The sequence below is a fragment of the Solanum dulcamara genome, chromosome 7, assembly GCF_947179165.1.
Source record: "Solanum dulcamara chromosome 7, daSolDulc1.2, whole genome shotgun sequence".
In the NCBI taxonomy this organism is placed as follows: Eukaryota; Viridiplantae; Streptophyta; class Magnoliopsida; order Solanales; family Solanaceae; genus Solanum; species Solanum dulcamara.
The window spans coordinates 1,587,937-1,658,897 of NC_077243.1; the positions used below are offsets into that span (position 1 = coordinate 1,587,937).

Consider the following 70,961-nt stretch of genomic DNA (forward strand, 5'->3'; position numbering starts at 1 on the left):
GTACTTTGGCTTATTTTAGATCAGTTCATCTTGATGATAATCTCAATGACTTCCCTCATCAATTTAATCCTTGGCGTTGGCAAGTAAGCACAAACATTTTTTCTTTAAACACTCATTTAATTATATAATTATTGTGACTTATATTATTTTTATATCGTTACAGAAAAAGGACATAAATAATTGTAACTTCACCCCCTTTGGAGGTGGACAAAGGTTGTGCCCTGGGCTTGACCTTGCTAGGCTGGAAGCTTCTATTTTCCTCCACCACTTTACTACTCAATTTAGGTATGTAATTACTTTAACATGTCATGAAAAAAATTAGGGATAATTACAAGCAAATGTCTATGGTTAATCTATTAGTATGCACAAAATGTATAAAATTATGAATCATATTTTGAAAGTGTTTATAAGTTCAACGGTAAAAATATACCTAAGATTGAATTCATCAAATCAAAAATCTGAATTCGTGTCTGAATATTCGTGCAGATGGGTGGCTAAGGAGGATTCAATTATCAATTTCCCCACTGTAAGAATGAAGAAGGGAATGCCCGTTCTGATTAAAAGAAGAGAGAGCGGTAGCTAGCCATCATGCAACAACATCAACACATATGTTAGAAGAACAATATAAAAGAAAGAGATTAGAAAGAAAAAAAAACAGTTAATTTTGGTACACTCGTGTGGAGGGATAATATTTGAAGTTGACATATTTATCCTCTTTTAATTAAATGAATTTTTAGATCCCTAAAATTTTACTAGGATTTCGTTAGACACTTTCGCTTAATTATTGTGTTTCATTTTCATAGTCTTGTTACTAATTTGTACAAATGCACTAATATTATTCTATAAAATCATATATTATTTGACTCAACATACACGTGCAACGCATGTGCTGAGAAACTAGTTATACTAAAATTATATTCATAAAAAATTATTTTAAAAGACATTTTTCTATAATAAATAAAGAAGAATATTCTCGACAGTAGATATCTATCAATTTAATAAACTTTTTACCTTTATTTTTATATCATTTGAGCGAGATTTTAAAAAGATGACCATCCACTTATTTGAACTTTTTCCACTTCTTTCATACTTATCTTCTTCAATACACAAGATTTAAGACCATCTCATCACTTGAATCTTCCATTATTCATTAGCTTTTACTAAGACTCTGTTAGACTTTTTCACTTAATCGTGTTTTATTTTCATATTCTTATTACAAATTTGTACAAATAAAATAAACACAATAATATCAATACTATTCTACAACATCAAATATTATTTGACACGTGACGATAAATTAGTTATACTATAAAACTATCCATAACAAATTTTGGACTTACTATCGTAGTGTGCCACATACAAGTTCAAGCCCCCTCCCTGCTTTCCCTTATTTTTGCAATATGTCACACAATTTCAAAACTTAACTCTGTAATTAGCTAGTACGTTGCGATTGTTCAACTTTTCAATCTTCTTAAGGTCCAAAAATCCTATTAGTTGTCCTGTTTCATTCCCTTATGATTTTGACAATTTTTTTATTAATTTAACGGAATTCTCCTCTAATTATTATGAATGGAGAATTTAGGATTTTGTTGAAATTTTAATTCTTCCATATGTGGTATAAAAAGGAATCATGATCCTATAAAGTCAAATGTGTTTTTTTTTTTTGAAAAGTGCTTATTGGAGAGAGTTGAATTGTTTGACTAGACTTTCAAGAAAAAAAATAAGAGCTTTACAAAAATTGTGAAATATAGTTTTTTTTTCTCAATAACAATTTTGAAATCTTGACCAAATACAAGTAATTCTGATAATATTGGAAAATGTGTCTTTTCAAGTTGATTAGCTAAATAAAAATTGCTACCCTCCAAAATATTTTCTTTTTAAAGAACTACTCCCTCAGTCTCAGTTTATGTGATACCGTTTGACTTGTCACGATATTTTTAAAAAAAATGAGAAAAGTTTTTGAAACTTGTGATATATAAAACGGAATATTAAAGTTGAATTGATTCTAGTTAAGAAATGTGATATTCTTTTTAGGACAGATTACAAAAAAAAGAGTGTCACATAAATTGGGACAACTGGAATAATAAAAAAACATTTTTCAAAATTAATTATTTTTTTCATCTGCAAACAAATTCTTTTACACCTTAGTTACGGATTGGAAAATAATGTTGTTGTTACACAACTTATGATTTTTGTCTAAAGAATGTTAATTACGTAATGTTAGGATACATAGGCTATCTTTAGATCTTCAAAAATATAATTTCTATATTTTAGGTTAATTAGTCGATTTGACTTTTTTCTTAAAAATTGTTTATATAATGATTATTTAGTAGTAATATTTATTCTTTTTGCTTTGCGAGGTAAAATTAACTAGTATGAGTATAAATTAGAAGCCAATAAGTAAAATCCATAAAATTAATCTTCTTCTTTTTCCATAAAATAAGATTAACACATGAAAAATATGTCCTCGTGCAAGGCCAAGCTAAGTTTGAAGATTGAATTGCATTTTTTCTTAGGGAATGAGTCCATCATTTATGATACCTTATCAAATTACTCTCGTAACCATTCTCTTAGAGGCAAACTCTGCAACAATGTTGCAATTGTTCAACTTTCATATCTTCTTATGGTCTGAAAATTCTATTATCTGTCTTCTTTCATTCCTTTTTGATTCTTTTCCTTTTCAATTTGCCAAATTTTTTAGTTGAAATAAATCTCCTCTAATTCTTACAAATGGAGAATTTAGAATTTTGTTTAAATTTAAATTCTTCCTTCGATTGTTGCATAAAAAGGAATCATGATCTAGGAATAACATTGCATGTGTAACACACAAACATAGGCTAGAAGCTGAAATTTATAATTTGTTTGGCCAAATTTTTGTGAAGTCAAATATCTTCTTTTTGTATTGAAAAGTGATCATTTTAGAGAGTTGGAAACAAACAAATTCCTTCTTTAAAGTTAAGATTGATGAATTGCATCATGAATTTCTGTGTGTTAGGTATATACTGTTATTTTGTGTCCTAATGCTTCTGAAAATATGCTAGCCATCATACAACAACATCAACACATACATTAGAGGAACAATACAAACGAAAGAGATTAGAAAAAAAGATTGTTCATTTTGACGCTGACATATTTATCCTCTTTAATAAAATGAATTTTTGCTATGTATTTAGATGACTTTGACTTTACTGGGACTCCCTTAGACATTTTCACTTAATTGTGTTCCACTTTCATATTCTTGTTACTAATTTGAACAAACGCGATAATATTAATATTATTCTACAAAATTTTATAGAATAATATAGACATGCCTTTAACCATCTTTGTGTACACTCTTTAGGTCCTTTTAGACATGCCTTTAATGATTTGTATCCCTGTTCATATTTTGAACTATAAATATACTATATTTCAAATTTTTAAGAGAAAAAAAAATATAAAGTGGCACTTGATGTTGTTCCAAACTTTCAAAAAGACATCTTAACTATGAGAGCGTCCTATTACCCTGTTAGAATGTATGCTTCCACCAGAACAGTAGGGACCAGATTCCTTATCAGAAATCAGTGCAGAAACTTAAAAAACAGAAAAATAAAATAGACACAAGATTTTTACGTGAAAACTCCTTGCTCAAGGGAGAAAAACCACGATCTGTCCCATAGGATTTCAGCTCAAATCTTCACTATAACAACTGAGCCAAGATTCAGATTACAAGTTATTGTAACCTAGGAATTGTACTTACAATCCCTCTCCACTCTGTGTAACAACTCAGTTACAGACTTGAAACAATAACCCTATTGTTTCCTAAATCACTAAACTCCTACATGATTTAGATTTCAGATGGTCTTCATAACTAGCTCTAGTTACTTCGACAAGGCGAATAAAAGAGACAACAAATGAGAGCTGATCTAACTTCCTTTATAGATTAGGAAGTAGACCTTACAAGATTAAGAACAAGAAATTACAACTCTAAAAACAAGAAAAAAACACTGATAACTCTATCAAATACTTGGTCTTTTTCAAGAACAAATTTTCAATACTTGAGAGCATGAGCTTGTATGAATATTCCTTTTCAGATTCAAAAAACCAAGTGGAAAATGTTGTAAAGAGTGTATATATCACCGATATATCATGTACTGAACAACTAGCCTTTTGCACTGGGACTCGACCGCATACATACAGACCTACAGACTTGGCAGGATCTGTTATGTACTATTTGTCTACTGTCGTTATCAACAAGAAGTCCTCAAAGGGACCAGGTCCTCTACTTGTTTCCCTAAGTTTGTCAAATCATCAAAACCGATTTCAAGAGCATTATCATACCCCCTAAATAATTTTTAACTAATATTATTACATCATGTCTTATCCACCCCACGTAGAAAGTGTATGCACTCTCTTAAAGAGCATGAGCAACCTAAAATGATAAATATAATTTTACTTTTACTAGTATCTTGTTCTTCAAAAAATCATTGTCTTCTCCATCGAAATTCCTCACTTTCGATGTCACCATTTTCGCCACAACTCCACCCTTCTTCTTTTACTACTGTACTATTAGTTTAACTCTCTTTAATTTTAAAATTTTATCTAAATATTTTTCTACATTTTGAACAATTTGATAAACCGATTAGATTTCAAGATGATTAGGAGGTATCATTTAACTTTTTTATCTAAATTTTAATCAAGTTTTTTTTAATTTTTGGGGAATTCGTTGATTCTTTCAAAATTATCATTTCAAATTTTAAAGTTATATGAAAAGGAGATAAATTAATTGATGATACCTTCAAATTTTTTAATTTATTTAGAAAATTAATTAATTTTACTGTCACTAACTCAACAAAATCTAGAAAATAGTATAATTTTTTTTTAAAAAAAAATCACTACAAAGAAAGAAAGTTGGCTAAAGAAGAAGAAGAAGAAGAAAAAGAAGAAGAAAATGGAGGAGGGGCTCAACTTGAATGTGGGGGTAGGAGTAAGGGTGGGCGGTGAAGAAGAAGGAAGAAAGGAAAAAAAGGGAAGGGGGTCAGCTTGAACGTGGAGGTGGGAGCTGAAGTGGAATTTAAGGTGACTTCAAAATTAAAGTGAAAAAAAAATGAGTCAAAATGTAAGAGAGAAAAAAATAATGAATAACTTATAAGGAAAAAATATATATTTAAAATTAAACTAACACGTGTTACGTAATAAATGGTATGTGATAGCATTTACTTTTTAAAATCTGAGACTGTCTAATCACCCGCTTCTTTGACCATTTTCCCTCATTTTCCATGCTTATCTTCTTCTATGCTCTTTTAAGATAATCTCTTCACTCAAATCTCCTTTCTTCTTCACTTCATTCTTGCATTAAATCAATTTGACTAATTATAAATTTAAATATAAAAAAAAGGCAACAGTATGTAAGCATTTTGAAACTAAACCTAAGAAGGAGTATGTCGAATTAATCATATTTTCTATAATCTTAAATTTAGGGCCCGTTTGGATGGGCTTTAAGTTGGTCAAAATCAACTTAAAGCCCTTTTTTAGCTTTCAGACGTGTTTGCCTAATGCTAACTTTAAGCCATAAAGTTCTTAAAGTCAGTCAAAAATGAAAAGTTAGGATTCCTAACTTTTTTTTTCTAAGTGCTTAAAGTCATTTTCTTTGATCATAGAAATTACTTTTATATCTCTTATATTTTAACTAAATTCTCAAACTACCCTTTTTATTCTTCTAATCCTAAAATTCACATCATTTTCTTTATTTAAACACTTTTATCCAAACACTCAATTGCTTATTTATAAAAATAACTTTCAGCACCTCAAACTTCGAAAAACACTTCATACATAAAAGTTACTTTTTTAAGCCCATCCAAACGGGCTCTTAGTGTTACTTGTGAAGATTTAACAAAATGTGCCTTTCAAGTGTTGTTTTTAATATTGGTGACTTTGACTTAATCAAATGAGATTAAATGAAAGTAGACTTGATTAGAGTAATTAAAAACTTTGTGTGGGGGGGGGGCGAGGGGGGAGGGTATATTAATATTTTGAAAAGTTTTTCACCCTTCTGAAATTTCAAATTTTAAAATTTTCCTCTTCATTATATTTTTAATTTTCCTTTCTCTTTTCAGATTTCTCTCTCCCCCATCTTCTTCTTTTTTCTCTTTCTCTCTTTCTCAATTTTCTTCTTCTTCTTTCTCCTTCTTCTTCTTCTTCTTTTTATGGTTTTTGTTGCCGCCATTATCGCCGCCGCCATTCATCGATTTTCATTGTGCTCTTTTTATTTTCTTTTTTGTCTTTATTTTTACAACTTGTTGCAACATGTTAACATTATGACGTCATCTGTTGCAACATATGTCCCACCTATTGCAACATATGACTTAGATGTTGCAACAACTTTTGGTAGTTGTGAGGTGAAGGAGAGAATGGTTAACAATAAAGGTAGAGTTGGTGGTTGTTGTGGCAGCGATGGTGAAATAGAAAAAGGTGGCAACAGTTGATGGTGGAGGTGGTGACGACAACGAAGGTGAAGATGGTGATTGTTGTGATGGCGACAGTGGAAGAGAAGGAGGTGGCAAGGTGGTGGGGGAGGAGAAATTGGTGGTGATAGAAGATGAGGAGGTGGTGGTGATGGAGGAAGAAGAGTAAGAATTGGTGGTGTTGGAGGTGGTGACGATGGCAGTGAAGGCGGCAAAAGAAGAAGGGATGGCGGTGACAAAAGGGTAGGATGGGAAGGGGGATGGATGGGATGGGATGGGATGGGAAAGATAGGATTTTTTTGTAAATAATAAAACTTGAGGGTTTTAAAACTAGTGTCATTAGGACTAATCTTAAAATTGTCAGCTCCACTCAATAATTAAAACATGAGTCACTTTTTCTTAATTTTGAAACTCTTTTGTTGTCCTTAATTAAAATTCTCGCGTTACTATCATTATCATTTATAGTATTGATTCTGCTCCAATATCATTATTTTTTTTCTTTCGATGGGACAAGGTTGATCGTAAGAAATTCAAATCACTCTTTGAACTATTTTTTCCCTTCATTTGTGGACCTTTTAAGACATTTTCAATTTTTTTTTGTTCCATTTTAATATTCTTGTTACTAATATGTACAAACACAATAAAGAAGAATTGAATGTGACTAAAAGGGCAATCTATGACTATAAAATTAAGAAAATATTATATATTTTAATGTATGAAGATTAGTGACGGAGCTAAAAAATTTATCAAGTAATGTCAAAATATAAAATAAACACACCGCGATAAATTGTGATATTGATGGCCACATGTAGTAAACAGGCGGGCAAATGACTTCTTTTCTTTCAGCTTTCACACTTTTGAAATTTGGGATTTGTTTAATCTCTAATGCACAACATGCCCATTATTATTTTTAAAATAATAATAATATAAGGACATTGTTATTTAGATTTTTATAAAGAAAACAAAATGACTGAAGACAAAATATTTATAAATATGTTTCTTGACACTTCTTAGACAAAAATAGTTCCGACTTTATTGGACATATATCACGAAAGCAAAAAAGATATGTGTATGATACCATTTATTATGTTGTAATGGTACCATCCTAATCATTTTGAAAGCTTTGGTGAGTTTTAATTTCTATGTCCAGAGTTATTAATATGAATAGTTAATCGACACAAAATTAACTCTCATAGAAAATTTCATATTGTCATTATATAGACTAATCGACGCTTTGAACGTGTAACATTTGCATCAAACAGATCAGATAGGTAAAATATAATATCAATTTTGTAATGTGTCACCTAATCCCACAATCCTGTTTCGTATTGTAATTGCTAGATGTCACATGCAATTTTTTATACCCCCAATAGACCTCCTAGACACGTCTTTAACAATTTGCCTCCTTGTGCACTTTTTTAATTAATCTTTTTTAAGTTTTTAGTTTATTTTAAAAGTAATAGATGTATTTATAAATATAGAATATTTCAAAATTATATATAAAATATAACCCCTATCTATAAATTTTTACTTTTATTCCAATTGACCCATCATATTTCTCTCTTCATTCTACTAAAACTATCCATAAAAATAATTTTTAAAAACACATTTTTTATAATAAATAAAGCACTATATTAGCTGTTTAGGAAGGTAGCTTTCCATGATTAAGAAATTATTTGACCATTATTTACTTATTTCTATATCATTTTGCGAGATTTAAAAAATCTGATTACTCGCTTCTTTGATCACTTTTGATTTTTTTATGCTTATCTTCTGTAATTTACAAGATTTAAAATAATTTTATCGCCTACTTTTTTTTCTATATATACCATACAGATGCACCTTATGCTACTATCAGAATCACTTATGGTACTAGTTCTTCTAGAATATTAATACAATTTTTTCTTTCAGCGGAGCGAGTTTGGCTGCAAGAAATTCAAATCACCTTATTAACCATTCTTCAGGAGGCACCAACATTGCGATTGTTCAAATTTCATAGCTTTTCAAGGTTCGAAAATACTATTATTTATCATGTTTCATTTCCTTTTTTATTTTTTCCCTTTTTGATTTTGACAGTTTTATATTTCAAAAGTTGTCAAAGATAGCTTTTTCCCTTGTAGCATTTTTTGGAATTTTGTCCCACACAAATTACTCCTCTAATATTGATAAATATTTTTGTTCAAGTTGTTAGACAAATAAAAATTGTTATCTTCCAAAAGTGTACCTTTTTAAGAAAGAAAAAATAACAATTTCATTCATCTCAGTTTATGTGATATCCGTTTGGCTTGATACAATACTTAAGAAAAAAAAGATTTTAAAAATTTTTAGTCTAAAATAATTCTTAAATATTTGTGTGACTATAAATCATTTTAGGGTAAAGAAAAATTTTAAAATTGAATTATTTTTAATTATAGAGAAATAATATTTTTGGAACGTGTTGAAAATGAAAGGGAGACATATAAATCGGGATGGAGAAATTAATAAAAATTACTTTTTGAAATAATTTGTCGAGGGTCTCCCGGAAACAGCCGTTCTACCTTGATAGGAGTAAGGTCTGCGTATACTCTACCCTCCCTAGACCCCACGATGTTGGATTTTATTGGGTTGTTGTTGTTGTTGTACTTTTCGAAATAATTTATAGTTTTTCACCTGCAAACAAATCCCTTAGTATGGAATGAAGCATTACATTGTTGTTAACAACTTATAATTTTTGTTATTCCTCAGTGAATTTTATCTTATTGAAATGTTATATCATCCATCTGCTCTTAAACTATTTTTCTTCTTCTGTTTATTTGATCTAATTCACTGCAATTATTCTTTAATAGGACGGACAAGATGGAAGGTGAAATTCAAAGACTTCGGAATGAAAATCGAAGATTAGTTGACGAAGGAATTATTTCACAATATGAATTAGATGTTGCTAGAGAAGAACTTCATCGCAAGAATGTTATAATAGATGATATTCGAACTGAGCATGAAGTCCATTGCAGGCAACTTATGAAAAGGGGTTTGCAGCTGATAGACCAAATTCCAAATATTGAACCTTTGAAAAATGAGGTCAAACGCCTCCGTTCCGAAGTTTCAAGACTTTTGCCTCTTAGGTATATTATGTTATTTTATTAAAAATATGATTAACATGAAAGATTTTTAAGTTTGTCTTATGATTTGTAGGTATAGGTTTGATGTTGAATCTGAAATTCAATCAGTTGTGAAGAAGATAAGAGCATTTTGTTCACAAATTTTACAACAGGTAGATAAGAATTTAGTTCATTGCCAAGTCTTGTTTTTGTCATCTACGGCTGAACGTGCACGTCAAATTGAGAAACTCATGCAAGCACTTTGTGACCACCTTGAAGTAAAGATACACAATTGCCTAGGCGATAATAGCATTGAGGTGGATGAACGTATTGTATCAATAGGTGTTCATCTCATTGTTGGTACACCTTGGAGTGTGTCGGACCTGTTAGGTACAAAAAAACAATCTGTTCATTTTGATCATATTAGAATGGTCGTGTTAGATGAGGCTGATGAAATACTTTCAAAGGGATTTGATGTCCAGGTAATTTATTTCTGCATTTGTATTTTACACAACGATATAAACGTTTTTAAATCCGAGGTTTTCAATTTTAGAGTATATCTTTTATTATAAATCTCTTGAAATAAAATATGTGAAATTGAACATTGTTTTAATTATTTTTTTTAATTTGCAGATACATAACATTTTATCGCTTTTGTCTGACAATGTTGAAGTAGTGGCGCTTTATCCAACCATGCCGACAGATGCACTTGAAATCACGAGGAAGCTCATGAATAAGCCAACGTCAACAATGAATTTGTGGCAATCCATAGTCTTTTTGTGAATTAACTTTAAGCATCCATAGTCTTTTGATTCTTGTAAACATAAATAATGCTCTTGTATGATGATGCAACTTTTTGGAGAATTAAATTATTTCGAATAGCTACAGAAAATTTCATTAAATAATATTTTGATCTTTTTTGGATACTAATTTAGCAATTACATAAAATTGTATGTTTTGCTGTTTGGATTGACGTATCTTTGAATTTTGTTCTTTAATAATAGAATTTATGCCACATGAAACATAAGTTATATTAGGAAGAAAAAACAGTTAAATTTGGAATAAACGTGTGGACGAACAATATTTAAAATTTTGACATATTTATTCTCTTTCACTTAGATGAATTTTAGATATATAGCTTTTACTAGAACTCCGTTAGATTTTTCACTTAATTGTGTTTCACTTTCATATTTTTTTTTATTAATTTGTCTAAACATAATAATATTACTAGTATTATTTTATAAAATCGTACATTAATTGATTTGACAATCTATATTATTTTATATTGACGAAATTATGCTAGTATTCGATCAAATAAGTTTAATTTTTCGTGGGATACAAATAATAAAAATAAAACATATCTTGAGTCTTGCACAACGATGAGACACCAACTTTTTTTTTTTTGACTTCACTTTTTAACTTATAAACTTTTTAAAAATAAGTCAATCCAAACAGGTTATTATTGAATTAGTAAGGCCCAATCCCCACAAGTTCAATGAATTAACCGTGATGCACTTTCACAGAATATAATAAGATAAGTTAGTTTACTTTTATTTCTACTTGCACTTTCATCGCTGAAATACCCTAAAATATTTCTGCACAACTAATTCTCGAGAACGCAGCGCCGAGCCGGAGACAGAGACACCTCTACATCCAGCTTTCTCTAGTTTTGTAAGCCCTAAAATCCGATCACATATCTGATTCATTCTTTTCGATTTGGCAATCTTTTAAATTTTTGGTACTGTTTACTTCAGAAATCTATTCAGATTGTTATGATTGGTGATTTTATGGTTTCATGGTTATTTATTCTTTTTTTTTGAAATGATTTGTGTTGTATGGTGTGTGAATTTAATGATGAATTGCGATTAATGAATGTGCTTTTTGTTTCAGTTTGATTGTTATTCTGCATAAAGTTCATTTGCTTGTTTGATTATCTGTATTGATCATAAAATAGAGAGTTGGGTGATAAGATAGTTCATTCTTGCCTTTCAGTTTGTTAGTAGCTGTTTTTTACTCCTAATTTATACTTACACTAGTTAATTTTACCATGCAAATTATATATATATATATGTGTGTGTGTGTGTGAAGATTTATAGATAGCCTATGTAGACTTATTTGCAACAATTCAGGCTCCCAAAATGGATTTTTTCCTTAGATTGGCTGCCCTTAGAAGACTACATGCGAAAGATAGGTTGCTACAATGGGGTATAGTTGATGAACTACAGTGTGAGTTATGCAACAAGGAGAAAGAAACCATTGAGCACCTTTTCTTCAGTTGTGAGTTTTGACTACTCCTGTGAAGTCTGGTCTAGGCTACTTCAATGGCAGGGCATCAATAGAGTGGCTATGAACTAGAGGGATGAACTTAACTGGGCATGCAATAATGGCAATGGAAAAGGACCACCATATTCAGATGACTTTTGCTGCAGCAGTGTACCAAGTGTGGATAGAGAGAAATTAGAAGATATTTCAGGCCAAATGCTGTGAACCTAAGATGGTAATTTGGAGAATTGTGCAGGTCATATTCTACAGAGGATCACTCAAGAAGAAAAGACTAAATAGCCTTAATTTCTACCCATAGTTAACTATAGATTACCAAGAGCACCTAGGTTTTTGATGTCTAGTTGTTTAGTCCGTTGCTGTGTGAATGCCATACCATCACAGCTTTTTTAGACTATGTACAAATCTGCTGCTTTGGTAATAAAATGTTAGTTTAATTGCCAAAAAAAAGATAGCCTATGTAGCCAAAAGAAAAATTAATGAAATTCTATATGCTTAAAACTTCTCCCGCATTTAGGATTGAATACCAAATCCAAATATAACTGTAATTAGCAACATTTAATATAATGGTAGAAGAGAATATATTTCTAAAATAAAATCTCGTAATTCTAGAGCTAAATATCATTTGGTCCTTCACCTCATACATCCTAGGTTCCTAGCCAGCTTCTTCTTCCACTTGGCCTTTCAGACGTCGGCTCTTCAAGGAATGAATTTCTTCCTGGTGAGAACATGTTGGTCATGAATTTGCGGGTTCGAATGGTGACAGTCAGCCATGGTTAGCTATCTCTTAGCACAAAGAGTGAGACAGGAAAAAGACACTCACAGAGACAGCAACCATATATGCAGAGAGGGGGGGGGGCTTGGGGTGTGTGTGTGTGGTGGTGGTGGTGGGGGGGGATTAGGGACTTGAACAGGTGCATATTACTGATAATACTTATTCTGAGTAATACAAGAAAGATTACAAAAACCTTAATCAAGAAAGAATACAAGGAGCCGGTATAGGAAAGAAATGAAGAGAGTAGGTAGACGGATGGTTGTTTAAGTGGTGGCAGTAGAATTGAGATAAGAAAGAAGAGGAAAGAAATGAAGAGAGTAGGTAGACGGATGGTTGTTTAAGTGGTGGCAGTAGAATTGAGATAAGAAAGAAGAGGAAAACGATTGGAGGTGACTTTTGTTTTTTTAAAGAAGTGACTTCTACTTTGAACAAAAAGGCAGATAAATAGGAAAAAAAGATAAAATTCAAAAATTCAGTTCGTTGGCCAAATAGGAAATGCCAGATCACCGTGTCTATGTCCCACTATTTTGTATATATATATATATATACAAGACACAAAAAAGAATCACTATATGATTTAAATGATTGTCTTATAATTCTTTTTTCTTGAGGTTACTTGTTAAGGTTGAGCTCACATCTAAGTAGGCATCAAGTAGTCAAGTAACGTTGTCTAGTGATAGTTTTCTTGTGCACTATCTGTCACGACCCGAATCCGGGTGTGATAGCACTCATCTCAACCCACCGAGATAAGTCAGCCTAATAACCAACGGAAAGTAAATGCGGAAGTAATTGAGATAAAGCAAGGTTTTACATAGTCAAAAATAAATAAATAATCTCAAAATCCCCCAAGACTGGTTGTCACGTGTACAAGCCACTAATACATTACCGAAGTATGAAAGAGAATACAGTCACAATGTCTTTGTCTCTAGAATAGGACTAAAACATAATAAAAGAGTAAGAGGTGTCCGGTGGATGGATGTAACAGCTACCTCAACACTCAGAATGATAGCCTCGGAAGTGGTAGAAAATGCTAGAAGATCAAGCAGGTCCGGGCTCACAACCTACAAAAGTGTGGAAGCAAGGGGTGAGTACCAAATAACACGGTACTCAGCAAGTGGATAACTAAAACTAAGCCAAACTTAATAGATACAAGTACTCCTGTCCTTCCAACCGAACCTCCTTAACTACAACCTGCATAAAACCAGCCCAACTCTATACTTGTATAATAACAACAACAATATAGTCCACGAATACTCATCAATAACCTTATCAATGAATCATATCAAGTCAAGTCAGCATATACATAGCAATATAGGGGTAAACAAAAATTCACAAATATCAGAAAGGTGCAATGCAATGCAATGAAATGATGCATGTCTGTCCTATTGGTACATATCCACTGAATCACAGTTCGGAACCCATGAGGGACATTTTTTTTCCATGTAACCTGCCACGGAACGTGTGGCCCGTCCCCTCAACATATATATCTTGCCACAGAGCGTGTGGCCCGACCCCTTTGTTTCATATCATTTTCAGTCTCAACACAATATGTCAGAACCAATGCAATCAATTCATATTCATATAATTCACGATAATAATATGACAACAACAATAATTTTTCCTATCTCATATCAACATAGTCATTTCACATGTCCAAAATAAATCCACAATCACAACATATCAATTCCACCAATACATGTCATTAGATCACCATTTTATACCCCTCATCTCCATTTTAAGGCCAATCATACAGTCAATAACCCAGTCCAATTCTCATTACTCCCCAGTACACATAACACGGAAATACAAGCATCTACAAGATTAAATTGAGGTTTAGAAATTCACTTGCCTTAATTAATCAAGCAATTACTGCGGGACTTGAGCCTTCCCTTTTCGTAGAGCCTCTAAATCAATGTAATCTAGTCAAATAGATAATCACAATAAGGTTTCAAAACTAACAACACCTATATTACTATATGTCTAGCCTAGTACCAAAAACTCATCCAAATCTATACTTCATTCCCTAAATCTCAAGCCTAGGGTTAAGTCTTAGTTCCTCCAATAACATAAATTTAATGGTATTCATATAGTACAATACACCTACTTTTTAATATATACCACTATTTCAAAATCAACCTAACTATTAAACACGCATGAATTTCTAAAGAAATTAACCAACAACCTATAGAAAACTCTAGGCATGGTCAACCTACTGTTTTCGATTAAATCTAATTATTCATATATTTTTTATTTTTTTTTAAAAAAACTCGAGTTATGATCCTTAATATACTTTTACCCGTAAGACTATATTAAAAAAAAAGAACAAAAACATAGACTTATAAGAATTACTAATCTTTGCAAATATGCAAAGCTGTTGGAAGTCGACATACAGGGAACAAATAATAGTTACTTTTGATTTCTTGTCCAATATTGATCCTATCTTGTCATTATCACATGTTTCTTTTAATAAAATAATAATTTTCCAAAGTAATAAGTAGATTGAAGCATACAAATTTTTTTCATGTTAATGTACATTCAAGTTGAATGTTTACCTGAAGATTGTCGCCGCCGCAGGTGAGGTTTTTTTTTTTCTTTTTCCGCTTTGTTCCTTTTCTCTTTTTCTTCTCTTTTCTAATTAATTAATTACTAAAAGTGATATAAAGTTACTAACTCTAATTTAATAAATATGGAATAAGTGGTACATGATGTTAAATATATTATCACTTCAGTCCATTAATTACATGAGTTATCTAAATTCACCCCTCCATTAAATAACCATGGTTATCGAATAGTCCAAATTTCTAATTTAAATTTTGCGGAGAGAGTATTTTATGGAAGAGAGATGACTCATTCTTAAAATGACCAAACGGGTCATTACACTATCTGACCCTGCCAATTAAATGAACTCTTATTTTTGTATCAGTAAACTGCGGTTTTGCAGTAGTCACTATTTTTTAAGTTGATCAACATTCAGAAGTGCATCTGATATGCAATTGAGCTATGGAGTGAGATCATTAGGTCGTAGGGGACACTTAGACCCCCTTTTTTTTATGGATTTCCTAACTTTTCTCCATGGTATCTTTTGTATCTTCATAAAATTCTTTTTGTTTTACTTTTGAATGAAATGCATTTCTACTAGATTTTGCCTTTCCACAAGTTTGGATGTACTTCTGTGTACTTACAAGCTACATGTTTATCTGTCTTGACTGATCGACAATCTTAGTATTATTCTCACTCTACTCTTCTTTTGTCAGCCGTTTTGAACTTTGATCCTCAGTTTCAACATAGTCTAATTCTTCGGAATGCCACCAGGCAGTGATAGACTTGCTTTTGTTTTACTTGTCTCTCTAAATATACCAACTCCTGGAAGTTTTTCTCTCTCCCTTTAGCAAGGGAACTTGAATTATAAATTTATGTCAAAATCTTTTCTTGTTCTCTCTCGGCATTATCAAGAATTGTAATATTATTAGGTCTGCTAAGCTTCCCATGGTTGCAACCATAACTTGGTTGCTTGCCTTAACTTCTGCTAATTTGTTTTTGTAACTTACATCACCTGCTTTGTTTAAGACTTAGTTGAACTGCCGTACTCACCTGCTTTGTTTAAGACTTAGTTGAACTGCCGTATCATTATTGTTTCAAGATGATTGTTTCTTATTGTTGTGGTCTAATCCTTTTTGCTGCTATTTCTCTTTTACAGCACTGTGTGAGATGGCAGGAAGAAATCGCATTCCTCGGGAAGCATTTGATAACCGCCGGGGCTTTCCGGCAGAAGGGCATATAGCCCGGGGTCCTATGCCTCGACCCACTCCCCATCCTGCCTTGTTAGAGGAGGAACTTGAAATACAACATCTTGAGATACGCAGACTTCTGGGTGAAAACAGGAGATTAGTTGAAGATCGAATAGCTCTTCAACGGGAATCAGCTGCTGCAAAGGAGGAGCTATATCGAATGAACCTTGCCATAGGTGATATGCAAGCGGAGCATGAAATTCGCTCCAGGGAATTAATTGAAAGAGGTTTGAAGCTTGAAGGAGATCTTCGAGCTACAGAACCTCTGAAAAATGAGGCTAAACAGCTCCATGTTGAAGTTCAGAAGCTTAATATTATTAAGCAGGATCTAACTGGCCAGGTACAGTCCCTCACCAAGGACCTTGCCAAGCTACAAGCTGATAGCCAACAGATTCCTCATTTTAGGGCTGAGATTGATGGGCTGCATCAAGAGCTTTTGCGCGCTAGGTATCTGCTCTTATTTTGCTTATTTCTTTTAATGGAGACATGATTAACATGGAATGCTGATATGTCACAAACCTGCCCGGTGCCCATTATGAGTGTAAACCGTTATATTAATTTGCTCGTGACTTCAGGTCTGCCATTGAGTACGAAAAGAAGGCTAAAGTTGAACTCATGGACCAGAGACAGGCAATGGAGACAAATTTGGTTACTATGGCACGTGAAGTTGAGAAGCTACGAGCTGAGCTTTCTAATTCTGATGGTAGAGCCTGGGCCGTAGGTATGCTCTTACAAGTTTATTCCTTTTATTTTAGACACACACTATCAGAAACCATTGATGCTAGAGCCTTGGGGATTTCTGATGCTGAAATGGCAGAGTCTATTCATTAGTTTATTTTTTCCACAGTCCATAAGACTTGAGTGTTGGGAACTTTGAGAAGCACTAAAGTTTGGACTTTTGGGTGTCTGCTGGGTTAATTCCCATCTTCATCAAAATTCCCATAATAGAGCACAATCATTTTTTTCCTTCTGAAACTGGTAAGTTGTATTCGTCAGCATTAAGAATGTGCTAGTGATCTCCAAAATTTTTTGAACAATTTTGTTCTAAGACTTATCACTGAGACCCTAGCATCTCTAACAACTGTTAAGCTTCCTCTACATTAGCTTCTTTCCACCTTAAGTTTATATATAGAATTAAATCTGTATTGAAAACACCTTTCATTTCTTTCCCTCCACAATGTCCACCATATGCATGAACGAATTGCTCCCCACCATCTCTTTCTTTGACTTTGTCCTTGAATCCTTCTACTCCAAACCACCATTGCTCAAACTTTAAGTAAGATTTCTTGTACTCCAGTTAACCACATGTAAGCAAATGGGCTATGATCATAACTAAGTTTAGGAAGGATGTACTGTCTGATCTGTAAGAATAGTTCCTCTCTCTAGAGTAGAGAAACCTGTTGATTCTTGATGCACTCCTATGATTTTCTCCCCTTCTCAACGCATAAGATCCTCCAAATAAAGGAGGATCAAATTAATCCATTCGGAGAATTCAGCCATTTCCCCTGATATGATGCTGTTGCAATTTGTTCTCTCGAATGAGTATCCAGTAATGTTAAAATCTCCACATATCTCCCAAGGCCCATCATATATACTTCTAACAGCAGCCAATACCTAGCAGAGTTCCTCCTTTCAATTTATCAGTCTGTGTAGACTACACCCAGGAACGAATTAATTCCCACAAATTTGCAAGTTATCATCTGATTACCGCTATCCACTATCTCTAATGTCCCACAACACCACTTACCCTCCACTACTCCCTATTCAGTTCTAACTGAAAGAAGAGAATCTTTTTTAGAGAACATAGATCTTTTGAAACTAGTTGAAGCAAACTCGATAACTATTCTCACTCTTTGAAGATATAATTTTATTGAGAGAAATATATCTCAAACTACTTTATTTATTGACTTGTCGTATGAAATGAGAGGAAGTATGCAAGGAATGGTGATGGATGGTCAGAAATGAATAAGAAAGTTTAGAAATTGGAAGGAGAATAAGGGGCTAAAAATATAGTACTATACTGTATTTGATACAAGACATAATTTCATCAAGGGAAGAAAAAGCACTGCCATTTTTCTTCTTTTATGTCACATCCCTGATCAATTGCAATACTATTATGCGTGGTTGGAAAATTGAGCACGTGTGCAAGTGAACCCAACATGTAGATCCGTCACTGGTTATATTTCTCCTACAAATACTTCTATGTAATATGATAGATTCCGTTGCTGACAACCATGAGTCCCCCCATCTTCATTGCAGCTGGCTGCTAATGCAAGGCACACTCTAGTTTTTCTTTAACAACTTCCTTCTTACAGCTGGATTAGATTTCTTCAATCCCATAAAGCATATATGTGACATTACATGATACCTTAAAATAGTGCAGCTATAGGCCTACCTGCCTGCCTGCATCATGCTATCATGATATAAGGAACCAGATCTTATTATGTAGCTCTATATACAATTAAACTAAGGAACCAGATCTTATTATGTAGCTCTATGTACAATTAAACTAAGGAACCAGATCTTATTATGTAGCTCTATGTACAATTAAACTAAACTAATACTCCCAAAGAAAAAGAAAATAGAAGAGGAGACCAGATGGAGTGATCTATTCTCATCCAAAAAATATTTCAAATGATTCAGTAAGGTCCATGTAGATTGAATTAGCAAAACATCTACTTAACATTACCCTGTTGTTACTATGCGAATTGATTGCTGTAATTTTCTTATAATGGCTCTTATCAAGTTTCTGATAATTTCTTAAATAGCTCTTAAGTATTATCTATACGCTTTATTGGGATAATTGTAATTTCTCTATTGTGTTCTTCCCAATCTGCTGTTCCAGTTTAGCCTCCATGCTTATTCAGGTATTGCCTAATGTGGCAATCCTAGGATCTGGGAGCTATTCTTCTTGAACCCAAACATGTTTTTACAACTTACCTCGTGAACTCACATAGGTGGGATTTGGGGAGGGTAGAGTGTATGCAGACCAAACATGCTTTTCATGAGATGAATAATTTTATTGGTAGTAGGGGGAAATTCTGCCATCGACAAGCTGTATATAATAGAAGTAGGGAATGTGCAAAAACATGTGATAACTCTTGGATCCAAAGGTCCCAAACATTCAGGTGGGTGGGAAGAATTGCTGAGTGGTAATTTTTGCCTTGGATTTTTATGGGGGTTTTTTACATGTCTCTCTTTAGTATTATCTTTTAAATTTTTTTTGAGGCTTGAGCTGTTAAGATAGGAGGATTCCTTTTTAACCGGTTGTAGAGTTAGGATACAAGGCTTCTAGTACTGATTCCAAGTAAAATCATCCCTTTCTTGATCAGGTTTTTCTGATTCTATTTAGTGGATTGCAAGATTTTTACTTTGAGTTTACATGGCCTCAAGACTTGGGAGTTGGATTACACTTTTTTGATGGTGCTTGTACCTCATGTGTAGAATCTCATTCTGGAGTTTCAGTGAACAGGCCCCTTTAGTTCCATTTGTTCGATGTTAGAGGTAGGCCTATCTGCCACCTAGTAACCCCCCTCCAAATATAATATGTAGAGATAGGAGAAGATATATACCTTACATGATGGACTCCATCCCTTTTATTGGATCTTTTAATAAGTTATTTTAAATCCATCCTCTTACCTTCTTTAGCTAAAGGTAGTGAGAAGAATGATTACAAGTTGTACCTTTTAACCCTCTTCTGTTGAGCAGTAGACTTGAAAATATTTTACTCTTGATCACCAGTAACAAAATTAGATCATACAGTTGACTTCCAGTGTAGTTAAGCAATTTAAGAAATCAGAGGATGATTTGTTCTTTTGGTAACTTATGTTAACGATTTATCATCTGTTTGCTAAAGGTGGATCATATGGGATGAGATATGGAAGACATGATGCAAGTTTTCCTGCACCTTATGGCGAGGGATATGGGATTCATATGGTATGAATATTTCCAGTCACTTGATTGGGTGTTTATTTTAGTGGTCATAGCAAGCATCATAGGTAGAGGCGACTTGGTGCATTGACATTCATCCATTATTCTCAGGGTGCTGCTGACAAGGGTCCTTTGTACGGTGCTGCTTCAGCTTCACGGGGAGGACTTGAGAAACCTCAAATGAATCGTCGCTGAGGTGTTCTTTCCTGTTCGCTTGCTGTCCAATAGGAAGAAGGGCCTCTCTTTTATTCTTGTAGTTGTGTTTATGTTTTCGAGTCTCTGATGTGGATCCATAATATTCGGGTACTGAAGTACTGTGTGCTGCCTTTTATCTTAAACTGTATAGGGTAATTAAGGCTCTTCCATAGTTGATGGAACTGGATTTTTTTATTAATGCCTTATGTTATGACTTTGTAGTTTAAATTAGCAATGTTCGAGTTCGTTGCGTACATATTACCTGTCCATTTTGTGCTTTCTGAGCATTTGATTTTCTTAATAATTATGGTGAGCAGTTTAAGTTTGTATCATCACGAAGCATTTTGCAAGGGATTCGCTGATGGATTCAGAAGTATGATAGTGCATTTAGTTATCTTAGTAGATAGTGTCGAGAATATGAAGTTGCCAATGTTTTGGCCTACTAGCAGTATTTTGGGATATGGAGCTTAACCCTGAGGTGGTTTCTTTTTGGACATCACAAACCCGTGATTTCTCAATTGTATTCTTTGGATTTCCCTTGAACGATATATGTTGATACTCATACTGGCAGAAGAAGCTGATGCAGTGCAATAATCCGCATCAGAAATATGCACCACTAGACTCACCTGAAGAAGTTCTACACTGCATGTTATTATTCTGCAAGCATGTAGGATATTTTTTTTAGGCCAGAGTCACTAGTATAGATTGGAAATGAATGATGCCCCACAATAGTTATGGTAGATTGTTCTGTGAGGATTGTATTGATGATTATTTCTCTCCTGTTTCTTGAATGATTGTGGGAGGTTCTTGGTAAGTGACTTTGGCAGGTTAGATGTTTTTGAAGAAAGTCAGCAGCAGTGCATGTTTATCATAAATGTTGCACTTAATAATGACAATCTGCTCTTGTAGTCGTCTGCTGCAAACATAGCAATGCTATGAAACTGTTGTTACTATCTTATCCCAATTTTATTTGAGTAGGAACCACGAAGTTGATGGTTAATGATGAACTCAAATCGTTATGGGTACTGGAGAGAAGGATTGTGCCATGGGGAGATAGGAGGTTTAGTATTACTCAGCGTTTACTGTGTGTTGGTATATCATGTTATCAGTTCTAGTGGAGGCAGCCACCACAGCTCAAAATAGATCAACATGGTCTTGTGACTCTTGTCAGTTTTTTGGAATGAAGTCATGGTTACAAGATGAGGGACAGAGGCAGAGTGGTGAAGCTGGCATAATCTTGGAGTTGAGAGCTGAAATACCTTCGCTGATCTGATTAAACCCATTTTCAAATTTGAAAATGCAGCATCCATGACAACTTCTGGGTAATTTTTCCTTAACCTTTCGCTTAACATGTGGTTGTGCTATAATGCTCATAAGGCCAGCCATCCTGGCTGCAGCAATTGGAACCCAAGTTGCTCACATACATTGAGATGGTCCTTGAAATCTTGAGTGAAGACAGCAGAAGCTACATAGGCAATTGATGACTACCTTTCAAAATTCCATAGGCAAGTATTCTGTTTCAATGGGCCCTAAAATTGTACTATCTTTCTACCAGAGATTATACTTGGATGTGCTTCTCTATCTTCTTTCTGTCTCTGCGTTTATGTTCAGGAATATTTAGATGTAGATCACTTCCATTCCCACTCTTCTTCTGTATACTTATGAAATGACTTTATTTTCATCAGGACTAATTCTTGCCGAGACCATCTAATGTTTAGGGTACTGATCCTGATGGTTATAGTCTAGGATTAGGTTTTAGTTACACCAACCTATCCTGGGGTTTTCTGAACCTTTAGGAGTTGTTTGGATCAAGGACAAGTTATGCATGGATTAGTTATGTAGGGAGCTGACCTTTTCTTGTTGGTCATTTTGGCAGTTTAATCCATGCATTACTTAATATCCACTATTCCTCATCTCATCCCACATAAAATAATACATAGTTTCCCTCATTTTGTATGTTTATTTATGTGGAAAACAGAAAAAATCTACCAAACATTGGATTAATTAATGCTGATGTCTCTGTTGAGATAAAATTTCCTTCATCCCCAACTAAACTTGGTGTAAACTTATGCTGAATTTTTTGAAGATTATATCCCTTACAACCCAAACCAAATGGCCCCTTATTATGCTCTGTATCCATCCCTTTCCATTTTACTAGTTGTATAGAAATATTATGGGGTGGTCTAGTCCTTCAGAGAGACACATCCTTGTTTTATCAGACCACTGCAATTCATAAGAAAGTGAAAGGAAGAAGACATTTTTGCTTCCATTGACTGGGAACGCAGTGTGGGAAGGAGTTTACTTTGAGATTTCTAACTTTGTCTTTTGTTAGCAGTGCTTGGTTCCTTTGTTGTGTTGTCTCTTCCAATGTTGCTTCCCCTTGTTGTTAGGGAACTGTTTACAGGAAGTTGGGATGCAAATGGGAAACCAATGTTAATTTATTGAGAAACTGATAAAAAACATGAACTGTTATTTAGGGAAACCAACATAATTTATTGAGATGATAATTAAAAACACATAACCTTTTTTTTCTCGAGTTTCACACCTTAGCTATTAGTTGTTCTTTTTTCCTATCTGAACTGTCATCATCTACCCTTTTCCTACCTAAATTATCACCATCTATGTATAAAATATACCTAGTTGAGTAGATTGTGGTAGCTCTGGTTGGAATAGGGAACAACTGATAGTTGGCCTAATCAGTTTCGAGGTGTGTTTTAATTCATTGATGATGATAGTTAATGTAGGAAAAGGAAACAACTAATAGTTGAGATGTGAGACTCGCGAAAAAGTGATAGATGTGTTTTTTGACCTTTAACTCTAATTTATGATATGGGTATTTTCACTTAGACATTCAAGTATATATGGTGTGAGATGCTAATTTACTCATCCCTGGAAAGGACAACATATTTTTAACATTGGTTGAAGAAGCAAGTTTCGTGAGGATTCATCATAAATTGGTCAGCCTATCATAACCCTCCTCTCTTCGGGCTTCAGACGGGTAATGTGAGCAAGCTCACATAAACAAAGTTTAAATGGAGCGAAATGGGTAGTGAAGAATATATAGGACACTTCAGCTTGTGTGGGATTGACACGTAGTAGTTATTGTTTGAAGAAACAATTAGGAATCTACCTTGCTGACAGTAGGCACCTTATTTTTGGATGACTGACACAATGGTACAGATGAGACGTAGTAGTTATTGTTTGAAGAAACAATTAGAAATCTACCTTGCTGCCATATATTATTGGATGACACAATGGTCCTTCTATGCTTAGTTTCACCTTGCGGTCTTTTATGCAGTAGTTGAAACACTTGTCCTCTTTAGTAGAGGAAGCCAATGGTGTGTGGTTTTTGAACTGGAACTATTTACAGTGCAACAATCTTGCATATATGAGGAGGCCAACTTATTTTGAGTATAATACTTGGTTTTGGGTGCTTGAATGGGTGACCTTTTACCTTTAGTTGCTTGGTTTTGGGTGCTTGAATGGGTGAGCTTTTACCTGTAGTTGGTGAGTGACAGTCATTTTAAGGAATCACACTCATATCGGCAGAAGGTGGAGTGAACTTAGTTCTTTGCTTTGTTCATTGAAGTTTCTGGCATGAAAAGGTTAACAATAAAAATTGAACCATGCTTACATTTCGTTGGCAATTTTCTTGAGGTATTTTATTAGTTTGATTGTCTCCATGGAGTTGATGAGATTTCACTGTTCAATGCTCACTCAGGACAGTTGGGTTTTAGTTTAGAGGCAATGTTGGAAGACAATTAAGGTTAATGGAGGAATCTCTTGGCATTTGAGATAAGTGATCTAGGTGCTGGAAGTGCCAGAATATCTTGGCTCACCATCGTGCAAGCAATTTTTCAAAATGGACACTATTGTTCCACTTGGATTGCTCATTGATTTAGTCTTTCTTCTATACTGCAACAATAACATACCCAGTATAATCTCGCAAGGGGGGGTTGAGGAGGATAAGATATACACAAAAAGACGATGACACTTACGACTATCTATTAATCTTCTACCATAATCCGTAACCTTCAAACTTTTCTATCTAAGGTCATATCCTCAGTAAGTTAAAGTTGTGTCGTGTCTTGTGTAATCATCTCTCCTCGATTCTTTTTCGCCCTACCTCTACCTTTACCTCTCCTAACTCCTACCACCAACCTCTCACACCTCCTTACTGGCGCATCAATACACAAGGCCATTCCACCTTATACAGAACCATCTCAACTTCACTCTTTTCATCTTGTACGCCATAGAGGTCATTCCACATTGTTCTGTTTATATTTTTTCCTAATCACATCTCTGTTACTTCTGTGTCATATGTCACATCATTGAACTTGCACACATATTCTGTTTTAGTCTTGCTTAACTTGAAACCTTTAGACTTTAGGACCTGGCTCCAAATTTTCAGCTTATCGTGTCTTTCTTTTCTACTCTTGTGAATTATAACAAAAAGGGTAGATTTGGGTATGGGTGGTGTAGGGAAACCCCCCTCCCCTTCTGTCCAAAAGAGAAAATGGATCAGCATATCTTGTGGTTCTATCTGATGGTTGGTATATTTCCCTTTTTCACATTCCTTTGTCTTGTTATGTGGTTCTCAAACTCACCATGCTGTATGAAGTTGCACAATTCTCCATAGATCTCTTGTTTATTATAAGCATATTTGACTAAATTATTCTCTTTCCTTAAATTTCCTTGCACAGTTTTCTCATCATAGTTCCTTTTTTTGCAGATGAAAGCTGGAAAGCTTTGTTCAATGTACTTTTACCTTTATCTTGCTGCCTTTATGCTATGGGAGGACATTTTTGGGCGGCTATTGTTAAGGAAACACTCGAGGATTGAATGACCCAACTTGATGGCAAGGTTGACCATTTGGAAGGACAAGTGTAGACTATGGCAGAAAGGCAGCGGTTACGAAGTTGAGCTGTGATATGTGGGCTGTGGGAGCTCATGACGATCTGATCTAAGCCAATCTGAATTGGGGTATTTCTGAATGAGATTGAATTGTCAGCAAAAGCAATTTAATTGACATCCACTTTGGGCCTGAATTGAAGGGTGTTCTTATGATTGGGAAGAACTTTTGACTGTGAAACAGCTCACACCGCTGCATCCTGAATAACCAAATCAGCATATGTGAGTCGCATAACAAAAATTTCAAAATGGACAGAATTTGGGATGCTGTTATAGCAGCAGCACATAGACATGGTTTTTAACGTTTTTATGCTCCCAGAGGTTGTGCTTATTAGCAACATCATAAAGTTACTCATGCAAGGGGGAAACATTTTTATGGTCCCAGAGGTTGTGCTTATGCGCAGCAACATAAAGTTATGTATGCAAAAGCGGGATTCTAACATTAAGGGGATCCACAAAAAACAGCTTGTTGGATTGATAGTAAAATCACAGAATTTACCTGGACCGACATGGCACATACATGACATGGAATTATCGGGACTAACCAGATTTTCACTGATTGGTATACAATGCTGAAAATGTTTGCATCAGCATACTAGGGTCAAATTTGCCACAATTTTATATTGTCTTGTACGGGACAACTTGTTTCTTAGTCTTCATTATCTTTTCAATTTCTTTCTCACTGGGAATTAAAAGATGGAGTTTGGAATCTGAATGTTAGATAGCTTTGAAGGTCATCAGAAGAGGATCCTTGCCTTTATGGATAATACTAGATAGTGGGTGACCGTGACGTTAGCCCTGACACTGTAGGGATCTCTAAATTCAGAGTTGGTGTCATTGCCTCTTGCTTATAAATCACTAAAGCAGCCAAACAATACCTTTTGCCTACTTGTTCACAACCAGTCGAGTATGAAACACTACTTCGACTACAGGATTTCAAATATAATTTCACTTTGAAAGTAAAAAAGCTATTTTTTTCCAAATATGGTGACCCTGCGCCCCCTCTCACACACAGAGCATAGCAACAACAACAAAAAAGGAGTAAATCACTGCAAATCTCCACAATGGATGGGCATAGCAGCACATCTGAGCATAATAGAAAAATAAATACTCACAATAGAGAGGAACAAGGCGAAAAAACTACGAGAGAAACAGAGAAATAGGTATTGGGGATCAAACTATCACCAAATCTCTCATCGGAAAGCAAGACAACACTCAACTACATACTAACCTTTTACTCTAATTTTGTGATCTTCATATTCTCCGATCTAAGGACATGTCCTTGGTAAGCTGAAAATGAGTCATTTCCTATCTAATCTCTTCTCTGCAAATACTTTTTTGGCCTGCCTATACTTTTTCTTAAATCTACTGCAATCAACCTCTTACACATCCTCACTGGGACATTTACACATCTCCTTTTCACATACCCAAATCATCATAATCTTCTTTTCTTCATCTTGTCCGTCATGGAGATCATAGTCACCTTGTTAGAGATTTTACTTCCTAATCTTATCTTTTCTAGTAAGTCTACACACCCACCTTAGCATACTCATTTTTGTAACTATCATCTTTTGAACATAAGTGTTCTTAACTGGCCACACGTTCACCCCATACAACATAATCAACTTAATCACAATTATGTAAAACTTACCTTTGAGTTTTGGTGGTATATTTTTATCAAATAATACTCCGGAGGCGAGTCTGTATTTCGTCCGCAACACACAATTATGATATGTGACATCATAGTCAACCTTCCCCTTTCTTTGAATTAATGACCCAAGATACTTGCTACTTCCTCTCTTGAGATAACTTGTGTATTCAATCTTATGTATTACATCATTAAACTTGCACTCCAAGTATTCAATTTTGATCCTACTCAACTTGAATCATTTAGATTTCAAGATTTGTCTTCAAACCTCCAGCCTAACGTTAACTCTGCCTTGAGTTGATACTATATCATTTGCAAATAACATACACCATGATAGCTCATTTTGGATGACTCGTCAATTCATCCATCACCAAGGCAAATAACAACGGATGAAGAGTTGATTCATACTGCAACCCCTAATGCAAAACAAAACAAAACAAAACTTTTCCATTAAAAAAAAAATAACTTTGCCTCTCAAAAATAATATCTGTTTTTTCGGCTTCGAAAAAAACACACAAGAAAAACACACTTAAACCGACCTAATGGGTCATCACGTCAACCGTAAAGTAGACGGGCCACTTTTATGGCACAAGCCCTTGAACTGACGCCGTGAAAACACATCTTTGTTTTTTGAACCGGTCAATCGGACTCTCTTATGGAATCAAAGATTTTGAACGAACCTTTAGTATTGGGATGGAATATTCTCTCATGTCTTCTTGTCTTAGCTGACTTTCGATGTACTGAGCGGTACAAATATTTTTCAATGGTGCATGGTCAAACCAATGAAGTCGCCGGCCCAAATGATGAACCATCATAATGAGAATATAGTTTGGATCGTTGTCAAAAACTTTACAAACGCTAGGTATCAATTCTTCTCTAGTTCTATAGGGACCTAATGTTTCAATTAGAGTCGGTAACTTCACAAAAAAAAATCAATTTCAATATATTTATCCCTCTAATAATTCTTCAACGTCCATCTTGATACAAGTTCATCTGAGTGTGTCGTTTTTGGTGTGATCCTTTATGTTACTAGCTCTTTTTAACAATAACAATTAAGTTCTTGAATCTAAACGATAACCATTTCAAATTTGACTATTCAATAGAATCGACGATTATTTTTTTCTTCTATATGTGTACAAATATATTAATAGGCCTTTGGCCATGAAAATTAAAAACTATTTAATTTTATTTGAAAATTTTCGATAGTAAAAAGTTCCATTAATGAATAATGGGGTAATTTTTGTAAAAAATAAAAAGTTGGGATAATAGTTAAAAATAAAATAATAATCCCTTTGTCCAATTTTAATGTGCCATTTTTCCTTTTTAGAAATAACTTATCTTTAAAATTTCTCTTTTTTCCTTAATTGAAATAATTTACAACTAGAAAAATATTTAAAAATTGTTTTTTTTTAAATCATAAGTTTTAAAAATCTTCATTTTTGTCTTAAATATTATGTCAAGTCAAATGGTGCTATATAAAAAGGGACGAAAGGATTAATATTGACTTGAAATTGAAATAATTAATTATATTATGTTATATATTGCAAAAGAAACACTTGTATGAAATAATAATGTCGAATTAATATTTGAATTTGAAATAATAGAAATTGGTAAAATCGGATTGGAATGACCCGTGAGCACAAGCGTGGGTCAACAAGCACCCTGCGGAGAGCAACGAAAGCATAAATCTCCAGCTTCAACTACTTTACTGTCACTCTTCATATATATTTATACATCCAGAGCCTTTGTTTGATCATCTTCTTCAATTTGTGATGTGAAAAAGAGAGACGGAGTATGCAGGGCTACTCTGTGTTTTCACTTAAAGTTTCTTCCTTTACCTCTTTTCCTTCAAACCCCACATACTCTTCATTACCCTTTAAAGCTGCTAAATTCAACTCATGGAGAAAAAGGCTTCGTGTTGTCAATCCTTCTGATTATGCCCCCAACAACCCTTTGCTTTATTTCAAGGTAATTTCTAGTCTTTTCTTGTCTATTTTATTATGTATGTAGATAAACTGAAATTTGGGGCGATTCATAGTTAATTAACATCTAGATTACTGAATAACCAGTTGAGAAATCTACAAATAGACTTTACCCTATGCTTATTGATTGCATTTGTCAATGTCGACAAGAATTTTGGTTAATTTGTTTAAAGAGGTACAAAATTTGGAACTCTGTTTTTTTGATAACCGTGGCTTGCACCCATTCCACGGGATACCTGCCAACTCCCACGAACAAGCGGTACCACACTAAGGCTAGAACGTATGGAAATATATCACCTTGTGTTATTGTGTGCGTGCTGGGATTTGAACATGAGAACTCACGGTGCTCACCATTAGGTGCTTGGAACTTCATTAAAGGCTAGGTTTTCATCTCAATCGACTTTAGCTGCAATTCGTAGTGATGCTTTATTCCCCTTTCAAGTTGGAAAAAAGAAGAAGTAAGATCCGCGTGAAGCTTTTTTAGAACAGATGACTAGGGTCCATCTGTTCCATTAACTACCCCTTTGTTTTTTTTTTTACGTAGATGAAACATTGCTGTTTTTTACTTCCAATGTCAAGCAACAGTGTTCTTTTTCTGGACATCAGGTACATGCAACTGCTGCTGAAACTGATCAACCAAAATGGTGGGAAAAAAATGCCTCAAATATGGTTGACATTCATTCAACTCAAGAATTTTTAGATGCTTTAAGTCAAGCTGGAGATAAATTAGTGATTGTTGAATTTTATGGCACATGGTGTGCCTCTTGTCGTGCGTTGTTCCCCAAGGTGAGTATTTAAGCTTTCCCTGAATAATGAAACAACAGAATGCATTGTTCTCGCACATATTGCTTGGATGTACAACGATACTCACCAATTTGGTTCTGCACTCCTGTGGTTTGCTCTCTTTCACTGATAAGTCTAATAGAGGAATGAAACATTCTGGTAACAATTGCTTCATAATTACATAATCAATCTCTTTTAGGATTTTTTGATATATCTATTATGAAAACAGAAATTCAGTTAGAAGAATTTCATTTATAAGAGGCCTTATTCTTGTTGACATTCTCAAATTTATAGTCCCCTCCACTTGGAAGCCTTTTTAATATGGACAAAGCGTTTTTGCACAACTACCTTATATGTCCTGCGCCATTTTGTATCTTTTGGAGCTTATGGAAAAAAAAGTAGGAGAATGTTCCCAAATTATTGAGCGGTGAAGAAAACATCAAAAGATCTTTTTATTTCGCTATAAAAAGAGTATACCATGTTGCATAGATAGTTGAACGAACTTATAGATGACTCAGGCTGAATCATAGGCATTGTTTGCGTATAATCTTTTATCACCGACTTTGGTGTTTATTAATGAAAATTTACTGATTAAAAATGTGTACTTTGTATTTAGATTTTGGGGTCATTGCTGCTGCACTAGTTGGTCATTCAAATTCTCCACTTGAATAAATTCCTGCACATTCTCTCTCATTTTACGTGCACCTATTTGGCATTAAGTTCATTTGTCCAATCATTTTGGTGCATTCAGAGTTGCAGGCCTTGGAATCTTGATCTTCCCTATTTCAGATTGGAATCCTTTATCCCATCTTTTATTAGAATCTGTTTCTGTTCATGTAATTGCAAGTAAAGTTGCTGGACATAGAGCTTCTTTATGTTCTGACTGTTGAAGATAGGGGTGTGTTCAATTTGGGACAGTCATTATTTGTCTGATTGTACTCATAAGTTACAAACCCTAATTGGCTTGAGATTTAGGCATATAGTTGTTTTTGCTATTGAATGTGTGGTTATGGGAATTTTACTTTGGTCTCACATCATTCTCTTATGACTATCAGGGGTTGCTATGTCCTAATGTTTGATGTTGCTAATTTCCTTATCGATTAATTTCAACTTACACAATCATTGTATATTCTTAATTTACTCATTAGTCTGGTTTTTTCTCATTATGTTTCTAGTAAAAAAAAATTGTCGTTTAGCTTTTCTGTTTGAATCACCATTGTTTCACTGTTATTACAGTTCTATATTTTCTTTTTCCTTTTAAAATTTTGGTTCACCCATCTTAACATTACCAGTTTTACACACCTTCTAGCAAATGCCAAACAAGATTGTGTTGTCCAAGATATCCTAATAGATAATTTGTTTGTTTTTTCACTTTAAAATGGCCAGGTCTGCATGATTGCGGAAAAACACCCAGAGATTGTTTTCATTAAGGTGAACTTTGATGAAAACAAGTCCTTGTGCAAAAGCTTAAATGTAAAAGTCCTTCCATATTTCCACTTCTATAGGGGAGCTGACGGTCTGCTGGATTCCTTTTCTTGCTCTCTCGCAAAGGTAGGACCATGAAGTGCATATCAGTGTGTTTTAATTGTTATTTCTTACAATGGCCATTGGCACTAAGATAAGCCTGATAGTCCATTCATCTCCCATAGCCCAAAGAAAAAGAGAACAAATGACTAAAGAAAGATACTTGGTGTCAAAATATGCACAAGGAGCAGGAAAAGACTGTAACGGTGATAGTTGTTCTTCCTGTTTAGTATACTTGGGAGTAACTTGTTTCTAGTTAACCTGCGCAGCAATGTACTGATTAGACACTGTCCGCTTGTTTATCTCATGGCTATTAGTAGGAACTCCCATTACTTGGATATCTTTGGTAAATGAAATTATGAAATTTCTTAACTGATAATGTGGTGTCCTAAACTTTTCTGTTTATTTATGGGGAAGTAGATTTTCATTACAGTCTAAAGCATATGTGCGGTTTCAATCAATTTTCCTTTGAAATAACTTACTTTGGAACATATAATGCAGCTACAGAAACTAAAGGATGCAATTGAAAATTATAACCCAGCTCATGCAGAAGGAGAGCTGAAAGGCACTGGTGATCCTAAACTTCCATGAAGTTTATGCATATGACAAGGATGGGCAGTCCAAACCATATTCGAATTTATAAGTACGCAACCTGATTGCAGATTGCTATGGGCTGTCACCTTCACAGCTTCTCTTCTATAATATGCTAGAAAGCTGCACATTGTTCTTTGTACAAAGCATTCATTTTTGCCACTGCTGTGATCTATCTCATGTAATATATGGTAAAATTTCAAAAGTAAATCTCTATCCTATGTGTTTTTAAGGAAGAAGGGAGTTCCAGAATTTTATTCTGTTCGAAATCCATGGAAATGACAATAACCTTGGAGACTATTGCTCTCACAATGTGCTTATATACATATATATTGCTCCAATCTGTAGTCACAGGAAACTGATTGTTTCTTCTTTGTGTTATCTTACAATCAAATTGCACATATAATGAAACTTAACCTACTACTACTATTCAGCATGTACAGAATCATCGGTAAAAGGGCTCCAAGCTTCCAACTTGTTATTTTCTATGTAGTAATTGTAGGTGCTAAAACTTTTGATCTTTTCCCTTTTATTGGTGCTTCAGTATCTGGGAAGTGACCATTTCTCTCCATAAGATCCTCTACATGACCTTCTGCAGTCACATTCACAGGGTAAGTGACCAAATGAACACCCTTCATGTCTTCTACTTCATCTTGATCGTAAATTTTCCACATTTGGTCTCCGATAGAACGGATTTTATGCACGCATTCCAAACTTTGAGGCTGTTGAAACTCTTGCTCTGCTTGTCCAGTGTGTTCATACCACAATGACATACGGTATGCATGAATGTCCCTTTGATCTATGTCGTCTTCTTCAGTTTTCGACTGATAGCATCCTATTGCAATCTCAGTGTCTCGTTTCCCATCCATGGATCTTTGGTTTATGTTAGCAGAACCAATTAATAAGTATGTATCATCCACTGAAAATTTGAAGAATTGTTAGCATGTAAGCTTTATTAGTCTAAATGATCAATAATACGACATGTAGAAGTGACAAATGAGCGAGTTGGGTCGTTGAGTTTGAATGGGTCGAAATGACAGGTCATAACACAAGAAGTCCAACATGACCCAATTTTGATCTTGTAAGTTTGAGTTTGACCCGTCAGATACACCACTTTACCCGTTTTGACTCAATAGTTTGATGAGTCATTTCAAGTGCAACACGCTGGATCAAGCCATCAAACAGGTCTAGTTTACTCGGGCATGTTGGACAGGTTACTAGAAAATGGATTGATTTTACCACGTCTAAATGAGTATATATAGAGGAAGATTTTTCATACCTATCATGAGTTTAGAGTGGACATAAACCATGAATCTCCTATTCTTTTGAGCTCTCCAGTACTGTGATTCTGGATGTGGAGAATAAGGAGGAGCAAATTCTCCTTTGATCTTTTCTTCTCTGTTTGCAAGACAGAAGAAATTCAAGTAATCTCTAGGATGCCCCTGTTCACCATTTTCTTTAATCGCTTCGCCTATAAATTTATACATCATCTTCATAGTTTCCCCACTCCAGTGCAATATATCTTGCACTGAATCACTCTCTGGCAGTCCTTCTGGCCACATTGGTATCACAATGTACACAGAAAACCGCTCCTTAGCTCTGATTTTATTCGCAATCTTTAGTGCAATCTCGATTGGAATTAAGTTTCTACAGCCACAATGTTGATCTTGCTCCCAATGGTGGCATCCACCGATGAAATACTGATTCTCGATGTATATAAATCTGTCAGCTCGTCTAATTGCTTCAACATAAGCTTCATGAATACTTCTTTCAACTGTCATGTTCCTAGGCAAAGGGCATGCGGAGATATGATCAATTGATCGGAAGACTTGAACGTTCCAATCCCGATCAGTTGAAGCCATGTTTGGCGGATTGCTGAGTTCTGGAATGGATCTTATCGGAATGAGCAAAGAAGGCCCAATTTGCTTATTCCATCTTTGTTCAAAATTATTGAGTATATCCATAGCTGCTTGTCCTGTGACACGAGCGTGAGCATCGTGCCATGGTTCTCTTGGCCCTCCTTTGTGCAGGCTTGCACCAGATAGGCTTGTTTGATAGAAATCATAGCAATGTGATTCTGTGTTGAGAGTTCTAAACAAGGAGTGCTCTTCTGTGTCGTATCGACCATCACAGAGATCTAACCCACCAAGAAAACTAGTAATTTCTCGACTAGTTGACGATAAATGACTTCTTGAATCTACTGCTATCATCTTCTGATGATGCGCAAAGAATGAGGGAAGTTTATGGTGTAATCTGGGAACCAATTTGCACACTACTTTTGTGTCTCTGAAATACGCTAAAGAATCTTCGTCGTGTGTTCTCATCACTCCCTTGTTCTTGATGATTGGTAAGGATGTTTCGTCGTCCCAAAGCATGATCCTTACAGCCATACCTTCCTCTGCTTTACGCTTCAGCAATTCACCTAGCTTTACTCCTTTTGCATGTGTAATTTCTGCACTGGGATCCCGGACCTGAAAAGTGATGCCACCAGTGTTCCAAATGTTGAGAAAATGGACAATAGGTCTAACTCAACAACACCTGAACTCAACTACAAAAGCCAGCTATCCTCAACATATCTAGGTATATCTACCCCCCTCCCCCTCGCCACACACACACCACATGAAGCGTGTATAACATAACATGAAGGCCCTTCCTAGATGTGCAACAAAACATCCATTCTTTCTTTAAAAACAAGTCCCTTGGACAAATTGCCTATGTTTGAACATACCTCCAACCTAAATTCGAAACTCTTTCTTTATAACTCTGATACCATGTCAAGAAAATCGATATTGGGTTTAACTCAAACTTAAAAGTTAGTTTATAAAGTGTAATATGCCATTAATCATAAAAAGAAAATACTCCTCCTTCCTCAACGTACACATAAAACCATGCATCCAAAAAAAAAAATAGGAAAGGAAATGTAGATAGTTTTTTCCCCTTACCAAAACCATCTTAGGATTGAAAGACCACCCTGCAATGTAAACCAAATGTTTTGCACCCTCAATGGCTCTGTATATGTCCTCCCACAAGTTTTTGGGTCTCGGCTGACATGGCGGTTGGAATGTATGTTGGTGATGTGCATCCTGATAAAGAGTCACAGAGCAGTTTGATCTTTGAGGAAACGTCGAATTTTTTAATCCTGTGAATGCACCATTCTCTAGTATTCTTCCCCAGCTTGGTTCATTTTCTGCTGGCTTGAACCAAACAATGAACTGCAACTTCAGTTTCTTCTTTGGCTTCTTGTTTTCTATAGAAAGTGGGAAGAATCCCTCGATTAAACTCGTTTCGCTTAAGAGCTTGTTTGCCTGAATTGTGAATTTTCCTAAGATGGAACATTTTGTCTTCAGAGTAATGGTAATGGTTGTGTTTGGAGAATGAGCGCAGAGTATTTGAAAGTTCTGGTTCCAAACGCGATCGCGTTCTTGTGTTGTTTTTGCTACTGTCTTGTTATCAATCTTGATTGTCACAAATGCAGGTTTTCCATTTGCTGAAATACACTGCAAAATATAAAAAATAAGAAGAGGATTTTAGGCCATAATAGCCGATTGCTATTGCAGCTAAAGGGCTCTGGTCTAATGGTAAAGAGTGTAGCTCATGATGTGTTGATTACACACACTTTACGAGTTTGAACCACAAAATGTAATGGTTCTTCTTCCGCCAAGATTCAGACAAAAACGAGCTTAGATAGCACTGAATAAGATTTGGTGAACGAATACAAAGTTCAAAGATTTTATTATTGAGAAAGTAAAAAGAGGTTATTCAACAGTCATTGCAGGTTTCATTACTTCTCTTCCATTTCATCATAGAAGGAAATGGATATTGAATGATCAATTCATCATTGAGAACGATTAGCCTCAAAAGATGAATATTACGGCGTTCTAACAATGACATATCAAACAAGAACTTGATGAGCGAAATCTAATGTGTATTTAAGTGGAGAAAAACTTGTGTTTGCAATGAATCACTTACCTTGAAGGGAAGAGATGACTTGCGAGACGTGGCACGAAAAATTGAGACTTCAAGTGTTCCATGAAAAAACTTGTGTTTGCCCTCCATTTTTTGCAGCTCTTCAAAGTATTGAACAATATTTGGTTGATTATATTTTGAGAGAAAAACATCAAAGAAACAATACAGAATTTTCTTTGTTTTTTTTTTGTTGTCATGGGATCACATTTGTATGTTGATATATAAAAGTTGGTAAGTCTGTTATTTTAATCCAAAGACAGCTATGTGTGGAAACTTGGAATACAATTGAGATGTTGGAAGTGGACAAAACTTAAAAACATGTAAAATTCATCCTTAAAGGCAACCTTCAACTTCACTGCTAGTTTCTGCTTTAAGCTGAAGTTTTCCCTATCCCACAAATTCCCATTTTGTGTGTTTTCTCGTATCGGTGAGTTTAACTTCTATGCACTGATAACTCAAAAAATATTTTTTATACTATCATATTAGCTAAAATATAACAAGAAGTAATTGTCAATAATTAAAAAGTGAAATTAGTAATCTAGAAGTAGATTGGTCTATATTTGCTTAGACTAAATCTTTATTTCTTTCTTTCTTTTTAACAATTATTTGTTCAATTTAATTTCATAAGATCACTAACTATTTGTTGATCTAATGTTTGGCACGTTGGATTAATGCACTCCATATTGTCTATTTTGCTTATTATAATCGAACAAACAACATATATTCTTAGTTTAAGGGTATCTATTATCATCCTGTTTTTTTAGGATCTAATTAAACAAATCAATGAATACTTATTTCTAGAAACAACAATAACAATATAGATTCACACGTGGGTTCGGAGAGATTATTTCTGATAGACATATCTTTGGCTCAAGTAAAGCATATCAAAATGAAGTATTAAAAAAAAATACAATAGTGCAGAAGACATTTATAAAAACAAAAAGAGATAAGTGAACAATATTGACAATAAATAATAAGATAATCAAAAGAAAGAAAATAACATGTAATAAAAAAATCGAAGAATTTAATAGTAGAAAAATAATAATAACAATATTGATAAAGAACAAATTAGACAATGATTAATTATTTACTAAATTTCTATCTTAATCCTCGACCTGTGTATCATCCCGAAGAAGAATAAAAAAAGAGTAAAAATAAGTTAGGTGGTGCTGAGATCATGATACTTCAGTAATTAACTGAAGTCGGATCATCCCTTAACACCAACAGATCTTTGGCCAACTTTCTTTATTCTATTGTTGGAAATTATATTATGAAATTAAATAAAATTATGCTCGATTAATAATTTGATTCAAAAATATTTCTACCATCAATATTTTAATTCAAAAATATCCTCGTTTAATGTTGACCAGGTTTTTAAGATGACATGGCATTGCCATATAATAAATCTGGTGAGAGAAAGGAGGGTTTCCGGCTATTGTTATTTTCTGAAATATTGAGCCACAATACTGTGACGTTTTTATTATAAAAAACATAAAAGTAAATTATTATGATATATATTTCTTGGACCTGAATAATCATTCTAGTAATTAACTCGAAATGTCCTAAGTAATTCTTTTCTTAAATAGCTTGATATTGAAGCCACTCATTTTTTTTTATTTTTCTGATTGTGTTTTTAATGCTCTGCTGGTTCTTAATTTCATTGTTGATATATGACTAATTTTCAACCTGCAATTATGGATGCCATTTACTAATTTAAAGAGAACAAGAAAATCCAATACAAAATTTGTGATTAATGGGTGTTCCTAATAAAGAAAATTGATAATATGGTATCTTTTTGTGATTAAGAAAAAGACATATTTATGTAGAACTTTGCAATACAAATATCCAACTTGATATAGACTTGATCAATTCTCGAATATTCACTGCAAAATTCAAATTTCTTAGAAAAAGAACTTGTTTAGATTTTTTAAAAAATTAAAAATCTTTCTAAATATCTACTTTTCTTAGATTCACGAATGTTAAGTCATGTCCAATACATTGATTCTTCTTACTCTTATGTTTATTTGATACAAATTTAAATTAATCGACTCAATATATATATATATATCAAATACTTGGAAAAAATAAAAGGAAATAAAGTTGGGTAGAGTCACATGGTCTTCCTGAATGTGCTCTGTTATGCACTTGAAGTTTTAACTATATTAATGTTATCTTTTGGTATTTCAAGATCCAATAATGTGTCCCCACTCGACTCCAATTGACTCGGGGAATCTCAATCTACCACCCACGTTTGTTGATTTTTCTCCACAACTACTACCTTCTTATAAGCACTTAATTTTCATACTACTGTTTAAAATCGAATAAAAATTAATAACTTAAATCAAAAAAATTATTAATTGAATAATTTTATTTTATTATTACATGAGATTATCTATTTTAAATGATTTGATGTTCTTAACGGATTAATTGATAATTCAATAATAAATTAATAAATTATATATATATATATATATAAAGCCAGGGTTTAGTTTTATATTCATACTGTCCCAAACTCTCAATTTTTTTATAAGGTGTCAAGTATTTATTTTTTAATTGTCAACTCATATACATGGTTCATTTGATTTGTCATTTTATTTCTAAGTGATTTTTATTTTTGTGTGTGAAATCTTAACGAATAACCAAATCGATAACTATCAATAATCGATAAATCGATATCTTAATAATTCTATAACAACTTAGCATATCTACAAATCGATAATCATATCAATAAACTTTAAAACTGAATTGAACCGATAATATATTATATCGCCATGAAATATCAATTTGTGTTATAATAAATGAAACACCCCATATATATATATATATATATATATATATATATATATTATATTGCCATGAAATATCAATTTGTGTTATAATAAATGAAACACCCCTCCCTTGAATGATTCGCTTTCAAGAGTTTTACATATATCTTTTCACCATCTATTTCCTTTAAAACTAACTTTTATATCGAATAAATCCCGTTAAATCATGTCATTAACACTTAAATAAAGGTGTTAAGATTATTTAAAAATCAGTAGTATCAATTTTTTTTAAAGGTAGATTAGATTGAGAAAAGGACAAAAGAAGAAAAACAAATAAAATAAGCTTTTTCTTGAAAGGGAAACATGGCACGTGAGGCCGGCTTCGTTGTTGCATTGCCTGTCTTTAACTTCGTCGACGTCCCCACGACGTTCTAGTGTGGTCTTATCCCCCCACACACCCCTTCTCCCACTACTTTTACTTCAACATTTGTTTAATTTTGATTTGATATTCGAATTTAAAAAATAATTTTATTTTTTAAAATTTAATAATCACAACGTATCATATAAAAATTAAAATTAAAAAGATATGATTTTGTATGTTGGGTTATGTCAAAGATATTGACAGATTATATTAAGTTAATAAATAAATTATACTCTAACTCATTTAAATTTTGAGTTAATTAAAAACGAATTTGTTCGCCAATCTCTATTTCTCTCAATTCTATCATGAATTTCACTAGTGAAATAACACTCATTGAATCATCATATTAGGTCAAAGTGAGATCTAAATCAGAAAAAATTGAATGTGTTTAATATGCTTACGCTATCTATAAACTTGATATTAAAAGGTAAGCTCCTTTTATAGTACCAAAATGTTAAGCCATCTGATTATACTAATATAGATAATTAAGAAAGTAGTTGGCGTAGTCAACAAAGAAAGTCGATAAGTATAATATAATTAACGTGTCATTGCACTCCATTAAAATATTTTTTAAATATATCATAAAAGTGAATAAATTTCATATCCAATGAAATATCGACATGTAAAATTAAACAAAAGAAATAATTAATCATCATCGGTTCAAACATTAGCGGTCTTTTAATCAGTTTTCACTTGAGTGAGTAGGCTAAATCTCCTTAAATGATAATTATTTTGCTAATTTCATACTCAAATTATTCGGTGTTTGACTTATAAATCCCTTTACATTAAATACCCCAATTGAATATGTAGAAAAATATTTGTGATAACTTATTGTGAAGCATGCAGAGGATTAAAAAAAAAAATCTTAAAAATGTGCCCACCTGGCACGAGTATGATAGTGCAAGAAGATTTTGTGACACTCAGTAAGTTAGATATAAAACTTGTAAGTAATGAAACTTTTAAAATTCATGTATATCGTCATTCAAAATTCTTTGAAAAATCTTTTAAAACATGATATATTTATTTACGTATCATGTTATATTCCAAAAAAGAAAATTTAAATATAAATTTATTATAATTTAAAGAGTTTTAGATATGAAACACACGAAATAAAGATATTTTGAGGAGGATTTTAACCTTTCACTAATGCCTATCCCCTCTACAATGTGAAAAATAAAATGAAAGGTATGATTGAATATGACATACTTGAAATTTCAGCTATCCTATTAACTTAATTTATTATAGATTTTAAAAATCATTTTGTCAAATGAAGTTTTTGGAAAGGAAATAAAAAAGAAATGGTAAAGAAACTCCGTGGAAAGAATGTGCCGGAGACAGCTATCAATTGCCACGTGTCACTCAGCCTTATGGTGATATTTTCACACAAATTATAAGATATTCCACATTAAAGACACCTTCTCTCTTTCACTCCGTCCCCTTCTAGAACAGCGAAGAAGAAATCCTCTCCGTTTTTCAAAATCTCCGGCGAGAAATGACGAATTACGGCACAATACCGACGTCATCTTCCGGGCCGGTAAACGTGGAGTACATCAGTAGGGCAAAAGATGTGTTAAAGGAAGGTTTAGCTGCTCGCCGGCCATGGAAGGAGATGTTCAATCTCCACTCCTTCAAAATTCCATCTGGAGTCAGCGATGCGATATCACGAATTAAGACAAATTTCTCCTTCTTTCAGACGAACTATGCCATCATAGTGCTCGGTATTGTCTTCCTAAGTCTCCTCTGGCACCCGATCTCACTCATCGTCTTCATAGTTCTGATGGCCGTTTGGTTGTTTCTGTACTTTCTCCGTGACGATCCGTTAGTGATTTTTGGCCGTATGATTTCTGATGTTGTGGTGCTGATTGTTCTAGCTGTTCTTACTATCGGATTGCTGCTGGTTGCCGGCGCTACATTCAATATCTTGATATCGCTAGCGGTCAGCGTGTTTGTGGTGTTGATTCATGCTTTGATAAGGAAAACTGATGATTTATTCATGGATGAAGAAAATGCTGCCTTCTTAAGATCTGCTCCTCCGTCGTCTTAGTTTGCTGTGTTAATCCCCCAAATCACTTGAAGTTTGTCAACCAATTGTAGTTTGTTTTTTTTGTTAATTTATTTGATTTCCGATAATTTCTTCGATTGATTGTTGTATCACCATACAGTTTTGTTCATTTCTCGTTGAATTTGATCATCGATGAGTGGTGGTTTGTTGTTATTTTAGTGATTTTCTTTTTCTGCAATGCGTGTTGTATTTAATTAATGTCGGCAGAAATAATATGGGGACATGGTAAAAACGTGTACTTTCCCGATTCTTCTTCGTCTATATTGGGCTTAAATTATGTGCAACTAAAAGAAGTAAGTTACTACATGTCTGTCGTTTTTTCCACGAGAAAAAGGTATCAGCAACTAATTTTTTTCCACCCCACTCGCAAAGTATTAAGTATTAATAATGTTTTCACTTATAATTTTATGAGAATAGAAATTTTAAACCTATTAATTGATGTGATAGATGAATGAAGTTGTCCAATTACTCGAGCAAACCTAATTTAGATTTGAGCTAGATATGAAAATTCTTTTCTATTAAAAAGTGTTTTAGTCAAAAAATATTTAAGATTTTATTGATACAAATTAAACTAGTAAAAAAAAAATTGATGCAGGTTCAAATTATTAATATTGAGTATCAAAAATGAACGGAACCAAAAAAATAAATCAATACTTCTTAAAGCTTCCTACGAAAAAGTTTCCTACAAATTAAACATGTAAAAACTTAAAATTAAGGTGTATTTCTTCCGCAACTAGTAGCAATAAGATAAAGGAATTTTAGTTGTAGTATTTAAAAGAATATTTTTAAAAAAAAAAAGAGGAAAAAGATCTCTCTGATTCTATACGTGTTCTGTTTTGTAGTTTAGGATAATTAAATTTGAATTTGTGTCCATAAATCTCATATTAAAAAGTAAAATATTCAATAACAATCGTGATTTCATATTTAAAATTCGAAAACTTAATAAATCTTTCGTCTCAATTTATGTGACATTTATTGAATTTTAAGATTCAAACAAGTTTGTTTTTTACCAAAAAATTTTCATATATCTTTAAATATTTTAAATTGTCAATTACTATGACTTATATTATTTTTTATTTTAAATATATAAATTTTATTTCAAAAAATTTAAAAATCTCATACTGAAATATTAATCAAACTTAAATTGTTTTATTCTCGTAAAACGAAAAATATCAGGTAAATTGTAAATTAACTAATTTGCTATTATAACCTAAACTCATATCTTTTTAATGAGATAACGCAGGCTGAAAAACAAGTGAGCATACTTGTACGTTGTACTAAAGGCGTTGTACTTGCTATGAAATTCAGGTGAATATATCCTAATTTACCTTCAAAGCCCTTTCATTCACCTCCTCTACTGCAACCGGCGCCGTCCGCCGTGAAAATGGCTCACCTCCCGGCGTACGATCCTTACTGCGTAACTCAACCAGTATATGCGTACAATGAGCAGAATGATATAAAAACGCTGTTTGTCTCGGGACTTCCTGACGATGTTAAAGCTCGTGAGATTCACAATCTCTTCCGCCGCCGTCCTGGGTTTGAATCGTGTCAGCTCAAGTACACCGGCCGAGGAAATCAGGTATCCTCTCTTTCCTAATTCGCTGCCTATTTTAGATGCTAAAAAAATTTGCGAAGCTATTAAGTGATTGGGTAAGATTTTTTGAGTTACTTATGTGGATATTTAATCTTCATTTTAGCACGAATCAACTGTATGAATCTGCATTGAGCTTAAGTGTTCATAACACTCGGTGAATTATTTGTTTGGAAAGATTTTTTTTTTTTTTACTGAAAACAGTAGAAGAGGAATTGCAACTGGAGAAGTTATTCACATGGTGGAGGTGAAGCTGAATGAAGTTCAGAAACGTTTAGGATACGATTTTTCAATTTCTGAAAGTTATTGTTGGTTACTTATATTTTGGAGACAGAAAGGTTTTCATTTTTTATTAGAAATAATTTAGGGTTTCACTTATTAAGAGTTTACTGATTAGGATTTGTGGAAGATAGAATTGTCTCTTCATTCTTCTTCCGAAAATACACAGTATGAGCAGACGCAGAGGTGGAGCCACAATTTCAACTTTATGCGTTTTGGATATCAAATTGACTACTTAAGTGTTAATAACTGGGTTCTAAACTCAATATTTATTCGTATTTAATGAATTTCTTAGCAAAAATTCACTGTTTAAGCAAAAGTTATTGGCTTTGGTTGAATCTGTATCTGGGCATCTAGCTCAGCTCCTGCGAGCAGATGAAGGCAAAGACCATTTTTCCCTTAGCTTATTCCACATTCAAAGAGACTCTTGTCCAATTTCTCAGGCGGGGAAAGTGAAATAGTAACATTTGTTTGTTATTCTGAAGACAACCTGATCAATCTGTAAACTTTATTCTGGTATGAAGCTTTTCAGCATTTCTCTAATCAAAAAGTGAAAGGAATTGATAGCAAAAGACTAAATCCTTTTTTTTAATCAACTTTTGTATCTATGCACCGATCTTTTATTTACAATTCTGTTTCTAATCTTCTTCTCCCAATATGCAGGTTGTGGCCTTTGCCACTTTTATTGATCATCCATCAGCAATGGCAGCCATGCATGCGCTGAATGTGAGATATCTAATCTGATAGCTATGTTCCACATTCTGTTTGGATTTTAGAGATCACATATATGCTGCTTTCGAGACCACCTTATTCCAAGATCTTCTTATTCTTTCCTTTTTGTGTTCTGTATAAAAGATAAAGAGGCTCAGAAATATTAAATTTATCCAACTATTCACAACCTGACCTTGCCTTATTATCTCGGCCTCTCAATTCATCTGCAAATAAGTGTTTTTTTGCATTATGAGTTGTGGCTGTTGATGAATTGATTTGGTTTAGTTTTGTTGCTAACACTAAAAGCCCACAATGTCCATTAAGTGCAAAAGGGAACAAACAAATTCTTTTTCTGCTAATCTCCTTTTAATTCTAATTTGAGTTTGTTGCTACATATCTTGAGGATCATGTAGACATTCAACTTTTGCTTCATTAGTTTAGTCAATTTGTATTTTTCTTGTCCTTTACCAATTCCAATTCCAGGGTGTAAAATTTGATCCTCAAACTGGATCCACTTTGCATATTGAACCGGCAAGATCAAACTCTAGAAGAATACAAATTCCAGGTATAAATTTGTTGCAATCATTGTTATTTATTTGATATCAATAAAGTTTTTGCATCCAATAAAATGGTAAATTTCTTTTCCATTTTTTTTTAATGATTATTGCTTCTATTGGCTCATTTAGATTGTTACTCTCAGGAAGAGGACCTTATGTAGTTATTGACAACAGAAACAAGTTCAATGAAGATGCCGAAGACACATCAAGCAATGAAGGTACTAGCTTTGATCTTTGCTATATGCTTCCACTACCACATTTGAGATGTCAAATATATTTGTATTTCCCATATGCCTTTTGTTTAAGAATTCCTACAAGGAAGTATTTTCGTCCAATTTTGAGACTTGTGAAGTGTAAGCACTATTTGCTTATTCAGGTGATATTGATTCTGATGATGCTTCCGAGCCTGAGAATCCTGATTCTGGGACAAAGGATGATTCTTCAGAAGAGAAATGGTCGAGCATTCTTGATAAAATAAATTTTACTTATAAAGACATGTGTTATTTGAGTTCTGTTACTTTGATCTGTCATGGAAGGCTTATTATTCTCTATCGTGGAACAGTGAGGAGAAAGTAGTGGAGCCTGACCATGATTTGGCCCTGAAAAGTGTAAGTCTATATATTACCCTCTTATCTGTAGCATGTGTTGTATGCTGGACAATAGGCACTGCAATCAGATTAGATGAAGCTCTGAAAGTGTGCCCTTCAAATCCTGAAAATTGGAATGAATGTGTGTGTGTGTGTGCGCGTGTGTGCAAGGACTATATACATAGATAATCACCAAATGTGCAAGCGCTGCAAATTACTGTTGCAGACCTGACTTATTTTCAAACTACTGTTGCAGACCTGACTTATTTTCAAATTACATGTTTTGTTCTTACTGAAAAAGAGACCTGCCTTATTTCACTATTGGAGCAAACATCTTGGACGAGTCTCATGGACTTTTTATTGCTGATGAATTCTTTGTGGAGTTCTTATTTTTTGCCAAGCAAAGTTTTGCTCTATATATGCTGCAAGTGCTCTTCAAGTTCAATTCATGATCCGATGCAACTTTAGCGTCTCATTTGGATTTGATGTTATAGGAACAAAACGAGAAGACAACAGATGGAGCACAACCATGTTCCACTCTGTTTATTGCCAATCTTGGTCCAAATTGCACTGAGGATGAACTGAAGCAAGTCGTTTCTCAGTAAGATCCAGTATAACTCCCCACAGGAGGGTGTTCTCTTTCGCTTCATTCTTGAGAACTCCGTGTTCATATGATCAAGCAGTTTGGTCTGTTAGTGTTAGCTGCAGATGGCAATATTACAACTTGCTAAAGGCTTCCTAAAATTGACTGTATATGTTGTTTTTACTGCCAGGTATCCTGGATTTAACACCCTCAAGGTGCGTGCAAGAGGTGGGATGCCTGTTGCTTTTGCTGATTTTGAGGTACTACTCTCAGCTTCTTAGTGTGGCTACAGCAAAATGTAAACTTGCAATCAGGTCAAAGACTTAAAAATGAAGCTAACTTGCAATCATGTGTTTGGAATTATCAACCATTCTGGTCTGTGCTGCAGTCAATAGGAAAATTAGACTTCCCTTTTTGTTCTATTTTCTGTAAAAGGGAAGTGGAGTTGCAAAGTACATGAAGCACCATACATCTACATTTGTTACTAACTGGAAAAGGAATGTTAATCATATTCCCATCATTTATGTATTTAGTTTTTTTTTTCAATAGGGTGTTGAGCGAGCAACTAAAGCGTTGAATGAACTTCAAGGAAGCACACTACCATCTTCAGATCGGGGTGGCATGCACATAGAGTACTCCTCTCATCATTATCATCCTACTGCAAGTATATTCCGAGTATTTTCATTCTTGTAGCAATGTTAACTAAAATTTTCTCCTGTCCTTTTCAGGTATGCGAGATCCAAAATGAGGAAGCCGTAGATACCTTTTTATGGTAAAACAAGAAGTCTTTCAATGGTTACCAACTTACTGGCTACTCTTGTAGTGCTGAACAGAAGATATTTGCGGTGCTTAGTTTCGGCGATGTATTTGTGTTATAACAGAGTTTAGAGCGTATGAAGGTATTTATGGACAAATTGGATGTCATTCTTAAGACGCATGCGTGCAAGTACAGTCAAACTTACTATTGTACAACTGACTTCACATGGACTGCAACAAACTAATGTCATTGCTCATCGACTCTTCAGAAGTTTTGTAACAAACTGTTAACTTCCTAAGCATCGTTGCAGCTGCATTGTTATTTCAAAATGTACAGTTTGAAGCTCATGTTCATCTTCTTCGGCCTTAGCTACTGCCATGCCTTGTAGTAAACTGACCTATCAGCTCACATGTCCATCGATTTTGTTGCCTACTCATGCATCTATTTCCTTAAATAACCTTGGTTCAACTTGAATGGCAAGCATGTTCCAATTGACTGAGGGGGAGCTAAGAATTCTGTCAAGGGGATCAAAAAAATCTAAACGTCACATACGCTTGCTTTAGTTGCATGTGTCCAAAACAGTGCCAACTATACAATTTCAGGTCATAAAAAATTGGATTGTTCAACTCTCTATATCATCTTTACACTATAAGAAATAAAACAATGTGAATGGTATCATGAAAGTTGGCAATCAAGATTGTGAAGCTAGGTTTCTTTTTCATAAAAATAACGGTTTTTTCTTTGAGCTACATGAATAAACTTGAAGATTGAGTGGAATGACTAGACAGTTTTCATTTCATCATGAAATACAAAAAACACGTAGACAGGACATCAAATACAAAACATATACTATATTACGCCTACCTTCTATACAAGGATATAACAAATACATGGCTTTCGACAAAACTGCCTGGCTAAATAGACCTGATAAAGCAGCAAAATGTATCTTCGTGTCAAGATCAATTTATTTACAGATGGTCCTAATATGTTGTCCTGGATTGATCCCCGTCCCACATATTGGAGGGGTTCCTTTTGTCAAATGAGGGCTTAGCACTGAATTCCTCCTATCCATCGCTTAATAAGGAACCACTGAACCTTTGATACTGTTGCTGGGCATCTGACCAAATCCTTCCACTATGGCTTCCAACATCATATCCTGGTGTTGTTGACAATTTTCCAGATTCCATGATAAGGTCACCTTCAAGTATTCGAAGTACCTTCATAACAATATCCAAAACAAACATGCGAATTAACTTATACCAAGCACAAAGAATCATGTGAATGGTGCATAGACTAGATTTTGTGCAAGCAGTGTCAATGTATCGTCACATTTCTACTTTACATGAATCATATGAATAAGTACTTATATTCCAAGCACAATTGTAACACTTACCTGAGACATGCGTGGCCTAGCTTGAGGATCCCGTCGTATGCACAAGGATGCAGCATGCAACATGCAGTATATTTCATGTTCTGAGTAGCAGTTCTCTAGCCGGGGATCTATTAGCTCATCAATAGCACATTCTTGCAACAACGGACGCGCCTTAATACAAATCAATCACACTATCAGCTAGCCACACATGAAAGGGAAGGAGGGGCTCATGTCAGCACAAAAATGACTGCAAATTCAAGTTAACTAAATATATACCCATTCTGTGAGACACTGCTGGCCCTTAGGCCTGGTAAGATCCACTGCCTTACGTCCTGTAACAAGCTCCACGAGTACCACTCCAAATGAGTAAACATCAGCTTTTTCAGTAATCTGGCCACTTTGAGCATACTCGGGCGCCAAGTACCTAAATTCCACAAATTAGACTATTGATTCTCTGTAACATAACATCAAAATATACCAAACTACTTTCAACGCCTACCCAAATGTTCCAATTACTCTCGTTTCAACGCCTGTGTCACCATCAGGTTGCCACCTAGCCAAACCAAAGTCTCCAACCTGGAAAAACAAAGGAAATAAAGTTAAGAGTACAGCATTAAAGGTAGACACAATGCATTATAGCACAGTAAAGCAACTTATTTTGTGCTTCGGGATCAAGCACAAAACAATGTAGAACTTTCAGCTTAGATGATTCAATGCAGTCTTAATTAGTAATATTAAGACTAATGTGTATCATAGAACTTTCAACTGAGGAGAAAGAGCTCTTCCATACTAGTGGTTCGAAGTCATGGGTGATGAGAATGTTGTTGGGTCTCATATCTCGGTGGACAATGCAGCCCACTCTGCATTCTTCATGAAGATAACGCAAACCTCGTGCAGCACCTACAGCAATTTTTTGACGAGCAGACCACTCCAAAGGATCTCTAGTACGACCTGAGAAAACCAGAAAATGATTTTAAGAAAAAAGAAGACAAAAGAATCAACCTTGAAGCAAAATGAATAGACCACCAAAAGCCCTTCATAAAAAATTTCATATAGTTTTTATCGGCAGAAAGTTTATTTCAAATAGAGATAAAATTTAGATTCACGGTGGAAAAATAAATCTACCAATTTTGAATGCTGTATACATCTAAAACAATCCGACTCGGTACATCACAGTTGATAGGCGATGCAGATACAAAATTAACCTTGGGTAATGACAAATTAGTATAATAAGAGAGTGAGCTAAAAAGGGCATCTCTTCACACAAGGTATCTTCACCAATTAGATAGGTGTCTATTTACTGAAAGAAAAAACTATCACATTCATGAGAGCTGTCAAGGACAGAAGGGGAAAAAACTGTATCACATACCGTATAGATGAGAATCTAAAGATCCGTTGCATATATATTCGTATACTAGTAGTCTTCTGCTGTCCTCAATACAGAATCCTATCAGCATTACAACATTTCGGTGCTGGGCGCAGCTTAGCACTTCAACTTCCGAGCAAAACTCTTGATCCCCTTGAGAACTTGCCAATTTGTGTTGCTTCACAGCAACAACTTGACCATCTGGAAGGACTCCTCTATGAACAGATCCATATCCTCCCTCAGCTAAAAAATTTGCTTGCGAAAATCCTCCTGTTGCAAGCTCCAGTTCAGAGTAAGTAAACCACCTGGGAGGTTTCCCAAATATCGGTGCCTTGTGTTGACAAATTGAGCACAAGGGAGGAGGGCCAAGAGGTGCACTTCTAGACAGCGCAACTGCTTCTCTCACATTCCCACTGTAATCCAAATCAGCTCTATAACTCGGGGATCCAAAATCACTTTCTTCATCAAGCTTACTAAACTTCTGCATCAATGTCTTATTTGTGGAATCTTGTGGCCTGTCATGAGTTCTCAAAGAGCTCTTTCCTTTGATTTGCGAGAGTTCAGAATGTGAATTGATTATGTCAACAATCCATGGTTGAAACCTTAAACTTGATGAGGCGGATAAATTTTCACTCTCGCTCTCTGAACTCGATTCATCTATATCTTCCTTGGCAGCTAATAAATTTGATTTTTTCAGATCCCTATTTACTTCAGTGACAAAAAATGGCGAAGTTCCAGGATCAGAGCTTGAAACTGATGAAGTACCAGCTTCAGTCGTACTGAACATCTCTGGACTACTTGATGGAGTTACTAGTGGACCACGGGAAGAATCCAATGAATCCTTCTTGTTTGATTCTTTTCCACATATATGAGTTTTCTCTGAAGATAATGTGCCTGTGACATCAGGTTCCTTTTTAGGCGAACCTACTAAATTTAAACGGAGAACTTTTGGTTGACATCGCTTCATGACTACAATATTGCACTGCAACTCTTCCATGCAACGTTTTTTCTCATGTTTCAAATGCCTGAAAAAACACCGACGATAGCAAGCAACGTTTAATAAAGCTTGAAAATATAAAATCACACAAACAAGGCATCAGACTCCAAGAACTTAATAAATTACTTGTCCAAAACAACCCAATTAGCCTGAGACTTCTTTGCCTCAGCAGCCACAGCTCCATGCGGTGTACCAGAAACAATTTTAATCTTAACATTTATCTGGAGGAAAATAAGAGTACAAGAAGAACCAAATGTTTAGCATCAATGTTTGTAACGATGTCACAACAGTGGAGATGACAAGAATTTTGTAAGCTTGCCTTGTTGGGATCATAAACATCATGAAGCTGAAGGATCATCTGGGAGCAATAATCTGTTATGTCGGATTTGTGCTCCGAAGTATTTCCAGAGTGCAACTTCCAGTGGCCACTGGCACAATCTCCAGCAAACCTAGGGAAACCCCATAGCTTCCTACCTAGAAATGATTGCATAATTCTTAGAAAAAGTAATTTTCACTAGACCCCTTTTTGTGAAAGCACACAAGCAGCATAAATATAAAAACATGGCAGAATTACTAAATATAAGATCCCTTCATAAAGCAGTGCCTAGAAAACATGAAGCCGGATCAGCATCAATGAACAAATAAGGATTCAATGGCGCACAGAGAAATTCGCAGCTGCAAGAGTAAATCCTGAACATTATTATCTCCCACTCTTAAGAATAGCCAGCTAAAGCTCATCTTTTTCATGGAAAGCTTTTAGGAAAAAAGGTAATTATCTTGGTTACCCTTAAGAAATTTGAAATCATCTCTAACAAGAATACCATCATAAAGGAGCAGAGAATACAAGCAGCAAAAATTTCTCACTGATTAACAATTCAATTATCTGTAACAGAAGTAAGCCTCTAGAGAATTCTAGCTAAACTGTTTAGGACATCATAATAAATGAAACAAGAAAATCCACAGAAATTACCGGAACTTTGTGAAGGTACAACCACAAGTAGTGTAATGCAATCTCCAGGCTGAACAACATGAGTCAAAGACCATACAAGAGCTGTTTTGGGTATTTCCTTCGATGCCTTAACAGCCACCATAACTTTCTCCGCTGCATCAGAACTCATATCCTGTTTCCCTTTCTTCATCTCCCGACTCATCAGAACACACCAATAGCTTTCTTTCCTATTTGCCTTTTCAACTTTGAACTCAAATCAACGTGCTAGACCATTTCTCTTAACTAGATTCTCAGAACCCACAGGGAAATCATGTCTGCTCCAAACAAGAAGAAAACAATATATGCATTATTGTACTGACTGACCCACCAAAAATATGTGATTCTCATGCAAATAAACCTAAACGGCCGCTATTTTATCACAGTGTTTTCTCAGTAAGAAGAGACTACTTCATGACAACTGATAAGACCCCATTTATATCCCCTATAACTCTACTGAATTTCATACTTTTTTCATTCTGTTCTTATCCAAGTAAAAGAACTGGAGAGAAAAATGTAACGAAGCAAAAAAATCCAAAAAACTCGATAAAAGAAGAAATCCATCAAATGCTAAAAACTGAATGAACAGTTTGGGAGCACATGATTTCTGCAAACATAAAATGCATTTGACAGCGATATTGTCCCACAAAACACCATAGTCAAAAAAAGTTTACCAAATAAGGTGTTCTTTTTTAGTCTGCTTTCAGATCACAAGAGTCAAAAATTGGTGCTAAAAAAGGTTCAGGTGAAAGAGATGAGCTGTTTCCCAGATGAAAAAAAAAAAGAAGTATTGAATCAAATCGGTGACCCCATTATTTTCCCTTTATCTCCAAAATGGAATGTTGGAATCTAATTAAAACAGTGTAATTCAGAAACCCCATAATAGGATAAGAACAGTTTTCTCTGCAACTTCACATCACAAAATGTAAAGTACCAAACATCCAAAAAGCTAAAAGCCGACGACCAAATCGTTGAATTGACACAAGAGCTGAGTTTTCAGTGACCTGTAGCTGATTTATCGATAATAATAGTGACTCCTCAAGGCGCTCCAATCTCCACAACCAAAACCCAAAAAAGCACTCAGATCCTAGAATCAATCTCCCCCACCTGCAAAATTCCAATATTAACCCATAAAACAAGATGTACAGTAACAAATGATTAACAGAAAATACGAGAGCAGTAAACAAACAGTTCATCATAATGGGGTTTTTTTGGGAGCTAAGATATTGATGTTAAAGATACAATGTGATAGGTGTTAGCTGTATACATACATCTCTATCACTCATTTTCATCTTCTTGTTTTTCCTCTGCTTTCAACATCAAAAAAACAGCTAAACAACTAAAAAAAAAAAAACATTCTTTAAAAATTGATTTTCAAGAAAATAGTTACCTGAAAGAGATAAATCAGAAAAACTTCAAATGGAGTTTTTCAAAGATGACCCACAACTTACAACAACTCATCAAATCAATAATTTCTGCTGAATGAATGATGAGTTTGGGTTTTTCCAATGTCAATGAAAAATATATATTTTTGCAGCTGCAGAGATTATTATTATTTTTTGTTTGTGTAACAGTTGCTTTTAGACATTGTTATAGAAATCTTTACACAGAAATATAGATATGAAAAAAAGGATCAGGTGAACAAGACAGCTAATAGTATATATATTTCTCTCTCTGTTTTTCTGCTTCTTCTTTCCTCTTTCTTGTTAAAGTCCATTTGCTGATTTTTTATTATTTTTTTTACTGTGTCAAACACAATCAATTCAATTCGAGTCAGAGACTTTCTTTTGTTCACGCAAATGCCCTTCTCTATTCAGAAAAATATCGATCTTAACCTTACCTTCAATTGTTTTTAGGAGTAATAATAAGCAATTGTTTGTTTTTATTTTTTTTATATATAAGTAATAACATTGAATTCAGAGATGTATAGAAAATTAGTTAAATGTGAATTTTTAAACATAAAGGGTGCCTTTAGTACGAGGAAAAAATATTTGCTAGAAAATAATATTTTCATAAATATTTTTCAAAAAATATTTTTTTAAAAACAAACTCCTTATTTAATGACTTTTGGAGCGAAAATATGAAAAATAAGTCACACTAGTAATGACATTGCCTCTCCTCTTCGAACATATTGGTCGATCAAAAATTTGCACATTCAAAAAATAAAAATAGCAAAAATGAGAATATTGAAATAGACAAATAAGTATACTATGAGCGATAGAATTAGAAAAAGAAGATATTTAGAATAAAGTGTGGGCGAGACTGAGATAGTTCAAATGAAGTTGTGGAGAGCATATACCTCTGAAGAGAGATAGTGATGGACTAAAGAAGTATTAAGAGAAATGATTAGACATGATAAGACACACACTTACAGCTTACCGAGGATATAATCGTAGAATGATATAGAGTTTAAGAATTGAATAGAAGCTTAGTATATGATCTTGTTACTGGTATTATTATTAATTATTTACTCGCATATATATATATATATTACAAGACAAAAGTAACACTACTTCTATATCATTTTTATTTAATTTTATTTATGTAAGTATTCTGAATATGTTATTATTGTAGTGTCAAAGATGTAATTAAAAAATAAAGATAAAGATCTCGGATGAGCCAAAATAATTTGAGTTTGAAATTCCGCAGAGCTAAAGTAAACTAAATGAAATTAAAATCAAGATTTTGGATACTTCTGCCAGTACCAGCTACATTTTCTGTAAGCTATAGTTAATGTGTTCCATACTTGTCTTTTCTTTTTATTGTTTTTTATATTTCGTTTTTCTATTTTGGCACCAAGTTCAGCTACGTATTTATTTATAAATAATAATATTTTAAAAAATAGGAGTACTATATGTTTATATTATTTTGAATGAGCTGAAGATTTGCTGTGAGACCCTACTAAGGAATGGAAGGTGGCAATGCAGCATTAATTTTATCCTTATTTCATTTATATAATATAATATTTGTCTTTTTTCTTGGGAATCATCAACTTTGCAAGTAGCAATGATGAATACATATACCATTACTGAAAACTTTATATTTTTCTCCATATTATAATAAAGTGAATAGAGACAATTTTCAGTGTCTCAATACAAATTTTAAATTTAGGAGGGAATTTGATACAAAAATCCAAAATTTAAAACAAAAGGAAAAAAAAAGGTAGAGATAGAAATTAAAAAGAAAGAAAAAGTTTAGTTAACGACATTAATATACCAAACTTTTATACTTTATTCCTAAACTTTCTTTAGAATTTGTTTAAAATAACTTTTTCAAATTTTTGGTATATGCAGCACTTGGCATTATATAGTTTTGCAAATAATTAGTACTACTTCCCTCTGCTTTTCAATTGATAAATAATTACTAAAAAAGTTGGCAATAATACAGCCAATATTACATATTAGTAATCATTGACTAGCTTTATTTTAATAATCGCATCAATGATGAGATGTAGATAGATAACTCCCCGCCAATTTTATTCTAAATGATTTGTTGAGAACCTTTTTTTTTTTAATCAAAGAGTAATTACTCATACGATTAACATTTTATTTCTTCATTTGCAAATAAGTGCTCGATCAAATTCAATAGATTTTAAATTTTGTATTAATATCAAGAAATAACTTCGTTTCTAATCCATTTGATCTAAGTCGAAGAAACTCCTAAAGCCCATCACCAGAGGTTGTGGTGTGATATATTGAATTCCTCAACTCTTAACCAGAGTTTCAAATTCAAACTTTTGGATATATAGTAAATTTTATTATAAAGTATTTTTCTCTCCGATATAAATTTAAATTAATCGAGATCTCAATTAGGAGATTATTAGATAACCTATGGGAGAAACAGAGAAAACATCTAAAGTGGTACTGCATTACTGTTATACGGCCCCAAAGGCACGTTACGTCAGGTTTAAATTCAAATCTTTTTTACTTTTCCCAAGGGGATCCGGTATATTGTTAGGCATCGTTCACCAAGCTCCATGTACTACTACTGCAAGCACACAATCAAGGGATGTAATGTTTTAGTATCCAGTTAATCTGGAGTAAATACTTTTAACATCTAACATAAATATGTTTATATAAAAATTTACTCAAAATAGTAAAATGAACCACAACATTAAAAACATAATAAGCTGCAAAACCATAAATATTGAAGTATCAACAAGCTCGGAATTACAATTTGGACTAAGCTAAGAATTGACGTGGCACTGCAATATGTACAGCAGACTGACAAGGTGACACGTGACGGGACGGAGCAGAAGGAGACGTAACACGCCGTTATCCCGTCTCCGTCAATCCCAAATTCATAGTCTATATAGTCAAAACAGTCAGCTAACGTCTCGCCGTTTCACTGATCATATCTTTATTGTCACGTTACCAGAGAGTTAACCGCATTAATACGGCACTGTAAATTGACGGCGCGTTTTTTCCTCGTCAGATCATGTCTCGCTGCTTTTATCAATCTTTTTAATTAATACTCACATCGTTATTTTAATTAATTTATTTAATTTTAATTTAGAATTCAGTGAATATTATTATTACTGGAATCAACTTTTTCTGCTGGATTTCCGGTTTTGTTTTTTTTGTAAGACGAGACTAGAAACGGTAGTTTTTTTATAATTGAGACAAATATTTCTTGTATTTATCGAATCAGACAAAAAATTAAGGAACAGCAAGTTCTTAAATAGAATTATTCAATATTGGTTGTTTATTTAACTCTTATTTAATCTATTTCTTTATTAAAATAATGGGACACTGGCATGCGTTTCGAAAGGATGATTTTTGTTTTTATTTGGTGATCATGAGACAAAATATTTTGTACCTATTAACACGAATCCTCACATCTATTGGATAGGCCATTAACATTGACCATAGCTACCCTTTACTTCTTCACTCTCCCTATTTGTTTTCACAACGAAAAGGGGACAAATATATTTTTAGATTATTGAAAATAATTTAAATATATTTTTCGTTATATTTTTGAATTAATTATATATTTTTTGTTATATTTTTGATATAAATTTACTTTTAATTTTAACGAAGTAACACTTAAAAAGTTTAAAATTAAATATTTTATTTTCAATTTTAAATATCTAATTTTTTTAGGAATAAATAAAAAATTTAAATACTAATTTAAAAATTTTTTTCTTAAAAATGACAATAAAAAATACATTGCATAATTTTAAGTATGATCTCTCATATTCATTCACTAATGAGATTCAAAGTAGAAGTGTCAAAAGAAAATCAACATCTATCATATATATATATATATATATATATAAATAATTTAATCTTATATAATGAGATTTAAATGAACTCTCTTGGGCCCCTCAATTCCTTCGTAGATTTACCTCTTTTTTAAAATAAAAGATTGGTTGGGTTTGAGTTTAATAAAAGCTTAAAATAAAGGGTAAAAACAAGTGAAAAATGGGTCCAACTTCCTTGTGAAATTCTTGTAGCCAGAATAATTGAAGGATTGATATAATCAAGGTTTGTTTGTGTTTGATTATTATTATAATTAATATTATTAACATATAGTAGTAAAAATCATGGGGATTGAGGATGGAATCAAAAGATCCCAAATATCAAGGGATCATTGGGCCTTGTGGGGTCTTGTAATTACCAACTTGCAATAGTGGGCCTTACTTGTCCCTGAAACAATGGGCCATGGTGTGTGGTCCAATGGTACCCGGTTTTAACTTACGATGACGCTCCTTTCATATTCAAACTGCCAACTCTTCCGTTTACATCGAAGTCCAACTAATTCAGAATCATGCTGTCATAAAACTCCATTCAAATGGAAGCACTTCCTACCCAGAAATATTTTTCATTAGAATTTGATTATTTGTAAGGTTTGTGAAAAGTGAATATTAACATCATGCACTGCATTTCTGTTTTGGTACTTTGCTAGAAATTAAGTGGACCTCCACTGAGGTGGTACATTTTCACATGGAAGAATCAAGCATGTATCAACGACAAGTAGCGAAGTCAGAATTTTCACAAGGAATGTCAATGTATAAAGAACTAACCAACATAAAAGCCAAGACAAAAATATATAATAAATATACATAAAAAGATTTTATTTACCTAGCTATACCGTGTTATTTTTCGATAAAAAGGCATTAATTACCACTCTGTGAATACATGTGACTCCACCACTACTAATAAAAATTGTGGTGGAATAGTAACTATTTCTTCATTTCTTATTAGAGGTTAGCCCTAGGTTTAAGAATGGTTTTTGTTATTAGAAAGCATTTTACTTTCCAACATGAAATTTATCAATACAAATTCAAATTTAATTCAATCTCTCAAATGCGAGAATCAGACATCGAGTGTGTAACGAAAAAAAGATGGAAAAATGAATGTAACATACCATCTTATCACAACAATTGAATTCACATGCATTGTAGTGGCAATCATTGCAATCAGTCATCACAATCACATGGGTGGTGGTCCAAAACTTTGAAAGTACAGATCTCTTCATTGCCTATATCTTATCTGCAAATGATATTTTCACACATACTATATGATACTCACTGCATCATCACATGATGATAAATGTTCATTTCAATTTCATGGTACTATAAATTACTAATTCTTGTTTATGGACATGTAATACTTGTTCACTAATTCTCAATTCTATCCAGAATAACATCTTGCTAACACTAATTGACTATTTCTTGCTATTTAGGTGTCGTATTAATAGACTCCCTTTTCTATTCGCTTTTTTTATAAGATCATTTGTTAGACAGGGTTGAGCCATAACCTTAGAGGAATTAATGATACTGCTTCGTTGAAAAATTTCATTTTAACATATATATATATATATATATATATATTATTTTCATTTTAAGACATAAATTTGCTATATTAATAGTGAAATATTCGTGGAAGTAATTACTAAAAGGATGATGTTGAGTGGTCAGAGAGTTTTCTAAATGTACATGGTCATATTTAATACAGAAGTATATTAAAATGTAGCACGCCACGATTACATTTTATAAACATTCAAGTTGCCATTTAATTTGAGTTCATAAAACGTATGAATTTAATTGAGAGCTTATATAATTTAGCTATGGCCTACATGTTTAATTTAATGCATATATAATTTAGTAAATGTCTTTATCCAATGGACCACTTAATTAACTAATTTTCTGAATTTGCTTGAAGACACAATTTATTTCGTACCTAAATTATTGAAGACAAATAAACTACAGAGTTGCACGAAGCAGAACAATTTGAGTAAATAAGAGAGACATCTCCTGGAAACCTACATAGTTTGACAACTACCTAAACTTATTTATGTTGTCATATAAATAATAAAGATAAATATTTTTATTGTCCTATGAATTAATTAATGGTTAGAATGGTTCTTTATAACATTTGGTATTTGAAACCTAATGGTTCGATTAAATATTATATATATATATATTTATATAGTTTTTAATTAATCAAGAGAGTTTTGATGAATTCCTTCGCGCTTTTTAGCTTCGCCTCTAGTTGTCTAGATTCAAATTGTATATATGTCATTGTATATAATCAGAAGTTACATTGTATATATAATTTTAGTTAAACGAGTTAATGTATGTAAAGAATTCTCCTAATCATAAAAACGTTCATCAAATATTATTCATCGTCCTTGATTTTGAATCACGACAAACTTAAAAAATTGAGTAAAAATATAATTGTGAAGGCCGGCGAACTTGGTTTGGCATGACTTGAAAAGAAAGCTATCAAATCTAATTTGTCTTTCCTCCTTGGCTAAGAAAGAATTGTATTATTGGGGGAGTGTGGAATATTTCCTTGAAAAAATAAGTACAATTCCTTTTTATTTGAAGTCATTGAAACCTCAATCATTTGCCTGTTTTTTCTTTAAAGATAAAACAAACAGAAATGTAAAATAATAATAATTTATTTTTCTCATTTGTTTTACAAGGAGACGATCACTGATAGTTACCTAGTACAACATACTTTTGACCTCCACAAATGTTTGGTGGATCTAAAAGATTCTAGATTTTTTTTTAATAAGGGAAAGTGCTTGTAAGATAGCAAAGTGCCACCAATATATAGCTAATTCCTGTTATTTATGAAAGGGTTGCTGATGATAAACACTTTACCTTCAATTCCAAAATTTTGGATTTGAGTTATCAAAGGAATAAAAATATGAGAGATTCAATGGAGAGGTTAAAAAAATAATAAAAAAATAATATATATATATATATATATATTAGTGTTATGAAATAATAATAATTTATAGATAGTAAAGACAGAAAGTTTAATAAAGGGAGAAAGAGAGAAATTGCAAAGGAAAAGAGAGATAATTTTTCAGATCTTCTGCAAAATTGCACACTTTCGTTTGCTATTTATAGTCAAAGATAAGTAGCTAATTTTGACAAACAATGGGTAAAGGAAAAGTGAGGGTATGAGAAAAGAAAACTAAGGAAAGAGACATTCACCTTATAACACTCCCTCTTAGATGTCCATGTAAAAGAAAAATAAATTTTAGTGAAAGAACAAATATATATAGTTATTGTCAATACGCATTGATTGCTGTCTCATTAAAAATCTTGTTAGGAAAATCCAGTGGGACAAAACCTAGACTAAGAAAAAAAGAGTGCAACGCATATTATACTCCCCCTGATGAAGGCATCATTTAATATCTCGAAGATGACGCATTTCAATCTTGTATCTCAATTTCTCAAAGGTTGAAGTTGGCAATGTCTTGGTGAATATATCTGCTAAATTATCAATTGAACGAAATTGTTGAACATCTATTTCACCTTTCTTTTGAAGATCATGGGTAAAGAAGAATTTTGATGAAATATGTTTTGTTCTGTCTCATTTGATGTATCCTCCATTTAATTAAGTTATACATGCAGCATTGTCTTCATACAATATTGTTGGAGCGTCTCTTATCAAAAAAATGCCACATGTTTCTTGAGTGTATTGAGTTATTGATCTTAACCAAACACATTCTCGACTTACTTCATGAATGACTATTATCTCTACAAGATTTGAAGAAGTGGCAACCACAATTTGCTTTGTTGAACGCCATGATATAACTGTACCACCACATGTAAATAAATAGTCAGTCTACGATCGACCTTTATGAGGATCAGACAAATTTTCTGCATTTGCATAACTAATCAATTCTGATGTGGATTCATTTGAGTAAAACAATCTCATATATGTGGTCCCTCGGAGGTATCTAAATATATGCTTAATTTCATTTCAGTGTCTTCGCATTGGGGAAGAGTTAAATCTTGTTAACAAGTTTACTGAGAAAGTTATATCTTTCTAGAATTGTTGGCTAGATATATTAATGCACCAATTGCACTAAGGTATGGTATTTCAGCACGAACAAGCTCTTTATCATTTTTAATGAGGTCGAAATAGATCTTTATTAGTATAAAGAGATCTCACAATCATTGGGGTACTCAGTGAGTGTGTTTTATCCATGTAGAATCTCCTTAAAATATTTTCTGTATATGTTGATTGATGGACAAATATTCCATTTGCAAAATGTTCAATTTGTAGATCAAGACAAAATTTTGTCTTTCTGAGGCCTTTCATTTCAAATTCCCTTTTCAGACATTTTATTGTCTTTGAAAATTTTTCTAGAGTTTCGATAATATTCAAATCATCAAAATATACGGCTATTATGACAAATTGAGATTCAGACCTTTTCATAAAGACACAAAGACAAATTGGGTCATTTTATATTCTTCTTTTAGCAAATATTCGCTAAGACGATTGTGGATTGGAGTTCCATCAAGTTCTTGGGTGGTGGTGAAGTTGTCTTCCACTCGCCGTCTTCAGTTTCGCTATCCGAAAAGAGGTAAAATCTTTTCTCAGCTTTATTTTATTTAATTATTTCATGTTTTATATTTAGTTGATTCGTAGTCTTTTTTTTTAGTTAGCATGTATTAAGAATGATTAGATTAATGATATAAATTTCTTATAGTTACATGTGTTAGAATTAATTAGTTATCATGTGTTAGAATTATTTAATGAAAGCTCTTAGTTTTGTTCATTATTTTTCCAAGTAGTTTTTTTTGACAATATAGATTTTCATGTTTTCAATATCTTCTTTTAACATGATTTAGATAACAAAAATATGCTTAAAGTTGTTATTTAATTAGAACTTTCATGGCCTAATTGATTTAATTCTTTCTTTAAAATTTGAGCTAGTATAACGTATATATTAAATCCGTGTTCTTTAGTTACTTGAATATATTTCTTCTTTCCTTTCCTTTGTCTACATATATGCATGTTGTTAGTCACTTCTAGGATGCCCATCAATTTGATAACTTAAAATATCATGATATATTTCTTGGTTTAGCTTAAAATGAGTAAATGCTTATGTAATTTTATTTTGATGCATATGATATCAATTCGAGTCCATCTTTGGACTCCATCCTTGCATATATATCATTGAGTTTTGAGTCTCCCATCATCTTGCTCGAATTGTTGAAAAGTCGATAAATGAAAAAGAAGCTAATATACATAGTTTGAAGATTGATATTGGGTTGTATACATGGAATAGAGGTGGAAAACAGTATCGTATACACTGATATACAGTATCTATACAATCCGATATATAAGAAAATAATATTGTATACACTGATATATAGTGTATATATAATTTGATATACAGTGATACACAACTGATACATGGAATAAACAGGTGATATACTATGTGTATACAGTTTGATATACAAAATAATATTGTATACACTGTATACAACATATATATAGTCCGATATACAGTGTATATACAATCGCAATATACAATAGAATTGTGCTTCAAACCCAAAACGCAGATAGCCACCAGCTTAGTCCAGGTGTACAGAAACTAAGTGTTGAACCATATTTTCATGTGTTATTTTATGGAAAAATTACTTAATTGAGTGCTTTTTAAAAATTAATTACTGATTTTAGCGATATTTTTTATTTATTACAATTTATAGCAATATATAGCAACATTATGATAAATCTACACTTGTATTAAAAGTGAATTATGCATACAATATAAATATATTATAAGTGTTTTAAAATATATATTATGTTTGTGTAGTAAGAAATTGACATAATGTATTATAAATCTATTAAAGTATGTGATAAATGTATTATCTATCTATAAAACTTGTATTATATATGTTTTATAAATAGTTCTCTGCAATATGTATTAAAACTGTATTATATATGTATTATAAGTGTTCAGTGAATTTTTTTTTATTGCTATAGATGGTAAATATTTTCTTAATATTGTATATTTATGTAAGTTTCCCTTATTTTATTATTTATTTATATTGATTCGGGTTGTAATAATTCATTTACTTATGTTATTTATGTTTGCTTAGATATTAATTTTAATTTGTTTTAACTTAATTAGATTCAATAAAGATAAACCAATTCATGTTAATTTACCCTTTAATTGATTTTCTACCTTTACTTAGTCATTTGATAAACTTTTATTTTATTATATATATACATGTATATTATTTTCAATGTTTAAGTTTGATAATTTTTTCTAAAAAAATAATAATTTTAAAGTCTTTGTTTTCTTTTAAATTAATATTTTCAAAAGTTAGTCAAATAACTTTTTAAATCACCGGATAACCGCGCATTAGCGGCCACTTTGAATGCTTAATACCTTCTCAAAGTGGAAATAAGAACCTCGTATCTCTTTTCTCTGAATTTTTAAGATTTAAATCTGTTAGGGTCTTTTAAATTAAGTTTTCTTAATTTCTTTTAAAAATTAAGTGGGACTCTTGTTTTTCTCAAATTGATTTTTTCTCTAAAAAGTTGAAATTAATTTTGAATCGTCTTTTTCCAACATAACAATGGCCACACATGTTGTATGGTCATTTTCGATATAATTAAATCTTATCGTGGATGCAAAATTTGAGCGAAAAAAACTTAGAATGGTAAATATTACAGCAACAAATCACACTTTAATTGACACAAAAAATAAGTTTATTCCATCAAAGCTTAATTAGTAAGGCACAGGGAGAGCTTTTAGCATGGCTTCATGAGCTGCATTAATCGGAATCTTCTGAAACTTACAATCACCGGATAAAAAATGATTCTCTTCTATTAAAGATTTAACTGTTTTCTCTTCAAGCTTAAACAAAAATCTCCGGCTCCATCACCGAGATAGATTATTCTTGCCCTGTTAATACAGAAAATCATATATCAGAATACGTTAATAATTGAATATAAATAATGAAATTAAAGATTTAATAATAAGGAACACGTGAAGCTGACTAGATGAGGTACAAAAAGATGAAGACATACAAAACAAATTTCAAGCATATTCGAATAATATTAGAAAATTACTAACCAAAATCAAACAAGTTTTTTCTTTACCAAATATGCCCCTTTAACAAATAATATAAAAAATTAATTTAGAAAATATAAAAAAAAATATATGCCTGAATTTATAATTAAAAATAAGAAATTTGACTTTCAAAATACTGATTGTGTCACATAAAAGGAAGTTGTGAAATTAGTAAAGGATGTTTACGTCAAATCACATCAATTTACGTTATAGCTAAATTCATGGATTTAAATCTTTGTCGAGTTTTACCTTGCACATGTTGGGAGGGCAGGTATTGTAGCTGCAGTCATGACAATCATGGTGAGGAAGAATTCTAAGTTTTCCTTCCTCATCAACGTAGCCTGGATTTGTGTTGGTCTCCGTGAAGCAATCATGTATTCCTACATGTTTCAAAATCGTCTCGATGTAGAAGACATTCGCATCGCTTACTATCCCAAATCACACCTGAAACAACAACACCCATTTAATTTTAATAAATCTGATTTTAGAGAATCAAAAAACAGAGGAATTTGATAAGATCCTTGATCTTCACCATGTGAGTACACTTACAGATTGAGAGAAATGAAATGAGAGAAAAGAAGCACAAGAGAGATGCAGAAATTTGATGGTATTCACCATAACTTCATCACTAATACAGGTTTTATATATACACATAAATGTACTGACTATTATCTAACAAACACTGATCACAACTAATAAACTCACATGCTTAATAACTAAGTCTGACAACTGACTCTAACAACTTTGTTGAGCTGTCACTCAGTCACTAACTAACTTCTATTCAACAGAATTTACAATATACATACAGATACGTACCCTAAATCATGAGCCGCTTTAATGGCGGAAACAACTCGGGGAATTACGGGTACACGTTTTAGTACTTGTTCAATGTCCTTAATAGTTTTGCCTTGTTCATGAAGTTCCTTCATTATCCTATGCTGTAATTTGTTTAAAACAGAAGAGGTAACAGTTAAATCAAGTGGTTAATTAATTAGATCAGAGATAATAGAATTAAGTAGGCAAACGAGAACTAACCATAACAGAGTTCCATTCTAAAAGTGCTAGAGGTGGAGGAGTTCTTAGGGACCATGCTGGATAAATGATTGTGGCTTTCAGTGCCTATTTTGGTTTTTACTCAAATAATTCAGCAGAGGCTCTAGCTCTAAAAACTGGCTTGAGATGGGGTCGAGATCATGGTTTTCATAGAGTTACTGTTGAATTCGACTCTCTCTTGATGATTCAGATGGTTAAAGATCAACCCCTTTTGGCAGATCAAAGATGATATTCAATAGATTCAATCCATGGGTTCACTTGGTCATTTCTCTTTCACTCACACCTTCAAAGAAGGTAACACTACGGTTGATTTGCTCGCGAATATGGTTGAACAGTGCAAAACAACTACCTTCTTCATTGAGGCTATAAATCTTCCTTCTAAGATTACATCAACATTGAAGAATGTTGTAGTTGGCAAGTGCAACCTTAGAATTCGAGTGAAGAAGAGCAACTTCATATTCGACCCTAGCTAAATTTTGTTTTGTTGCTTCTAGTTTTATGGATTCTAGAATTTTTCGTACGCTTATGTGACGAGGAGCAACCTTATCCTTTTTCTTTCTTTTAAAAAAAAAGAAAAGAAAAATAAGACAAATAAATTAAAACTAAGAAGTAACTGTTACGGTGTTTGCACAATAATTTTTTAAAAAGAATTCACTACTTTAAAAAAAGAAAAAGTAAAAGTCGATCTCCATAAAAAGACTGAAAAAACTAATATGTCGAGATCGATTTGGTAGAATAAAACATTTTTTTTCTTCAAATACCAACTTGCAGAGGTTAGTAATATTTGTTATGAAAGAAAAGTAGGGGATGTTCCACTTCTTTAAGGGACCCACTTAAACGAATAACATTGCTCTCTTCCTTATCTTCTTAGATCATCAGGCTATAAATAGCCTTATGAAATGTGTAATGCATATACACATTGATATTCTCTCAACTCTCTCTTTCTTTTACTGTTTTTTTAATTATTTTACTAAGTTAGTTGTTTTACAACACGTTATCAGCACGAGACTCCATCACTTTAAGCTCTTTTAAATAGGTAACAAAAGGGTAAAAATTTTGTCTTCTTAAAATATCTACTATCTCTAAACTTGAATTTGTTCTTTTGATATATCTGAAAAAGGCTACTCATCATGGCAATAGATGATGAAATACACCTAGAATCGATGGTTCTAGCAGACACCATCAAAAATAACAATAAGGCTTCTAGTCAAGACCGTGCCAAAGCCATGATATTTCTTCGCCACCATCTTGATGAGGGGTTAAAATTATAGTACCTTACATTAAAAAGACCCCTTTAAACTGTGGAAGAATCTAAAAAAAGATATGACTACTTGAAGTTGGTAATCTTCCACAGGCACGTCATGATTGCCTCAATTTGAGATTAATGTATTTCAAAAATATAGTTGAATATAATTATGTCTTGTTTAAAATTATAGCACAGTTAAATTTATGTGGAGAAGAAATCACTGAGCAAGACAAACTTAAAAAAACATACTCCCCATTTTTATCTGCGAATATTCTCCTGCTACAGCAATATCGCGAAAAGAATTTTAAAAAATATTTTGAATTACTTTCTCACCTTTTTATTACTGAACGACGTAACGAACAGTTAATAAAAAATCATAGTAGTCGGTATGTTAGTTTTTTGCCACCCTCTAAAGTGAATTAGACAAACTATAACCAACGAGAAAGAGGTCATGGCCCCAGTAATGGTCGTGGTCGAAGAAAAAATTATAATCATGATATTCGTCTGACATCGAAAAATGATTAGCAATACATACCAAAGTAAAAATTCAGAAAGTATATGTTATAGATGTGAAGGTATGGGGCACTGGTCGCAGACCTGTCAGTCATCAAAACATCTGATTCAGCTATATCAGACTTCCTTAAAGAGAGCAGATAATAATGCAGAGATAAACGTTATCTCTGAAGATAATATTGAGCCTATGCATCTGAATGTATATGATTTCTTAAATTTTCGAGAAAAAAATAAGAATATTGATAAGATTATGAATATTGATACGCCTGATAATATTTAAATAATTTTCTTTTCATTTGCCTGTACTAAATAATATGTTTATATTTTTTTTCTAATCCATGTAATTAAATAAAATTTGTATAATGAGCTATGTTTTAATTATAATGTTTACTTTATTTTTTTTGAAGAAAAATATGGATATGCCTCAAATTTTGTTTGGATCAATAACTCAAATTTTGTTTGGATCAATAATCAATCACGAAGATATATGTGTAATTGATAGTGGAACGACTCATGCCATTTCTAAAAACGAGAATATTTTTTCTACTTGCTTAGAAAAAAAGTAAATGTTACTATAATTTCTGATAATTCGAAAATGATTGAAGGCTGAGAAAGAGCTACTATATTTCTACCTAAGGGGACAAAAATTGTTATAGAAGATGCAATGTTCTCTTCTAAATTCTCAAATAACTTGTTGCGTTTTAAAAATATCCGTTGAAATGGATATTATGTTGAGACGCTAAATAAAATAAATATTGAATACCCTGGTATATCAAGAGTGTATCAAGCCAGAAATATATTTTAAAAAAATTACCGACTTTGTCGTCTGGCCTATATTATGCAAAAATTAGTGCAACTGAAGCACATTTGATCGTAAATTAGAAGTTTATAGATCTAAATATATTTATGCTATGACATGATTGAATATGTCATCTTTGATCAATAATAATGAGACGTAATCTTGAAAATTCAACTGGACATTCGTTAAAAAACCCTGAAGATTCTTACGAATGAGGAACTTTCATGTGTTGCTTGTTATCAAAGCAAATTAATTGTCAGACCATCAACCCTGAAGGTTGGCATCGAATCTCCTGTCTTTTTAGAATGTATACATGGGGATATATGTTAACCTATTCACCTAATAGATTGTTTAGATATTTTATGGTCCTAATAGATGCATCATCAAGATTGTCTCATTGTGCCTATAATCATCTCGTAATTTGGCGTTTGTGAAGTTATTAGCACAAATAATAAGAATAAGGACGCAATTCCCAGATTATCCAATTAAAGTTATTCGCCTTGAGAATGCTGAAAAATTTACATTCTAAGTTATTGATGATTATTGCTTATCAATTTGGATCAAAATTAAATATCTAGTTGCTCATGTTCATATTCAAAATGCCCTTACAGAGTTATTTATTAAGCGACTACAATTGATAGCAAAACATTTACTTACGAAAACAAAATTGTCGATTACTGTTTGGGGTCATACTATCTTACATGCAACAGCACTTGTACGTATCAAACCGATAAATTATAATAAATACTTTCCATCACAATTAGTATTTAGTAATAAGCCAAATATAGCCCATCTAAAAAAAAATTGATTGTGCGGTATATGTTCTTGTAGCACTACCACAACGTACAAATATGGGTCATCAACGAAGGTTGGGCATATATGTTGGGTTTGACTTACCCTCCATAATTCGCTAACTTGAATCGTTAACAGAAGACTTATTTACTGCTCGATTTGTAGATTGTCAATTTGATGAAATAACTTTTCCACAATTAGGGGGTGAGAAAAAGGAACCCAAAAGAGAAATAGAAATTGTGTGAAAAGTTTTATCACTATCTCATTTTAATCCACGTATCCGCACATGTGAGCAAGAGGTCTAGAAGATCATCCACTTATAGAAAATAGCAAATTAAATGTCAGATGCATTTACTAATTTGAAACGGATAACTAAGTCACATATATCTGTAGTGAATTTTCTTATTCGGATTGATGTCCCAAAAGGATCATCTACTAATATCATAACTTCTGAATCCCAAACACGCCTGAAGTGTGGTAGACCATTGGGTTCAAAGGATTAAAATCCTAGAAAAAGAAGCGTGAGAAATAATAAAGATGATACTACAAAAGAACCTCCTAATGAAGGTCAAGATTTGAGTAATCCTGATATAATCCTGAAGAAATCAGTGAATCCGAGACTCAAGTGAATGAAGAACTTTCAATAAGTTCTAACAGTGATGAGATAAATTTAGATCGATATAAAATTACGATGGATAATGTTTTTGCATATAATATTGCACTTAACCTCATGCAAGATAGTGAAAGTCATGAGCCTAAATTCGTTAGAGAATGCCAACGTAGATGTGGTTGGCCAGAATGCCAAAAGTCAATTCAATCAGAATTAGACTCACTTTCTAAACGTGAGATTTTTGGACTTATAGTCCAAACCCCTAAAGGTGTAAAACTAGGTGGCTATAAATGAGTTTTTATGTTAAAACGAAATGAGAGAAATGAAATTGTAAGACACAAGGCACACCTAGTTTCACAAGGATTCTCTCAAATACCCGGGGTCAACTATGAAGAAACATACCTATTATGGATGAAATAACTTTTCAATATCTCATTAGCTTAGTTGTACATAAAAATCTTGAAATACATCTAATGGTTGTAGTTACAGATTACCTTTATGGTTCACTTGATAACGAAATTCAAATGAAAATCGCAGAAAGATTAAAATTGTCTGAAGCATGTACTAAGTCTCGGGAGATTTACTCAATCAAATTGCAAAACTTATTTTATGGTCTAAAACAATCAGGGCGTATGTGGTATAATCACCTTAGTGAGTACTTGATAAATGAAGGTTATATAAATGATGTAATTTATCCATGTGTTTTTATTAAGAAAACGAAATCATAATTTGTTATACTCGTCGTTTATGTTAATGACGTAAATCTCATTGGAACCCTGAAGAGGTCCAAAAGGAGGTTGAATATCTAAAGAAAAAATTTGAGATAAAAGATTTTAAAAAGAAAAATCTTTGTCTAGGTCAACAAATTGAGCATTTAGCAGACGAGGTCTTTGTCCACCAATCTGCCTATACTGAGAAAATCTTAAAATAATTTTAAATGGATAAAGCAAATCCATTAATTACTTTAATGATTGTTCGATCACTTGAAGTGGATAAAGAACCATTTCGACCTTCACAAAAGAATGAAGAACTTCTTGGTGCTGAAGTACCATATCTCAGTGATATTGGTGCATTTATATATCTTGCTAACGCAACCAGCGTGAATATAACATTTTCTGGAAATATATGATTCATCCCCAACGCGAAGACATTGAAACGATATCAATCATATTTTGTGATACCTAAAGGGTGCCATTGATATGTGTTTGTTTTATACTAACAAAGGCTGTGCAGACCTTATTTGTTATGGAGATGCACGTTATTTATTAGATCCACATAAAGCTCGATTTCAAATAGGTTATCTATTTATATACGGAGGAACGACTATATCATGGCAATCTATAAAGTAGTCTATTGTTGTTACATCTTCAAATCAAGCTGAAATAATAGCAATTCATGAAGCAACTAGTTAATGTGTGTGGTTGAGATCAATGATACAGTTCATCAAAGAAAGATGCATCCTGAAAAATGATGTCAAAGTACCCACAGTTATATTCGAAGACAATATTGCGTTCATAGCTCAATTGAAAGGTGGCTTTATAAAAGGAGACAGAACAAAACATATTTCACCAAAATTATTATTCACACATAATCTCTAGAAGAATAGTGATATTGATGTACAACAAGTTCGTTCTAGTGATAATCTTGCAGATTTATTCACAAATGCATTACCAACATCAACTTTTGAGAAGCTAAGATATAAGATTGGAATACGTCGTCTCCAAAATATCAAATAAAGTTTTCATCAGAGGGAGTAAAATATGCGCTATACTCTTTTTTCTTTAACCAAGGTTTTGTCCCACCGGATTTTCCTGGTAAGGTTTTTAATGAGGCAAAATTCAAGGCGTATTACCAGATGTGTGTACTCTTTTTTCCTTCACTAGACTTTTTCCCATTGGGTTTTTACTAATAAGATTTTTACGAGACACAATATCTATGGGTGTTCGGAATAACTATGTATATTATTTCTTGTAAAGTTTTTAATGAGACACTTTACATTTGAAGAGTGTTATGAAAGAAAAGTAGTGGATGTTCCACTTTCTTTAAGGGATCCACTTAAAAGAATAACATTGCTCTCTCCCTTATCTTCTTAGATCGTCAGGCTATAAATAGCCTAATGTAATGTGTAATGCATATACACACTGATATTCTCTCAGATCTCTCTTTCTTTTCATGTCTTTTTTTTTATTAATTTGCTAAGTTAATTTGTTTTATAAAAATATTAAATTTTTGGCACTTTTTTTAAGAATTTATATATGCTTACTCTACCATTGGTATAATCATAATATTGATACATTTTGACTTGTATATTTTTGAAAAATTGCTAAAATATATAAATACAGAATTTATATATACTTATCCTATTTGTATATTGCCAATGAATTATACAAATGAATTTTTATAGTAGCTATTTGTGAATTTTTCCTTATAAAATATAGGTAAATATGGATTTGGTCAAATGTGATTTGGATAAAATAGTTGTAACCCACTTTAATCTCCTAGAGCCAAAAAATATTAAATCAAAGTAAAATTGTTAATACCTCATCAACTCCTACCACCCCACCCCACTTCTACATTATTATTATTTTTTAAATAATTTTTCTTACAAAAAAAGAAATTTATTTTTATATATAGATCTATAGATCTTAATAAAAACTCCAAATATCATTATACAATAAAAAAATAC

General features: G+C 33.0%; 8 protein-coding genes and 1 pseudogene across 12 annotated transcripts in view; 6 read left to right on the top strand and 3 right to left on the bottom strand.

The window, feature by feature from the left end:
* The window catches only part of LOC129896963 (cytochrome P450 90D2), a 4,523-nt gene extending 3,787 nt beyond the window's left edge, over window positions 1-736 (top strand). The window contains exons 6-8 of the mRNA XM_055972967.1: window positions 1-83; window positions 164-285; window positions 487-736. The exon at window positions 1-83 is cut by the window's left edge and continues 103 nt beyond it. Coding sequence (XP_055828942.1) covers window positions 1-83; window positions 164-285; window positions 487-583 — 302 coding nt within the window. The 3' untranslated portion in view covers window positions 584-736. The remainder of the gene's footprint in view (window positions 84-163; window positions 286-486) is intronic.
* Window positions 737-6,293: 5,557 nt separating this feature from the next.
* Window positions 6,294-10,300, top strand: LOC129893866 (eukaryotic initiation factor 4A-like). Its single transcript, XM_055969287.1, has 5 exons — window positions 6,294-6,389; window positions 6,442-6,605; window positions 9,266-9,541; window positions 9,612-9,999; window positions 10,151-10,300. Exons 1-5 carry the CDS (start codon window positions 6,294-6,296, stop codon window positions 10,298-10,300), a joined length of 1,074 nt encoding a protein of 357 aa, XP_055825262.1.
* Window positions 10,301-11,014: 714 nt separating this feature from the next.
* LOC129894375 (protein FLX-like 3) lies at window positions 11,015-26,111 on the top strand. 2 transcript variants are annotated; one of them, XM_055970042.1, is made up of 6 exons: window positions 11,015-11,188; window positions 16,270-16,807; window positions 16,936-17,081; window positions 20,217-20,296; window positions 20,402-20,486; window positions 25,218-26,111. In XM_055970042.1, exons 2-5 carry the CDS (start codon window positions 16,281-16,283, stop codon window positions 20,483-20,485), a joined length of 837 nt encoding a protein of 278 aa, XP_055826017.1. In that variant the 5' UTR covers window positions 11,015-11,188; window positions 16,270-16,280; the 3' UTR covers window position 20,486; window positions 25,218-26,111. The 2 variants fall into 2 exon arrangements, with proteins under 2 accessions (XP_055826017.1, XP_055826018.1); XM_055970043.1 differs by lacking the exons at window positions 20,217-20,296; window positions 20,402-20,486.
* A 2,560-nt stretch (window positions 26,112-28,671) lies between these two features.
* LOC129895799 (thioredoxin-like 2-1, chloroplastic) lies at window positions 28,672-32,252 on the top strand. The gene is made up of 4 exons (XM_055971565.1): window positions 28,672-29,012; window positions 29,633-29,812; window positions 31,196-31,360; window positions 31,835-32,252. Exons 1-4 carry the CDS (start codon window positions 28,839-28,841, stop codon window positions 31,922-31,924), a joined length of 609 nt encoding a protein of 202 aa, XP_055827540.1. The 5' UTR covers window positions 28,672-28,838; the 3' UTR covers window positions 31,925-32,252.
* A 102-nt stretch (window positions 32,253-32,354) lies between these two features.
* LOC129895798 (phospholipase D alpha 4) lies at window positions 32,355-36,103 on the bottom strand. The gene is made up of 4 exons (XM_055971564.1): window positions 35,894-36,103; window positions 34,867-35,421; window positions 33,204-34,395; window positions 32,355-32,843 (listed from the first exon to the last, which is right to left on the bottom strand). Exons 1-4 carry the CDS (start codon window positions 35,978-35,980, stop codon window positions 32,410-32,412), a joined length of 2,268 nt encoding a protein of 755 aa, XP_055827539.1. The 5' UTR covers window positions 35,981-36,103; the 3' UTR covers window positions 32,355-32,409.
* A 4,361-nt stretch (window positions 36,104-40,464) lies between these two features.
* On the top strand, window positions 40,465-41,399 carry LOC129896597 (PRA1 family protein F3-like). The gene has a single exon (XM_055972536.1). The coding sequence runs from the start codon at window positions 40,569-40,571 to the stop codon at window positions 41,118-41,120; it is 552 nt and encodes a 183-aa protein (XP_055828511.1). The 5' UTR covers window positions 40,465-40,568; the 3' UTR covers window positions 41,121-41,399.
* A 991-nt stretch (window positions 41,400-42,390) lies between these two features.
* On the top strand, window positions 42,391-46,550 carry LOC129896727 (protein WHI4). Its single transcript, XM_055972687.1, has 10 exons — window positions 42,391-42,717; window positions 43,672-43,734; window positions 44,203-44,284; window positions 44,420-44,494; window positions 44,653-44,731; window positions 44,839-44,884; window positions 45,358-45,464; window positions 45,637-45,706; window positions 45,996-46,078; window positions 46,175-46,550. Exons 1-10 carry the CDS (start codon window positions 42,523-42,525, stop codon window positions 46,203-46,205), a joined length of 831 nt encoding a protein of 276 aa, XP_055828662.1. The 5' UTR covers window positions 42,391-42,522; the 3' UTR covers window positions 46,206-46,550.
* Window positions 46,551-46,970: 420 nt separating this feature from the next.
* On the bottom strand, window positions 46,971-52,583 carry LOC129896726 (inactive protein kinase SELMODRAFT_444075). Of its 4 annotated transcripts, none has more exons than XM_055972683.1 (11): window positions 52,314-52,583; window positions 51,928-52,030; window positions 50,909-51,201; window positions 50,258-50,412; window positions 50,065-50,159; window positions 48,945-49,966; window positions 48,366-48,526; window positions 48,075-48,151; window positions 47,852-47,999; window positions 47,597-47,746; window positions 46,971-47,420 (listed from the first exon to the last, which is right to left on the bottom strand). In XM_055972683.1, the coding sequence occupies exons 3-11, from the start codon at window positions 51,087-51,089 to the stop codon at window positions 47,268-47,270; spliced, it is 2,142 nt and encodes a 713-aa protein (XP_055828658.1). In that variant the 5' UTR covers window positions 51,090-51,201; window positions 51,928-52,030; window positions 52,314-52,583; the 3' UTR covers window positions 46,971-47,267. The 4 variants fall into 4 exon arrangements, with proteins under 4 accessions (XP_055828658.1, XP_055828659.1, XP_055828657.1 ...); XM_055972684.1 differs by lacking the exon at window positions 52,314-52,583 and adding an exon at window positions 52,113-52,131; XM_055972682.1 differs by lacking the exon at window positions 52,314-52,583 and having other exon boundaries at window positions 51,928-52,152.
* A 10,298-nt stretch (window positions 52,584-62,881) lies between these two features.
* On the bottom strand, window positions 62,882-64,772 carry LOC129893867 (inorganic pyrophosphatase 1-like; annotated as a pseudogene).
* Between the last annotated feature and the right edge of the window lie 6,189 nt (window positions 64,773-70,961).

Coding starts and splice junctions, on each gene's coding strand:
- LOC129893866 (XM_055969287.1), top strand. CDS start 6,294: ATGACGTCATCTGTTGCAACATATGTCCCACCTATTGCAACATATGAC. Junction 6,390..6,441: donor GTGAGGTGAAGGAGAGAATG/GTTAACAATAAA, acceptor ATGGTGAAATAG/AAAAAGGTGGCAACAGTTGA. Junction 6,606..9,265: donor GTGGTGATGGAGGAAGAAGA/GTAAGAATTGGT, acceptor ATTCTTTAATAG/GACGGACAAGATGGAAGGTG.
- LOC129894375 (XM_055970042.1), top strand. CDS start 16,281: ATGGCAGGAAGAAATCGCATTCCTCGGGAAGCATTTGATAACCGCCGG. Junction 17,082..20,216: donor TGGTAGAGCCTGGGCCGTAG/GTATGCTCTTAC, acceptor TGTTTGCTAAAG/GTGGATCATATGGGATGAGA. Junction 20,297..20,401: donor AGGGATATGGGATTCATATG/GTATGAATATTT, acceptor CATTATTCTCAG/GGTGCTGCTGACAAGGGTCC.
- LOC129895799 (XM_055971565.1), top strand. CDS start 28,839: ATGCAGGGCTACTCTGTGTTTTCACTTAAAGTTTCTTCCTTTACCTCT. Junction 29,813..31,195: donor GTCGTGCGTTGTTCCCCAAG/GTGAGTATTTAA, acceptor TAAAATGGCCAG/GTCTGCATGATTGCGGAAAA. Junction 31,361..31,834: donor TTTCTTGCTCTCTCGCAAAG/GTAGGACCATGA, acceptor CATATAATGCAG/CTACAGAAACTAAAGGATGC.
- LOC129895798 (XM_055971564.1), bottom strand. CDS start 35,980: ATGGAGGGCAAACACAAGTTTTTTCATGGAACACTTGAAGTCTCAATT. Junction 35,422..35,893: donor AGTCATCTCTTCCCTTCAAG/GTAAGTGATTCA, acceptor TATATTTTGCAG/TGTATTTCAGCAAATGGAAA. Junction 34,396..34,866: donor TCAATCCTAAGATGGTTTTG/GTAAGGGGAAAA, acceptor ATCACTTTTCAG/GTCCGGGATCCCAGTGCAGA.
- LOC129896597 (XM_055972536.1), top strand. CDS start 40,569: ATGACGAATTACGGCACAATACCGACGTCATCTTCCGGGCCGGTAAAC.
- LOC129896727 (XM_055972687.1), top strand. CDS start 42,523: ATGGCTCACCTCCCGGCGTACGATCCTTACTGCGTAACTCAACCAGTA. Junction 44,285..44,419: donor TAGAAGAATACAAATTCCAG/GTATAAATTTGT, acceptor TGTTACTCTCAG/GAAGAGGACCTTATGTAGTT. Junction 46,079..46,174: donor CGGGGTGGCATGCACATAGA/GTACTCCTCTCA, acceptor TGTCCTTTTCAG/GTATGCGAGATCCAAAATGA.
- LOC129896726 (XM_055972683.1), bottom strand. CDS start 51,089: ATGAGTCGGGAGATGAAGAAAGGGAAACAGGATATGAGTTCTGATGCA. Junction 48,152..48,365: donor CCCATGACTTCGAACCACTA/GTATGGAAGAGC, acceptor TTGTTTTTCCAG/GTTGGAGACTTTGGTTTGGC. Junction 47,421..47,596: donor CTAGGCCACGCATGTCTCAG/GTAAGTGTTACA, acceptor ATTGTTATGAAG/GTACTTCGAATACTTGAAGG.